A 72,089-nucleotide genomic window follows, 5' to 3' on the forward strand; every position below is an offset into this window, starting at 1 on the left:
TTTTTTGGTGCAGCCTGGCAGTTTGAGAGCATTTTTGCTTGATGGTGTGCCCCTCCTGGGAATTTTCAGAGCACACACCCCTGTTCTTGCAGTCTTACTTTATTTTCTATGCTTTTAAGAGATATCTATCTATCTATCATCTATCTACCTCTATCCATCTGTCTGTCTGTCTGCCTGTTTATCTATCCATCTATATCTATTTATCTATCTATTCATGTATCTATCTATCTATCTATCTATCTATCTATCTATCTATCTATCATCTATCTATTTATCTGTCTATCGGAGTGGCCAGAAGTTGAGAGACTAGATCTAGATATCAGTTTATTTAACAAGTACCCATTGAGAATCTAATGTGTGTAGATTCTATGTAAATGAGGGGATGCATCAGTCACCTGGGGGTGTTGAGTGCCCCCGCTGTGGGACAGAATGAAGGCACCATTCAAGTGGAGCATCAAAGGATTGGCAGAGAGACAGGATGGCCTCCAGGAGGAGGTGACACTGAACGTTCAAAACAAGGATTCAGACATCTTGTAATGGGGAAGCCCCCCCCCCCAGTTTTATCTGATGCCTCCACTCAGCAAATGAAACAAAACAGCATGCTAAGTAAGCAGTGCTCCTCTATGGAGTCACACCCAGACCAAGAAAGTCCAATCTCAGAACGAGTCAAGTCTGTCTCCTGAAGTGTCACCCTCTGTTCCGAGGGTCGCTTCTGTGATGTCCCTCAAATCTTCTGTTTGGTCCTCCACAGCATTTCTTAGGTAGCAAAAGAATTTAAAACTATCCCTTTATATCCCCCATGGAGGTCCTCACCCTCCCTGGGGAACAGAGTGGGGATTGGGTGGAGGGTTTGGTGGGGGGCTTGAGAGGAAGGGAGGGAGAGGGAGCTGGGGTTGACATGTGAAGCAACCTTGTTTCTAATTTAAATTTAAAAAATCCCGTTAAAGGAGGAAAAATACTCCAAATACTAATAGATTCAGGCAGTGTGATAAGAGGGGTCCAGTGACAACAGACATCTGTCAGTGTCACACGTGTACCCTCAAGTCAGCCTCAAATTCTGTAGTCATTGAAAGGAAAGACAATTTACAAGCAACACACATGTGCTACTTAAACACAACATTTTGGGGGGAAATAATTTCATACAAAACATATCTCTTAAAAATCATTCTAGAAGACAAAATTTTAAAAGCCTTGGTATGATTCTTTAACTATTAAAACATAACAGAGAGTCAGGGGTGCACCCTGTAACCCCAGTACTGTGAGATGGATGCAAGAAGACCAGAATTTAAGGCTAACCTGGGCTACACAAAAGTCTGTTTACACACACACACACACACACACACACACACACACACACACACACACACACAGCTATGACAAAGCTGAATGTTGAATCCTTCCCCAAAGAGAAACACCAGGCCCAGGAGGCTTCTCTAGGGTCATTGTGTTAATATTCCTGAAGTGTTTAATTTTAATTTTGTGTTAACTATTCTGGGGTAATTTTGTAAGAGGAGATAACATTATCCTCAAACCCAATTATAGAAAAAATTAGCATGAAAAACATGAGAAAACACAGATTTCTGCCAATTCCAGCACAAAATATCAAGAAGCCCCCCAGTGCTTTGTGAAACAGGGAAGCTTGCTGTCATCAAGCTGTCATTGTGCTATAGATTAACATGTTAACATGTACCACAGTAAAATAAAAGGGACATAAAATAGCATATTATTTATATATAGATTATATATTAAAGTAATAGTTTAAAACATTGGGATAAATCAAATGTATAATTTTTTTTCTAAAGGGAAGGTTATCCTCTAAAACTGGCCTGAAGTTGCCACCCACCACCCACTGGGCTCCTAACCCTCAGGCCAGCCCTGTGTGGTAGTTCACCCTTCTCTGAATACAGACTTTTATCTCGGAGAATTAAGAAGAAATGTACACACAAGGGGTTGTGAAGCTACCTTGAGGGAGAATTAAACCCACCTGGGCATTCGCTGACAGCACAGATTTTCATCCTAGACCCCCTAAATCAGACTCTGCAGGGAAGACCTAGGAATGTCAATCTAAGGCCAGTGTGCAGCTGCAATTTCCCTGGTCAAGTCACCAACAACTCCCTGGACATCTCTGGAGAACAGGTACATCCTGCCTCTTGACTGCCCATGTGATCTGAGATGAGGCTGACTTAGGAAGCCTTCCCTCCCTCCCTGCCTCCTTCCCTCCCTCCCTCCCTCCCTCCCTCCCTGCCTCCCTCCCTCCCTCCCTGCCTCCCTCCCTGCCTCCCTCCCTCCCTGCCTCCCTCCCTGCCTCCCTCACTCCCTCCCTCACTCCCTGCCTCCCTCCCTGCCTCCCTCCCTGCCTCCCTCCCTCCTGAGGCTCAGACCCAGGGCCTTGTGCATGCTAGGCAAGTGCCCCTCTACTGAGTCACACTTGGCATAGGAAGTCCTTTCTTGGACTGATTCAAGTCTGCCTCCTGAAGTCTCACTGGATTCTGGGTGTCACTTTGGTGATGCACATCAGATCTTCTCTGGTCCTTGACAGCATTTCTTAAGGAACAAATGTCAGAGCTCTGCGGTGTCGTTTTTACCATGGGTTGTGTTTTTGAGGGAGTGGCATTTTCTGTGAGGAGGAAACAGGGACAGGAACTGATGACAGTAAATGATGCCCCTTGGAACCATCTTCTAATCAAAGATGCTGGAGCCGAGTCAAAGCACCACACTCACAGATGTAGAGACCTGACATTTTTTAACACAGAGAGAAGGGAGGAAAGCAAAGGATTTTTATACATCACCATGGGATCTGGAAGACAGAGGCCTTGCCCCCTACTGGGAAAATGATTTGAATAGAAAGTTCATATTTCACAAGTTTAACAAGAGTTAACCTTTGAAAGTGGAACCAATAATTAATAGGACACTAGAAATTGAGAAAACTTTTTATGGTGATGTGGGAAAACACAAGCCACCTGAACTGGGCGGGTTGCCAACTGCCAGGGCCACTGTCATTATGCTTAAGATAACAACACTCCCTTGAAGATGCCTAATCCCATGGAACACTCTCCACAGCTGAGTGACCTGCACCTTGGTGACACTTAGGGCAGGTGCTTAATCCTTTCAGATTCATTTATTTAATTCAACTTCCCCAATTCTTTGTATATTCTGCAGTTCTTTATATGTCTGAAAATTCATCGCCCCTCTCTCCAAAGTACTTGGATTAATGGAACAGTGTTTTACAATTTACAATTCACTAATGTTGCAAGTTGTCAGGGTGAATATATATATAGTACACGACAAGTCTGAACATTTGAAATATACAAAGAAGGTCTTAGATCATATGACCAAACATTTTTTTTTTTTGGTTTTTTCGAGACAGGGTTTCTCTGTATTGTTTTGGAGGCTGTCAGTCCAGCCTGGCCTTGAACTCACAGGGATCCGCCTGCCTCTGCCTCCCGAGTGCTGGGATTAAAGGCATGCGCCACCACTGCCAGGCTATCACCAAACATTTTATTAGTTAACTTTGATAAGCCTTTAGTCCCAGGTCCTAGGACTCAGTGGCAGGCAGATCTCTGTGAGTTTGAGACTAACCAGAACAACATAGAAGATCTTGTCTCAAACAAACAAACACGATCAAAAAGCACCCGAACAACAACAATGCTTAGTTCACTTTGGCTCATACGCAACTTTTCTTCGTGTCTACCTGTAGTGGATATTATAGAAGGTGTATGCTGTGGTTTGAATAAGAAGTGTCCTCAAAGCCTCGGGCGGTGGTGGCGCACGCCTTTAATCTCAGCACTCGGGAGGCAGAGGCAGGCAGATCTCTGTGAGTTCCAGGCCAGCCTGGTCGTCAAAGAGAGTCTTCAGGACAGTCTCCAAAGCAATACAGAGAAACTCTGCCTTGAAAAAACAAACAAGAAAGAAAGAAAGAAAGAAAGAAAGAAAGAAAGAAAGAAAGAAAGTGTTCTCCATGGACTCATGTGCCAGGGACATAGTTACACTATTTGGAAAATTCTGGAAATATTAGGAGGGACCTAGCAGGAGAAAATAGGTCACTAGGAGCTGGTCTCTGAGAGTACCTTTTTTTTTTTTTTTTTTGGTTTTTACGAGACAGGTTTTGGAGGCTATCAGTCCAGCCCGGCCTCAAACTCATAGAGATCTGCCTGCCTCTGCCTCCCGAGTGCTGGGATTAAAGGCGTGCGCCACCACCTCCTGGCCTCTCTGAGAGTACCTTGTCCCAGTGTACTTATCTTTCTGTCTCTGCCACACATTCCTGCTACCAAGATGCCTATGGGCCCAGCAGTCACGGGCTGACCTCTCTGAGACTGTGAGCCAGAATAAAACAACCTTTTTAAAAGCTTCTGTTAGATATTTCGGTCATAGGTGCAACTAGTGTGGTGTATTGGTTCCTTTTCTATTGCCTGATAAAACAGCATCACCAAGGCAGCTTATACAGAAAGCATTTAATTGGCCTTATAGTTCCAGAGGGTTAGCATTTGTGACCACAGAGTGAAAACATGGTATCAAGAACAGCCGAGAGCTTATGTCTTGAATCACAAATAGGAGGCAGAGGGAGTTAATAGAGAATGACACAATTCTTAAAACCCCAAACCCCACCCCCAGTGATCTCCTCCAACAAGGCCATACACCCTAATCCTTCCCAAAAAGTTCCACCAGCTGGGGACCAAGTTTTCAAACATATGAGCCTGTGGGGAGTGATCTCCTTTAAACTACCACACTTTACAAACAGTGTCAGCATTGCTACAGTGACTCTGATCTTTGGCAAATCTCATTGCCTTCTATACTATAGTTATCATTTGTGATCACCCCTTTGTCAGATGCAAATTATAGATTATTGGAGTCAGAAGAGACCAAAGGTTTGTGTCCAGTGCTTTACAGTTGTATCATCTAGCATCTAATTGATCTTTACCTTCATCCTTCGTAGATGGAACTAAAATGTGTTCACAGGGCTAGTTGTGTGGTGGAACCCTAATCTCTGGCCTCTTTGCACCCATCTTAGTACAGTTTTCATTGCTTCAGTGATATTTTGTTTATGATCTAACAAATAAATTTTGCCTGAAGATCAGAGTGCAAAGATAGCCAGACTAGTTAGTTGTAGGAGCCAGGCAGTGGTGGCACACATCTTTAATCCCAGCTCTTGGAAGACAGAGGCAGATGGATCCCTGTTAGTTCAAGGTCACCCAGAGTTACAGGAAATTGATCCAGTCTACAAGAGAAACAGAGCTCATACAAAGGTGATCTCAGCTCTTGGGATCCTACATCTTCAACCCCAGCAAGAAGGAGGTAGAGATAGGAAGGGATATGGCTGGGCAGAGAGAGGAATATAAAGCAGGAGGAGAAAGGAGCTCATGGCAGTCTGAGCAGTTAGTCTGAGGCAACAGTCTGAGGACATAGTTTGAGGTTTTGTAAAGAGAGCACTCTGTTTGAGGATTTGAGGATTCCTAGGGATGGATGCTGTCTAGGCAGTGTAGGCAATCAGTACTTGTGGAGAAAGGATTGTCCTTTCAGTCTGAGGTAGAGGTAAGAGCTAGTGGCTGACTGCTTTGCTTCTCTTATCTTTTAGCTTTGCCCCACCCCTACCCCCACTCCCCACCTAATTTCTGACTCTGGGTTTTTATTATTAAGACCTATTAGAATGTGCAGCACATTGCAGTAACAAAATGCCTGCAAACCGACTCTTACAAACAAAAGAGGTTTACCTAGCTCACATTTTAGAGGCTTGGGAGCAAGGACCAGCTTCTCCTCAGCTGAGTGAGGGCTTTATAGAGACCGGTGGAGGGGGAGGAGCTGCAGAGGAGGCTCTTGCTCTTCATATCAACCCCTTTGAGAACTTACCAGGGCCCATGAGAGCTATCTCATTTTGTTTTCTCCCAAATGAGAAGCCCTCCAAGGCTATTTACAGACCCTGTCTCTTAAAGGTTCCTCCACCCCAATCATCACCACAAGGAGGACCAAACTTGTCACACTCAAGCCATGCCTACAGCATAGCACCCCTAGTAATGATGATGATGATAATGACAACCACCATTTTACTGAGCATTTATTACTGCACCCCAACACCATTCTAGAGACTTTGTGCATTGTCTTTGATACATAAGAAAGAGAGCAGGTGCTTGCATTACAGAACCCAGAATTCAGGTCTATCCTCTCCATTGCCTCCTAAAATTCCCTTCACTTTATTTATTTATTTTATTTTATTTTATTTTGGTTTTTACGAGACAGGGTTTCTCTGTTTTGGAGGCTGTCGGTCCAGCCTGGCCTCGAACTCACAGAGATCTGCCTGCCTCTGCCTCCTGAGTGCTGGGATTAAAGGCGTGCGCCACCAACGCCCAGCTTTCCCTTCACTTTAAAGAATGGCATAAATAAGTTTCATTCCTGAATAAGCAGATTGAAAGGGGGAGGTCTATCAACAAAAAACTCAAAAGAGATGCCCAGCATTCCCAAGCAGAGCTCCCCCTTACAGATGAATTGACTAAAGGGCTTCTTTTCATGAGCTCAGGTCTGTCTCTGCAGGTGGATTCTCGTCTGTGAGGAGATAATACCACCACCCAGCAGTCAGGGATATCTGTTGGGAATTTGACATCTCTCTTACTGTAATGTTTTACCTGGGATCCTAAAACCAAGCCTCAGCAAGAAAGAGACATTGAGGAGGAGAGAGACTGGAAGACTGGAAGAAGTTGCCCCAGGATTGATTATTAACTAATTTATTTACTTATTTCTGTAGCTCTGGAGTTTGAACCCAAGGGCATCATGCACACCAGGCAAGCATTTCACCACTGATCTGTATCTGAGCTACATTTTCAATCCCCAAAGCTTTTAAAAATAGCTTTACTGGGGTGTAATTATGTACCGTAAACTACTCATTTTAAATATGCAATGCAATGAATCTTGTTGTGAAACATTAGTTGAAGATGCATTACATTTATTTGTGCTGTGGAATATTTGTTTAATGATGCATAGATGTGTTGCATTCTTTTAGGTTGCCTTTGTTTAACTCTGTGAAACTGTGTTACTTTGCCTGTCTAAAATACCTGATTGGTCTAATAAAAAGCTGACCAGCCAACAGTGAGGCAGGAGAGAGAAATATGTGGGGCTGCCAGGCAGAGAGAATAAATAGAAGAAGGGAGGAGTGAAAAGGGAGAAAGAGAGGAGGACACCAGGGACCAGCCACACAGCCAGCTATGGAGTAAGAAGGAAAAAAGGGAATATATAAAAGAGAAAGGTAAAAGCCCAGAGGCAAAACTGGATAGAATAATTTAATTTATGAAAAGCTGGCTAGAAACAATCCAAGTATTCACAACTAAGAATAAGTCTCTGTGCATTTATTTGGGAGCTGGATGGAGGACCCCCAAAGAAAAAAGAGTAAACAAACCAACCAACCAACTACAGAATCTTAGCATATTTAAATAGCTACACAAGATTATATGTCATAAGAATTTACCTGCAAGGAATTTGCTCACTATTTGATTGAAATGTCTTTATTTTGCCCAAATTTTTGTGTGCATGCTTGTGATATATATGTACATGTGTGTATGTATGATATATGTATGTAAATGTTTGTATATACATGTGTATGTGGCATATGTGTGTACATACTTGTGTGGTGTATGTGTGTACATATTTGTGTGTGTATGCATGTGTATCCACCTGCACGTGCACACAAAGACAAGAGGTCTATATCCTAGCCATTCTCTACATTATTTTTCAAGGCATAGTCTCTCCCTGAACCTGGAGCACATCTTTAGACTGACTGGTTAATGGACTCCAGGGATTCATCTGTCTGCCCTGTCCTGGGGTTGCAATGCAAACTACAGTGCCTGGTGCTCACCCAAGCCCTGGAGATATGAGCAGGTAGCACCTTGCTGACTAAGCCATCTCCCTGGCCCTGCCATTTACTTATTTACTTTATTTGTTTATTTATTATTTACCTACTTATTTGCCCAAACTGGCCTAGAACTTGCTATGGAGCTGAGGGTGACTTTGAACTACTGATCCTCCTACTCCTACCTCCCAAGTGCCAAGATTACAAGTGTGCACTTCCATGTCTCACCTCCACTCAAAGTTTAAAGCCTCCTTTTCTCTTTGTGCTTCAGATCCCCCCTCCCCCATCCCATGTAGGCCAGGTTGTCCTCGAACGTGCCATCCCGTCCCCAGGCCCCTGTGTTGTAATTACAAGGCCTGGCACGCTTTCAGGTTCACAGTGGCTCGTTAGCCCCAGAACTGTGTTTTCAGAGCTGTAATTTAACACCCATATGCGTCCACCTAGAGTCTGTCTCTTTGTTCCATCCTCCCATCCCTTCTTGCAACCCTTCTAACATGGTTGGTTGCAATCACTTGCCCAGTAGACTTGGTATCTGGCTTATCCGTAGGCTTCTGTGGTCTCATTTCTGGGTTTCATTGACTGTTCATTTGCTTTTTCCCTGTCTAGAAATTTTTTAGGTTAGGATGGTTTGGAAGTGTGTGTGGAACTTCTGATAATAAGTTACTGACAGGTTCTTTTAAGCCCATGTTTAGGTGCCATCCAGGCTTTGGCAGGCCTAGGTCTCAGGTATGACTCTGACTCCTGCACACAGTCCTTCTGGTCCTTCAGGAAGAGCCTGTCATGTTTGCCGAACTCTAAGGGGAACTTGAAGTTACAACCCTCCAGGCTGCTGCTGTCTGCAAGGCTCCCGGCCTAGACATGTGGACTTGTGCATGTGTGCATGTACACACACATGCACACACACACACACACCACACAAATAAAAATAATAAAATTAAATCTTAAGAAAATAAAATGCCCCCCAAAACATTGTTGGTTGGGCACAAGACTACACTCATGCTTCAAATACACACACACACACACACACACACACACACACACACACACACACACATACACACCAGCAGCAGCAGCAGCACCTGTTGAAGTAGCCAAGGACCTGATTTTGTCTTTTCCTTGTAGTCACCCTGCCTTCTGGGATCCTCTTTAATTTCCATTTTCAGGGCAGCTCTGAACTTAGCCACTTCTTTCTCACAGCATCACCGCTGTTTCTTTCTGTTCAACTGTTGTGACGTGTTTTACCACTGCAAGAAACTCTGCAGGGACTATTTTATATATAAACCTGAGTAAATCTCTAGAAGGTGAACAGGTATTCAGCAGAAATGAACTTCGAAATATCTTACTAGCAGCTGGGTGTGGTGATGCAGGCAAGTTACCTAACCACTTGGAGGTGGAGGCAGAAGGATTGCTGTGAGTGTAAGGCCAGCCTGAATTTATTTCTAAACGGAACTCTGTTTATACACAAACGCTTTAGTACATATTGGCAAAAACTATTTCATGAAGTACAAGAATGCTGGGCGATAAACAATGGGATTGCTTGAACAGATGGTTTCTATTCTGTTTTTCCAGCTGTTGACGTTAAGTTTATTGAGGTTAGTTAGTACCTGTCTGCCAGAAGGTGTGCAGTCTCATCGCGCAAACAGGCTGTCTTGGAACCAGGGATGTTGGCTGTTGGATCTGAGTCACGCACGGTTCCTGCCCAGGTGTGTTTTAAGCCGCCTTAGAATTTCCTTTCCGTGTTCACTTTTGGCAGCTCCCTTTCCATGTCATGTTTACCTCTGCAGTGAAAAGTGGTGAGGGCTGATGAGGAAATGAGACAAGCTTGGTTTTAAAAAGCGGCATGTGATGCCCTTTCAGATGGACGGACTGGACGGACTGCCTTTTTGTTTTGTGGTGAAAGGGCAGGGACAGAGGGTGGACACTTGGCTGAACTGAGATCCAGAGAACTAATATAAAATTCTTAGCTTCTTCTTCTTCTTCTTCTTCTTCTTCTTCTTCTTCTTCTTCTTCTTCTTCTTCTTCTTCTTCTTCTTCTTCTTCTTCTTCTTCTTCTTCTCCTTCTCCTTCTCCTTCTCCTTCTCCTTCTCCTTCTCCTTCTCCTTCTCCTTCTCCTTCTCCTTCTCCTTCTCCTTCTCCTTCTCCTTCTCCTTCTCCTTCTCCTTCTCCTTCTCCTCTCCTCCTCCTCCTCTTAAATTTAAGTGTGTGTGTGTGTGTGTGTGTGTGTGTGTGTGTGTGTGTGTGAACACAGTTTGTGTGAGTCGGTTCTCTACTTCCACCAGCTAGGGATCAACTCAGGTCATCAGCTTGGTACCCTTTACCTACTGGACCATCACAAAGGCCTTTCCTTTTTTCGTTTTCCTTCTTTTGATATAAGTTCTTTGTAGCCCAGGCTGGTCTTAAATTCTCCACGAAGCTGCCTTCAACTTCTGATTTCTAGGATTGCAGGCACATGCCACAGTGCCAATTCATGCAGAACTGGGGATCCGAACCAGGGTCTCACGCTTGCTAGGCAGGCACTCTACCAACTGAGCTGCATTCCCAGCTCAGCTAGTTCAGGGAGACGATGTGCACTGCTTCTTTTATCTTTCAACACGTGGTATAATTTCAATACATCTGGTTTATAACTATTATATATTATTTGTTTTCTATTTACCCATGCTGTTTATACTTTCGGTCCCCTATTATTTTGAAATTTTCATGTTTTAAACTTATCATTCCATCATACTCAAATGACTCTCTAGTCATGTATTTTTTACTGTTCTTCCAGTGTAGGGTCTGCGGGCAAAGTGTTTGCTGCCCAAGCCTGATGACGTGAGAGGTTTTTACAATTTTTCTTTAAGATTTTTAAAATTTTATTTGATGTGAATAAATGTCTTTGCCTGCATGAATGCACATACGTAGGGGTCAGAAGATGTCAGGTTCCCTGGAACTGGAGTTATGAGTGGTTGTGAGCCACCACGTTGGTGCTAGGAACTAAACCCAGGTCCTCTGTAAGAGCCACAAGTGATCTCAGCCACTGAGCCATTTCTCCAGCCACTCTACGTGGGTTTCATCCCTGGAAACCTTAGAAGGATGGAGAAACCTGACTCCACAGAGCTGTGGTCCAACCCTGCATGTGCCCACACACAACACACATATACAATAATAATTATTATTATTATTAACTAACTTTTAAAAACCCTAACTTTTGATGTTGTTCATGTAGTAATTGTTGTATTATCATCACCATGAATTTTAATTTCATATGATTCAAGTTTATGACATGATTAGTGTGATAAACCAGTAGAGTATAGTCACATGTACACATGTATTCATTTTGTTTCTTGGCTTCAGTTGATTGTATGAATTATTTAAAAATAGCATCAAGTTTCAGTGTGAAAATGCAATGGGAATTGTCTTGTATTATTCTAATACACACCACTCTGTAGTGTTTCACTTTTCCGAATTGGCTCAGTTGGCAGTCCTGTAAGCACAGCACTGTTATGTGGGAAATTTCACATCATGCTTAACCTTTGTACTTCTGAGGCTGTATCAGAATCCATGGAAAAATCAAAGCTGTTTCCCCACTTCTGCGATTTGCACCCTGAGTCCCAATAAAGACAGGTCGTAGTGTCCCTTACTTTTATCGTTGCTGTGACGAAATGTCTGATGCTTTAGGAAAGGAAAGTTGTTTTTTGTCCCGAGTTGAGAGGGACAAGGTGGATCACGGTGGGAAGGCGTGGTTTATTGTGGCCACAGCTCAGGGGGCGGAGTACTCTGCCGCTTTCCTTTTCATACAGCCCAGGACCCAGCCCACAGGATAGTGTGAGTCATCCCTCCTAAGGTAAATCTCATTGGAAATGTCCTCATTGGCATGCCCACAGGTGTGTCTCCCAGGTAACTCTAAATCCAGCCCAGTTGATGAAAACTTAGCCACCACGGTCCTGTTCTGTATTTTATGATGAAGGCTAAGTTTCAGAACCAATTCCTGACACATCCCCTGAAAGCCTGCTTTGAAGAGACAGAGCATTCCACGGATGACTGAAATATTTTTGTATGCTCACTAATTCACAAACAGTAGGTACACGCGCTATGCATGTGCTTCTGTGAATTATTTCTGGGCTTGAAATCAACACCTCACACCGGGCATGTGTGCTGTGGCTGATACTTAAATCTCTCCAGTCCAGATGTGGACAGTTCTCTCTCTGCATAAACTCCACTCATGTCCTTTGCAGCAAACTCACCTTCTGGCTTCTGGCCCAGCAAGTGCTCACCCAGCATGTCAGGAGAGACGAGTGTTAGCTGTGGAGCTTTGTGCAAAATGGAGTCATCTATGAGAACTCTCCAGTCTGCCTGGTTTTTGTTTGTTTTTTTGTTTTGTTTTGTTTTTTGTTCTCATTGTACTGTGTCTGAGAGTCACACACATGATTATACAATCGGAAGTCTTTTTTATTTTTAAATCAGTGAATGGTGACTGGTTTTCACTGGGTGGCTATGCCAGGTTTTCCAATCACCTCATAATGGACAATGGACTTGTGGGAAGTACCACTTGAAGGTTTTGACTTTTATGAATGAAGCCTCCGTAAATATTTGCATACAAGTCTTATTGTGAGAAATGTGTTTTTATTTCTATGCCTAAAAGTGCAATCTGTGAGTCATATTTTTGTTAGTCAGCTTCTGTTACTGTAATAAAACACTTAAGGTATGCAATTTACAGGCTTCTGAGGTTTGTGCCTGTGACAATACAGGGCATTGTTTAGGAGATGGCAGGAAAAACTGCTTAAAGTGTCTGGGGCACAAAAAGAGAAGAAAAGGGAGGCCACAGTCTCCACATCTCCCCAAGGGCACGACCACAGTGACCTAACTTCTTTCATGGGCTCCTCCTCTCGTGGGTGGGTTCTGCCTTTTACAGCAGAGCTTGGTCAACAGACCAGACCTTCAGCTCATGGGCTGGGGTACTTTTAAGTTTAAATGATGTTGGTATCGTGAGTCTACCTGCAACTTCACAATCAATAACCAGCCAATATGAAGGTGCCACTCTGATCCCATCGGCATGAGTGAGTTCAGTTGGTTCCCATCTTTGTCAGTACTTAATGCAACTGGTCTTTTCAATTTTGATCTTCTCAGCAGGTGAGATGATATCTTAATGTGGTTTTATTTTTAAAACAAATGTTTAAATTAATATAATTTTAATTAAGCTTTTCTAGGCTCAGTAGGTAAAAGTGTCTATTACCAAGCCCGATGACCTGGGTTTGATCCTGGGAATCACAAGGTAGAAAGACAGAACTGACTCTTACAAGTTGTCCTCTGACCTCAACTCATGCACCCCTACATATGCATACACATGCAAAAATGAAATATTATAGCAGATTGCTTTTAGCCATCTGGGTATCTCTATCCATGAAGTTCTGGTTTTAGAACTTGGAGACAGAATCTCCCTATGCAATCCATGCTGGCTTTGAACTTTTAAGTCCTCCTCCTGTCTTAGCCTCCAAAGTGATGGGATTACAGGTGTGTGCCGCTGCGTCCAGCTTCCGGGTTTTGACTTTAAATCAATTGCTTGTTACTGCAGACTCACAGTGCCGTCTGGGTGTATTGGGTAGAAGTCCTTTAGAAGATACTGGGCACCAAAGCACCCTTCTAACTTGGGGCAGCTGGAGATTTGTCTAATCCCTCCAGTAAGTCCGCATCTCATCTCCAACTGTTTCGAAAGTACCAAGATCAAAAAGTGTAAGAACTCATGTGGGGATGGGAGTTCACTTGGGGAGGTGGAAAGGGCGGACCAGATAAAACATGAGCCAGGAATCCAGCTTTTCCCCTGTAACCAAACCCAGCCAAGTGGAGAAGGCTAGAATTGCACATGACTGAGCCGCCACCCAGAAGCCACCCTCAGCACACACCCAAAGTTTGCTTTGCACACTGCCCTGAAGTTTTGTCAGCAACCACAGGCCTGAGTTCTGGGTATGGGCAGTTTTTCTTTGTAACCAAAACGAAGAAAAAACAAACTCACGGGCAGGGAGATGGCTCAGTTAGTAAGTGCTTTATGTCCAAGCATGAGGACAGAAGTGAGTTAGATTTTCAACACCCAGGTGGTGGGGAGGTAGAGACAGGAGGATCTCTGGGGTTGGCTGTGCAGTCAGTGCACCAAACAGTGGGCTTCAGATACAGGGAGAGTCTGTCTCAAAACCTAAAGTGGAGAAGTAATTTAGGAATACATCTGAAGTCAGCCACTGACCTCCGTACGCGCACACACGAGTGCATACATGAAATGTGTACACACACACACACACACACACACACACCTCTATGTAACCTCAGAGATCCTCTTTCTTCTTCTACACCCCCTTTTTTTGGAAATAGGTCTCACACTGTCCCAGGATGGCCTGGAACTCACTGGATGGCCTACAATGCATGGCAAGTATTCTGCGCTGACCTCCCAAGGACTGAGATTCTGAGATTCCAGGCATGATGAGGCCCATACCTGGAGACAAGGATCATCCTCACATTTCAGATTCCAGAACTTTGCCCTGAAATTTCAACAGAAAAACTGTCTCCAGAAAAGTGACAGTGGTGTGGCCTAAGAAAGCATAACCTAAAGACACAATGGAAACAGACCCAAAGGCTCCCCTAGGAAAGCTTCACTGGCCACTTCTCAGAGAGTGGCAGTCAGTTCCTGGGCTAGGCTCCTGAATTAGGAAAGCTTCGCTGGCCACTTCTCAGAGAGTGGCAGTCAGTTCCTGGGCTAGGCTGCTTCTCCTGAATGAAAATCCCCACACCAGCAGCTGCTTTTGGTCCTTGCCTGGCCTTTGAATCTTTAGGCAGACCTGGCCTATAGCCTTTCCACACACTTTGCTACAAATTAAGCACACGTGGGGTCTGGAAATGAGCTCTTTACTGAAACCTTAGGCTTGCATAGAAGGTTGGGGTGTGGCTCAATAGTAGAGTACTTGCCTCACATGGGCAAGACCTGGATTCCATCACCACCACAAGAAAAAAAAAGTAATAGTAATGGATTTGAGAAAAGTAGGCTGTTGTAGCTTGAATCCAGACCTGGGCACTAGCGGATCCCAGACACCAGTTCTCTCTCCGTGAGTTTTTATCGCATGCATTTCAGCTGTGCTTTCTTAGGCCACGCCACACCAACTTTCCTGAGAGTATTGTCTTTTGTAAGTGCAGGGCAAACTTAAATGGTCTGTGGTGAAGGGGGTTTGTGCCAGAGATACGTGTCTATCACTCAAAACTGGCGCTTTCTGCTATGGCTACGGTTTGCTTTGTCCCCACCAAAATGAGGCTCAGTCCCAAGGGCGGCAGCCATTCTGGGTCACATGGGGTCAGGATGGTTCCACTCTGTCGAGGTGATTAAGGAGTCAATTAGTTATTAGGAGTGAGTCAGTTATTGTGAGAGCAAGCTTGGCACACCCCTCCCCTCTCTCAGAGGAAGGCTCTTCCACAGATACTCCAGGTGTGTTACACCATCCCCAAAGTCACCCTCACCAGACCTCCAGAAACTGTCTCCTCTCTATAATTTATCCAGCCCCAATTGTTTTGTTATCACAGCGGACGAGGACTAAGCCTCTTTGCCTTGTGTTTCTCCACGGTGAGGAGCATGATACGGGTGATCCATTGGAGTTTCCTAATGCTTTCTCCATCTGAACTCACTATTCAGCCCTTATTACGAGTAGCTGTGTCATCCATGTAGCCCGCCTAGACTTGCTCTGCAAATGGTGAAGGCCGTGTCTGCCAGGACTAGTCTCTTTCATGGCTGCCTCATGGACCTCCCTGGAGAGGAAGACAAGAACTGGGCTGCATGGTGTTGAAGGAAAACACTCTTACCCAACTTTGTTTGTTTGGGAGAAGCAAGGAAACAAGGAGTTTGCGTTTGTGCCAACTTTCAATTAATGTCTGTAGTCAAGCCCAAACCAAATATCCGCTGTCTGGTCTGCTGGCTCCATGCTCAACACTCTGCCCTCCACTCACTTCAGCTGCCTACCCAAGACAGCCGGGTCATTCTCCACAGGGTGGAATGAGCCTGTGGGCGACCCCCACCAGCTGGGAGGGCCAGGCTTGTGAGTCCTTTACAGCATTATTTGGGTATACGAGCATCTTCCCCTTGGTGCACGGAAGGCTGCAGAACTCTGCTGGTCTTCAGGCAAAACACACACTGAGAGACAGGGCTGGTACTGTTAGCTCTTGTGTAGTAAGGGGAACAGCTAGGACCTGGGTGGCTTTCCTGTTTCCAGCACTGAGCTAGACGTAGACATGCATAGCTATGTAGCTCAGGATGTCCTCAAACTCACCATCCTCTCCTCAGGGACTGAGTCGTGGGACTGTTACAGGCATGAGACAGCTTTCCTGGCTTCTGCAGGACTCTCAGTCTGACTGTTATATTGGGGATATTCTGAAGGCCATCCACGACCTCTCAGCCTGAGCTTATACACGCTAAGGTGCACAAGGAGAACAAGTCTAGGCTGATGTTTTGAACACTGGTCTGAGGCCTGGATGAGATTCTGGGCAGAGAGTACCGGGAAGGATGCGATTCGGTAGGAGGGGAGAGGACCTTGTGTTGGAAGGAATCATGGTGAAGCAGGATTTCCAGGGCTCCTGGGTCTCTTCTCCTCACTCACAAGGAGCTGCCTGTGGGAATGTGTCCACTCTGCTTCCTGCTTGTTGCTTCCCGTCCTCGAGCTCAAGGCCGTTAGGACCAGACTGGGACCATGCTCAGCAGGTGGGGTGTTTGGGTGTAAATTGTATGTGTGTCCATTCTGAGACCTGGGGTGTGTGTTCGTTTGTGTGCATGTGTGTGTGCATATGTGTATGTGTGTGTACAGTCCTGACACCCAGAGGGCTCAGCTCTGTGGGGAACTTGTACTCAGCACAGATCCCAGGGTGAGAAGGTTTCCCTGAGGGCACCCACGTGCTGCTGAGATCCCATCAGGGGAAGTGGTTTTAGGGCCACAGGAGAGACTTCAGCTTCCAGTCAGACAGAACTGGACTTTCAGTGGTTCTGAGGCTAAAAGGTTCTAGATCCTGGAAGAGATGGGGCTTCTTCTGTGGCCTGCTTCTCAGGTATGGATTTGGCAATAATTTTGGCATTTTGGATGTGTTTCTTCAGCCCTCAAACAAAGCAGATGAATGGGAATACTGATCTAAAATAATCAAAACAGAGAATTTCGAGCACCAGCTTGACAACCACAAGAAATTCTATACCCAGCCTCCTATAAGAGATGCAGGTAGCATTCGGGCGTACTCAAGGCACTGTGTGAAACTGCCTGGAGACTGTGCAAGACGTATAAGACAGAAACTGATCTCATGTTTCTCCTTGGGTCCTGTCCTCATGACAGCTCACCTAGGCAAATGTTCCAGCATCTGCACAATTCTGGGCCTGGGCATTTTGGATAAAGGATAGCCTGGGCTGTGTAGACTGTCCTGGGGGGAACCTCTGTCTGCTAAAACTTACTGTAGTGGATTCATTTGCTTGGGTGACTGAAGATAAAGTCATAGGTGAAGTGCATTCTCCTTGGAAAAGAACAGCCATTAATTTTTTTGCTTATGTATCTTTTGTTTATGATTTTTAAATTTAAATTAGAAACAATCTTGTTTTACCAGCCATTAATTTTTTAAAAAAATTTAAATTACATTCATTGGTGTGTGTGTGTGTGTGTGTGTGTGTGTGTGTGTGTGTGTAGGTCAGAGGACAGCTTAAAGGAGCCAATTCTCTCCTTCTAGCCAGCCTTGAAATCAGGTTATCTGACTTGGTGACCAGCACGTTTATTGACCGAATAGTCTCGACAGCCCAGAGCAGCCATTTTTAACATGGCAACGCTTCTCGGCAGCAGCGGAGGCCTGGCAGTGCTGGCCAGGGTCACCACACACCCAAATGACCCCTTAGGCCATGGCCAGGGACTTAGCAGAGTAGCCCTCTGGTTGGAAGGCTCTCCTGGTGATTAGCCATGCCTTTTGCCCCTCATTTCGTCACCACTAAGGTCAACTTCTCTCGTCACTCCCCGTTTCCAAAAATTTGACACATGCCATGCTCTGTGATTGCATCAGCGGTGTGATCACCAGGTCCGATGAAGACATTGTGTCACTTGGAAGAACACCATGTGGCACAGGCAGCGTGGCTGCCGGCTTTGGACAGATCAGGTGTTGCCCCAGAACTTCTCCCACTGCTCACACTGTGACTTCCTGGCTTCTGCTGGATTTCCTGTGAAAACGTCCTCAGCCCAGGTGCCACCCCAGTCAGGGATCATAAAGGTTCCTGGCCCGAGTTACTGCGGCAGCACTGTTACTATCTCTAGCCTGCCTTACCTCCTCTGTCTCAGGCCCAGGGACAGTCCACCTTTGTTCTTCAAGGTGCCAACAGACTGCTCTGCGCGCACATGCTGGCACAGTCCCAGCCTTTCCCCTCCACCATCCGTCCCTGCCCTCTGACCTCACGTCCCGCCCCTGCCTCCCATCTGACAGGGATGGCTGAAACACCCCCCTGGTGAGCTTGACACCAACCTATGAGATTGCATTTACCAGCCCAGCTCCAACTCACATACCCGCCAGCTCTTCAGCTCCATCTATCTTCTAGACAGAATTCACCCTCCTCCCCAGCCCCTAGCCCTCCTACAATTCCTGGTGAGGTAACTTATCCACCCTTAGCTGCAAGCCACTGGAAGCCAGGGATCTGGTCTTTGAGTCACTCACAAAGCATGTTCTTGAAGCAGATGTGTTCACAGCAAGCTGTGTGGATGGGGCTGCCCTGAGCGTTCGGGTTGGAGCAGTCGGCTTGTGGAGAGAAGCTGGGATACAGGCCACCTTAATGCTTTTAAGTTTTAAAAAACATACATTTATTCATGTATTTATGGAGAGAGAGAGAGAGAGAGAGAGAGAGAGAGAGAGAGAGAGAGACTGAGGATCACCTTAGGAACAATACCCGAGGTGTCTTCTGGCCTCTATGTGCACCTGTATACATATGCATGTACATGTCCCCCCCCCACATGTCCCCGCACACACATGGACACATGCACATACACAAACCTTGGTTTTTCTTATTTCTTGATTATCTGATCTTTACACACTGGAGTTCTCTAATGGAAGAATTCACAGTGTTTCACTAAATAAAACGTACCTTGTTTAAGGGTTTGAGCTTAAAGACATCCACACACACAGGAGCCCAGTTGACACCAGTGAGGGGGTAGGAAGCCACCCACAGTACTTTTGAGACCTCTAGGTAATTCTGCTATGCAGCAAAACTCTAAGACCTCCATGGTCCCAGTCTGATGGCAGACACTTGACCGGGAACATCTGGTGACAACAGCAGTGTGAACACCTACACCCACCCCAGGCTCCCTCTTCTCTGGAGCCAGCGATCCTACAAACGAGATGATGACACCAGAAGCTAGAAGTTGGTGACCGACAGGTACAGGGAGGGACTCTGAGGGCTTGGTGTGGTAAAGAAGGCCCTTGGGGAGGCAGACTGGCTTTGGTAGGACACTAAGTGTCACCACTCCCACCTTAGAGTCTGAGTGTGACCCATCTATCTGATCCATTCATCCCTTTCTGTGCAGCGAGGTTCCCCCTGTCTGGACTAGGAAACAGCAAGACACCCATTGTGGTGAGATTTCTTCCCTGTCCACTGTGGGTAATGGAGGTTAGCGGTAGTGTGATTTCAGGAACTATTCCAGGCAACAGCTACTCCAGAGTCAGCCTTCACAGTGCCTCGAGGATCTCCTAGACAGTCAACCCGAAAGACCTTAGATAAAGGGAAATGCAAAGCCACCAGGAAGTCAGCGTGTCACATGACCAAACAGTGGTGAAAGTGAGTAGGCTTCAGAAAGCCCCGGCTGGTACAAGCCGGGAACTGAGCTGCACCCTTTCCAGGAGTTTTGCTCCGTGACCAGTGTCCTTTGGGAGCTCGCCACAGACGGGAAGGATGTGGAACACACACCCTCGAGCTTGCTAAGGCTTTATAGTTCATGCAGCTGAGGTGGCAGCTGAGGTGACAGCTGGGCCCAGCTCCATGTGCCTCTTGAACAGATGAGCCCATCCGGTTCCAGCTTGCTTCCTCCTGCAATTGTCTGGGCAGAGAGGGAAGTGTTAGTTCGTTCATGTTTCTAGAAGGGAGGTGAGCCTTGACAGACTAATTGCAGGCCTTGAGAGGAAGATGATCTGTTGAAGACAGATGGAGGGAATGGTGTCTGATTCATTTGTGACTGGATTCCAGTGTCTGTGTATCATTTGTAAATATCCACACAGTGCTGGATGACCTGAGGGAAAGGGAGTCCATGGGACTTGGTAAGCAGAATTGAAGAACCACAAGCTGCTCTTTGCAGGTGAGGATTCTAGTTCAGGGGATGCTGGGCTCTGACTGCAGTTGGAGAACACCCCAGTGGGTTAGGGTGCAGCGGGTATATTCCATAGGTGACTTGGTTACACTGTGGGGGAATGCAGAAGGGTAATCTGTTACATTAGTTAGCATGTGAAGTAGACTACCTGGTATGTGGCAGACCAAGGTGGGGAGAGGGGACAGAGTGGGGAGAGAGACACAGAAGAGCCAAAGGCTTCATCCTGTTTGTTGACATGTCCTCAGCTCGGAGTGGCACATGGGAGCATTCAGTGGCAGCACATATCCTTTGCACTGCACTTAACCCAGAACATGGAAGAGGGCAAGCTCTGACAACAAGTGTGACCAGAGGTCATACGTCACAGTGATACTTCACTCATTTAAAAAACCAAGCGCACTCAGCAAGTAGAAGACACACAAAAGGATGCACACAAATAAATGTTCATAACAGCATAATTCATGATGACTTAGAAAACCAACTCAACCGACAAATGCATCAACTCAGTGTGGTATGTCCATATGAGAGAATATTATTCAACCACAAAAAAAGCAACAAAACACTGATACATGGGACAACCTGGCCGAACCGTATGAGAAAGAAGCCAGACATTAGAGCCAGATACATGTTGTCTGAATTCATTTACATGAAATCTTCAGAGTAGCAAGTATATATAAAAATGAGGTAACTTAGAAGTTTCCAGGAACTATGAATGTATAAATGATGTGTGTATGGTTTTTGTCTTTTCAGAGTCATGAAAAAAAATAACCTGGTAGACAATTGTGATGTTCCCACAACTCCTTGAGCTATTGACTATAAAAAGGGTTTTTGGTGATTGGTTATCTCAATAAGGCTGTTACTAAAATACAAGATGGAGGCTGGGGTATAGCTGTATAGTACAGTGTTTGTCTAGCATGTACAAGGCTGTGAGTTCAGTTCCCAAGACCACCAAACAACCAAAGCAACCAAAGCTAGGGATAATGGTGAACTCCAGAGGTAAAGGTAGAAGGATTGCAAATGTGAAGCCATCTTGGGCTACAAACAATAATAAAATGATTGTGGTTCAGATGATGTGAAATGACTGTCTTTGTCCTTTTCTGTCACATCAAGGCTTTCAGTCAACTCTCCTAACTGGTCACAGGCAAAGAGTTCCCAAACCGGCTCTCTCTCAGCCCTTCCATCCTTTGATAGTGGAGTTATCATGGAGAAGGAGGGAGACAGGCTGGGGGGAGGGTCCCAACAGCAAACTCCATTCTCGTCTGGCTGGACCCTCACCACTGACTGTGTCTCTTAGGTGCCTCTGGTTTCGCAAGTCCCTGGACTGTGCATTGCTTGGTTGTAATGGCTGATGGGAGGAAAGCTCAGAACCCAGAGTTCCCCGAATTGCCCTCTTCCGTCCCATAAGATGCTTACTGAGCTCCAGCTACACAATACCCCGGGTCTGAGAATTCTGGGGGTTGCTATGGCTTCTGCTGGGCACCAGCCAGTCAAGAAGGGGTCAGGGCTGTGTGTGGCACCTGGCCCCAATCCTGCCTGAAGACTGGCTTTAGGCTATCCCTACTCCTTGTGACAGAAGCATTTACCCCTGATGTTCTGGGGAGGGGGTCACTGTCCAAGCATTCATGGTGTGACTATAGTCAGTGAATTTGTTATCTGTTCCCTCTGCTGGGTCAGGGAATGACAACTAGGACTCCAGGCTATAGCAGCAGGACCAGAGCCTGCAACTCACTCCAGCACCTCCCAAGTGATGCCCAGGTCAGCGTTGTTGGACTTGGCCCTGGAAACACATTCCCACAGGGAAGAAAGACAGTAGTGTCCTGACTTGAGCAGGGCAATGCGTCACGGCCAATGAGATCTCAGCGGGGAGGTGGCAGGAACATACTGAGGGACAGTGAGCCATCTGGGTCTCAGTCAAACACAAAGGGAATGAAACAGACACTAGGCTCCATTGTTTGTGTGAGAGAAACGCTCACAAGCTCCCTCCAGCTAACTTGTTATTCTCTATGCAGTCTTTTCTCTATCAAAAATCAAATACACAGGTTTCAGAATGGGAACTTTATGCTCACTCCACTCTCCTTTTCTTCGTGGATAGCAATATCCATGATGCCCTCACAGCCAGATAGGGTCATTTTCCTCATCCACAGGTACGCTAGATACCTTAGTCTCTTCCATTGCCATAGCAAAACGCTTGAGGTTAGGTAGTGCCTACCGAAAGGAGGTCGGGGTAGTTCACACCTCCTGAGTAGGCTAACAGCACAGCACTGGTCTCCACTCTGCTGAGAGCTCTTTCGCTGCCCGTGGCGGGGCGCAGGACATCATGGTGACAGTCTATTTGGAAAGGGAAGAGCACATGCTAAGGACAGAAGCCAGAGAGATGAGGGGCCAGGCTTGGCCTTTTTATTTATACCCTGGGCTCTGAGGAACTGTATGTGGTCAATTCCAGCTGAGGGCAGTGTCACCAGGGACCCACTCACAGGCTCAACCTTTTAACCATCCCCTTTACCACACTGAGGACCCAGCCTCCAGCACCAAAGCTATGGCAGAAGTGAGGGCAGGAAATAGTCTTCAACACTTTTCAACGTAGGACTGTAAATGTAAGTAGTCTCCAATGGCCCCCTGATGGATCCCCTGTCCACCCAAGTAGACCCAGAAACATCTCTGCCTACCCCCAGTCAGATGTTTGGGATGGCTGTAATGGCCCCCGACTTTGGCCTTGGGATCAGAGCTGGTAATAGGCTTCTTTGGAAACCGAGGCTACTGTGATGCCTCAGGCCCAGCTGCAGTCCACCATGGATTTTAGTGAAATCCAGCACCTTCCACAGACCCTCCTTTTCCTGGTGCTAAGGAGGCCCAGCATCCTCATCTGACCATGACAGCCGATGGGACCTTGCAAAGAAGGCACTCTGTGCAGGCCACAGCAGCCCTGGAATGCCGTCCAGCCACGAGCCGGGGGCGTTGGGAGATAGCGTTCAGGTGCCGTTTATGCCGGTGGCAGCAATCCAATACATCATGTCAAGTTCAAAGAGTAATCTGGATTCATACTGTGGGACTAAATATTTTTTTAAAAAGCACAGAATGAGTGATGAGGCTGGTCTCAGTTCTTTGAGGGATTCTGCTCAACTAAAAAGTGCTGCTTGAGGAGACGTGACTAGACGGTGCGCCCTTCCTGCGCTGTTGTGGTGGGTACACGTTATCCACCACGTCAACACCAACAGCCTTGTTGTGACGTCATCAGTGGACACTAATAGGCAGTCAGGCCACAATCTCAGTTTACCTACCCTGGTAAACATACCCCAGTAACATGAAAGACGTTTAGAAACACAGGAGCCGGAGGAGAAGGTGGAGTACTGCGAGCCCCGCTAAATTTTTCTGTAAACCTGGAAAGGTTCCTTTTGTAAAAGTCTGTTAAAAACAGCCCCTGGATGCTTCTGGGTCCCAACCTCTTCCTTTCTGGGACAAGGGAATGCTGGTGTTGGGAGGTGCAAGCATTTTGAATCAGGAGGCGATATGGAGAGGAATGGCCAGCGGACCCAGTTCTAAGCCAGTTCTGTGAAGGAGACAAGAAAATCTGAGATTGAATTCACCCTATTTGGTGGTACTTGGTCTTTTGGGAGGGCATAAACTAGGGTTATCAACAGCAATAGTCCTTGGCAAGAGGCACCAGGGCAATTTTTTTTTTTTTTTGGTTTTTACGAGACAGGGTTTCTCTGTATTGTTATGGAGGCTTTCGGTCCAGCCTGGCCTCAAACTCACAGAGATCCACCTGCCTCTGCCTCCCGAGTGCTGGGATTAAAGGCATGCGCCACCAACGCCCGGCAGCACCAGGGCAAATTTTTAATGATTAGCTTCATAGAGTGGAGGGTTTTAATAAACAGTAGAGCTAAGAAGACAGGTGATAGCTACAGTACCGGTGATCAGGATGCCAGAGCTTTGGGGAATTTTGTTCTGGTAATGCTGAGTCCTTGGCCAGACCCTAGGAAGAAATACTGTGTCTCAAACACTGACTCAGCTGGTCCTCGAGGCTTGCCTCAGTGCGGCTGGCCTGTGTTTGATGTGGGATGGAAACGTATAAATCTCAGGTCCCTCTTGAAAGTTCCCAGGTTGGAGTAAGACCCAGAAGGCTGGGTTTTAAGCAACAGCACAAATCACTGTTTTGCACTCTGAGTCTGAGGATCCCTGGAGCGTTGTTTCCAGCTGCAGAAGAGAATTTGTGAGAGAGGCAGGAGTATGTCTCCCTGCTGCATGGTAATTAGAAGCCCTTGGGTGAATGCAAGTTTGGTTTCACGATCTGAACCTGCTGTCATTTAACATGAAGGTGGAAAGATACTCGGTGTCTTCTCCATGACCCTGGGAAAACAGACAGAGTGACATACATCAGCATCTGGCTCGATTCATTAGAGGAACTGAGGGAGAAACACTCAGGGCTGGGCCAAATTCCACAAAGTCATGTGCAAAAGAGAATTTGGTCTGTCTGCATACCTCCCTCAGGAGTGAGCTTCACCTGCAAACCCGGCTGTCACTAATGCTTCAAACCAAGCTAGATGGATGGAGGGCTGCTGCACCGCACACACCTGAAGCCTGTGAGGTTTCAGAAATCAATCACTCTGATGGTTTTTTCATAAAAGGATGACATGAGCACTGAAATGAACTCACTGATAAGGCAGGCATGGTTGGGAGCCGCAACTCATTATGGATAGCCTAGTTCTGGTGTGTGCTGGCTAGTTTTGTTTTTAATTTTTTTCAGTTTGATAGGTATTATTTCCTTTTTTATATAATTTATTTATTCTTTTAAGTTTTATTTTTCCTTCCAACCATATTTCTCCCTCCCACCCCTCCTCACCTCCCCTTGGTGGGCTGCCTAGTTTTTTGTCAACTTGGCACAGGCTATATTCATCAGAGGGGAGGGAGCCTCAGTTGAAAAAATGCCTTCACTTAGGTTAGCACATGGGCATTTTCTTAGTGATTGATGTGGGAAGGTCCGGCCGATTGAGAGAGATGCCATCCCTGGGCCAGTGGCCCTAGGTTCTGTAAGAAAGCAGGCTGAGCAAGCCATGAGGAACAAGCCAGTACGCAGCTCCCTCCATGGCCTCTGCATCAGCTCCTGCCTCCAGTGCCTACGCTGCTTGAGTGCCTGTCCTGACTTCCTTCAGTGATGGACTGTGATGTGGAAGTGTGAGCTGAATAAACCCGTTCCTCCCCAGTTGCTTTGGTCATGGGACTTCATCATAGCAATGGTCACCCCAACTAAGACAAAGGTGTGTGGGTTTGTTTACTTAACAAATGTTTCATGGGCACCAACTTTGTTCTAGAAATACACATCTCCACGAACAGCAATAGGCTGGCTGCTGTGACCAAGTTCAAGAAAGGAGACAGAGAAATAATAGATATTATCACACGGTAAGTGCTCTGAAGAAGACCGATCAAGACTCTATAGAAACACGCTGAGACCACGTGGTGACAGTTGGTCCCTTTGGGAAGGTGACATCTGGGGTGACACAAAGAGTCAGCTCTCAGAAGATCCAGGCTAGAACTGCCAGCGAGTAGCAGAAAGAAGGGCAAGGATATCACTCTGAGGAAGAGAGAAATGTGTGACAGGAGCCCGGGATTGTGTTTCAAGCCTAAACAAGTCCAAAGCTTTATATGAAACAAAATATCCAGACTTAGAGTTTCGAAGGAACATTCTGCTACTTATTCACCAGAGGTGTATTCACAAGGGTGGTTATTGTCATAAGGTATGGAATACAGTGTATATTACATTGATAATATAGAATGCCATATTATTATTCCCCTTTATCTGCATAGAGAACAGCCTCTGGGTAGACTCACAGAGGGACAAGTTAGAGAAATCCTGAGGGTGTGGACTTGGATGTCAGTGCTGAAAAAGGACAGATTCAGGCAGGTGAGAGAAAATGGCATGACTTGCTAGGAGCACGTCCTGGAGAAACAGAGAACATCCAGAGCAGTTAGAGGCCAAGCACGGCTGAGGGGTGCGGTGTCTGTGAGCTGCGGAAGACTGAAGTAGAAGGAAGAGAGCTGTTTGCACATGTTCTCACCAGGCTCTGACCACAGGAAGCCTGAGATGCCTCAGATGAGGACACTGTTGCACGATACCCACCAGAGAAGACTGCTCCGACATGGGTTTAAGCCAACAGAAAGTCTTTATTCATTGTCAGCAACAATGTTGGGTGTTCAGAATCCCAGTGTATCCCTAAGCCTTCTTCAGGGTGAGCTCTTAAGTACAAAAAACCACATCCTGGGTTGACATACTTCAGTTAACAAGAACAGTTGGTCAGGAGGGGAACTACAGAAGCCAAAAAGCCAGGTTAGTACACTTAGAGTCTTTCCCAGAACTATGGACTTTGATGGATGAGGCCTTTGTTTTGGTTTTGGCAGGTGGTGCTGTCTATGTGCTGAGTTTTATGGCCTGCGTGGTACTTCAATGCTGGAGTCAGCTGTGTTAAGGTCTGGAGCCCTGTTACAGATACTGATGTTTGGAACACAGGGCTGAGATTGGAGATGTACATATGAAAACAACGGGAAGGTAGATGACCCCAGAGGGGCTGTCTTTGCCTTTTAACTGGCAGATTTAGCCCACTTTTATTTAACGCCACTGCTAATGTATTTATTTATTTTTATAACTTCATATTTGAGCCTTAATCACAAATCTCCATTCTCTACACCTGTTTGTATCAATGTAATTACACATTACTTATCCTTTCACAACTGGCTTCTTTCACTTACCATCATGTTTCCAAGACTTACAGCCAGTATCAGTGCTGCGTTCCTTTTGATGGCTGAGTGGTATTCCTGAGTCATATTTTATGATACAAGAATCCAGGGCTGGAGAGATGGATCAGTGGTTAAGAGCACTGACCGCTCTTCCAGAGGGCCCGGGTTTGATTCCCAGCAACCATCATGGCAGCTCACAACTGTTGTAACTCTAGTTCCAGGGGACCTGACACCCATGGCAAAACACCAATGCATATAAAATAAAAATAAATAAATTAGAAACTAACCATCCCAGATGAAAAGATTAATTAAAAAAGAATCTGTATAAACAATTCTGCCATATTTTATCTGGTCACTCTTCAGGCAACAGGCATTTGATGACGCCGGTCGGAAGAATCTCTTAAGTAGACTTCTTGTCTGGCTGCTGTAGGAGAAAGCTCAGCAGCTGACAGGCTAACACCTGTGCTGGAACATGTGCTGTCAGGAGCCTGCTGTCCCTTTAAGCCACCCACAGCAGGGCAGAGTTGGACAGGAATGAATTAAAACTGCATGCCCATCTCTGTGTGAACCTGGCTCTCCTCACTCCTGCTCCTGGTCAATCTGACATTAAAATCCACCCCAAGGAAGTGACAGACACACCCTACCAGCCACACTCTAGCTTCTGTTGGACACACTTTGTGAAAGAGAGAGAGGGAGAGAGGGAAAGAGAGGGAGAGAGAGAATGGGACGGAGAAAGGAAGGAAGGAGGAAGAAGAAGAAGGACTTTGTGGTGTCCGTTGTGCAGTTCTTTCTGAAGTTTATAAACTGGCCTTTGTTATACAATCAGATACTAACATGAAAATATTGGTATTGGTTCCCTGTTAGTGCATCTTGGAGCCATCCTAAAGCCAGGTGCAGGAGACAAGCCCGGCCAAGTCAGAGTTGAAAGCAATTCCTCCGAACTCCACCTGGTGAACCCTGAGGAAATCCTGTAGTTCCCTGCTTTCTTGGGTCCCCTGGGAGCCTCCTGCTGTGGGAGTCTGTCCAGCTGTGAAGATCAGTGGGAAACAGATGCTGTGTACAGCCCTGGTCAGCCACCAACAGATGAGAAGGGCAGCGCCAAGCCCGCTCCCTGGAAGGAAAGAAACAGATGTGACTCTTGAGCACAGATATGTCGACTTCAAAGCAGGGAACATCCACCGCTAATGATTGGATGGGCCTGCCTGCCGCGGGTAAGTGGCCCTGGCCACACACCTGTGGAGAGGGCCACCTCTGTGTTCTCTTGTTTTCTGCAGCTTCAGGGAGTGGCTCTGTGGAGAAGCAGGGCAGGGCAGCAGAGCCTGTGTAGTCTTTAGAAACATCTGCTCTAGAGAGTCATGGAAGACTTGCTGCCATGGACAGGGCTGTATGTATGGGATATTTTTTCTGTGTGCATGTCTATGCACCACACATTGGCATGCTGCTGGAGGAGACTGGAAGATGTTGGGTCTCTTGTAACGGGAGCACAGGTGGTTGTGAACCACCATGTGGGTGCTGGGAATCAAACCCAGGTCCTCTGGAAGAGCAACCAGTGTTCTTGACCTCTGAGCCATCTCTCTAGCCCTGGCTTATGTATTTTTAAATAAAAAATAGTTTTTTCATATAATATATTCTGATCATGGTTTCTCCTCCCTCATTTCCTCTCAGGTCCCCCACCCACACATCTAATTCCACACCTTCTTTCTCTCTCTAGTTAGAAAACAAAGACAAGTAAAGAAAAAATACACCAGGATAAAATAAAACAGACAGAGAAAAAGAAAAAGCACGGGAAGCTCATGTACAAGCAGAGACTCATGTGCACACAGAAAATCCCTAAAAACACGCAATCAGAAATCATAATATATAAGCAAAATACCAGTAAGTTTAGAAATGCCCAGACAAAGTATTATGAGACAAAATACCCATGAGTTCATCTACTGCTAGGTATGGGATCTGACACTTAGTATGGTTTGTATATCCATGGAGAAAACTAATTTTTCCTTTGCAAGCAGTTGTCAATTGAAGATATCTGGTTAGGGATGGGAGACAGTGTTCACTTCACCTTCTCAGTACTGGGACCCCATCTGGCTTGGAACTCTATGCACACTGCCACTAACTCTGTGCGTCCTGTTGTGTGAGACTCTTCAATCCCCAACGACCCTAGCGTCAGCAAGTCCCAGGCTAACCTAGGCTGCGTGACACACTGCTTCAGAAAAGAAACAAGAAGGAAAAATCATTGTAAGCAGAGGCAAGTCTCAGCCGTCTCCTGTTTACCCCTCGATGGCACTGTGAACCTCCTGAAGTGGCTATTAGACCATCTAGGTTTGGGTGTGTTCTAGAATGTTCATGCAGGGACAAACTCAGCTACAGATGCCTTCTCATCATGGTCTCTCTCTACTAACAGATGTATGATGAATTTCAGTCATATACAGCAGCCAGCTCCAAGCTATCACAGAGGCCAACTAAGTCAAATAAGGCCCAATAGCCAGCTGTCTTCAAGTCAACTATCTCTGTAGGTCACTTGTGTTGTGAACTCTGACTAGAGTTCCAAGGACCTGTTCTGTTTCAAGGCTGCCAGACTTGACAGTCTTCTTGGTCCAGTTAAACTCATCCAGGTGAAGAACATGGGGATGGGGAGGAGGACTGGGCTTGGTAGGCGCATATGAACATGCTGAATGAGCCATAGATCCTTTTATGGGGAAAGAAAGCAGCAATGAGCTAAGTGACCTAAATGACATGCCTGGACCATCAAACAACCCAAGGCAGGTGATTCTTCTTCCTGTGCTGACTCAGAACCTCTCTCCAAGGTGAAGAAATAATGCTATGCTCAGCAACCCCTGCCTCCCTTTGCTTCCCAGGGATGCCAGATGAACTTCCGGGGCATTTCCTCCATCGTAAACACTGCCTGTTCCCCAGTTTTATTTCTTTATTTCATGGGTTGCAGGGCTACAGATAAAGGGCTTTCTGACATAAACCCAGAAATGACTTTGAGCTACTGAGTTAATCCTAAAACTCAGTGTCTGCCTACGCGAAGTACCTTCCTAGTATAGATGTATAAAACTGAAAGGTTTCAAGAAGACTTAGGTGACGTCTGGTGTCCAGGGTGTAGCCTCTTAGCCCTGGGGTCAGTACCCAGTGAGACAGCATCGTTTTCCTTGGACTATCTTTCCAGACCACAGCCTGGAAGTTCCCTGTGCCAACCATCACCATTCAACCGGAGCTGGCATTTAAGGGGAAGGCAACGGGCCACTGCTTATGCCCACAGAAGACCCTGGAACATTTAGACAGGAAAGCCAGGGTCAGGTCACTGGTAAATGGCTTGGCCTTGTCTGCAGCTCCACGTCCACATCCTTTTAATACCTTTAAAACTAATGAGACCCAGCCCTACTGAAGAGCTCACTGAGTCCCTGAGCATCTAATATGTGCCAAGGGCAGTGCCCAGATGAATGACAGGGCTCCTTCACCCAGCTACAGAGGATGCATTAACCATAGGACCTTTTCACTCAGCATGAGTGACAGCAAAGTTCAAATCTATCATTTATCCATCCACCTCTGCATGTACACTTATATGTAATTAGGTCATCACTTGGCGCAAGGATTTTATGAGTAAGATTCTCTAAAGGAAGCTCACCAAGGAAACAGATGAGTGAGCCACAGGGGCGGCCAACTTCCTGGGGCACGTCCCTCGGAGTCTCCTGTCTTTCCCGGGCAGCGCTGCCTGCAGAACACAGCTATACACATTTGCAGTAGCAAAAGCGCAACGGAAGCAAATTGAGTGTATGGAGCCAGGTCTTACGAAAAGTTTAAGAGGGGAAAGAGCTAACAACGCACGGCTCTCGGCTATATTTAAGTTATTAACTAGAAATCATGTCGGTTGCAGGTCTCTACCTTGTCTCCCCTTGGGTGTACTGTAGGGAAAATAGCATTGAACCAAGTGTGGGAGGATCTGAGTCCCCGTGTGCTCCTTCCCGCAGGCGGCTTGTGACACTGAATGAGTCACCTTCACAGTGCTGAGCTGTCTCTTCACTTACAAACCAGGAATGCCTGCGTGCCCTGCCTGCCAGCCTGCAAGGCTGTTATTAGGATTAATAATAATGCTCCTGAGATTAATATTTGCAACACTGCAACCGCCCTGTGCTATAATTACCCCCATTAAAGATGAGAGGGCCATGGCTCAGAGGAGTGAAGCAAGTTGCTGATGGACACCTAGCTACAAAGAGCTGGGTGTGGGATGTAAACCACCTGGGCTGAAGCAGGGCAGGGTCCCTCAGCTTCTTCTCCCAGGAGATGGCCGCCCCGGGACCTGTCTCATTGAAACCCTGTCAAAAAGTCACCCTGGTGTCATGAGTGCAGATGGTCCCTGACAATGGTGGCTGGTTCTTCAGGCCGCTTTTGGGAGCTCAGAAAAGTTTGAGCCACTCTTGGTAGGGGCTCCTGTGTGATGTGGTGTGTGTGTGTGTGTGTGCCTGTGTGTGGGGTATACGCTTGTATATGGGTATACGTACAGGGCAGAGGTCAACTTTGGGTATTTTCTGCTATTGCTTCCCACCCAGTTTTCTGAGACAAGATCTCTCACTGAACCTGCAGCTCACTGTCCAGCTAGACTGCTGGTCAGCAAAGCCCTGGAATGTACCTGTCTCCAAGCCCGCACTCCACCCTCACCCCCCCACCTCCCACGTTTCTCCAGTGCTGGCATTGCAGGCATACGTATTTCACCTGGCATGTAACATGCGAGTTTATCTAGACGTGGGTCCTCATGTTTGTTCAGCAAACCCTTCACCTAACAAGGGGTTTATATGCACAGGAAGTAGGAGAGGGTGTTTGTAGTAAGAAAACAGAGCTGGGCACCTGTCCTCACAGTCCGATCTTCCTGGCCGAACTCTCCAACCAACCTCCATTGCCCACTTGTCCAAAGCGTGCGTGTTTGTAAAAAGCAGTCTTGATATGCTCCCAGGCACGTATTCCCTCACACACCACTTAGTCATCAACATAAATTTCAGGAAGTCCCTATATTAATCCTTAGCGGAGTAAACATTGGCTTTCTCAAGAAAGAGTGTGATTGTGTGTTTGTGTGTGTGTGTTACAGAAAACATTCTGTAGGAGCCTATTGTACATATGTATGTACATAATGCATACATATTCAATGTTCATCAAAAGACCTATAGAGAGGGCTGAGGATATGGCTGACGTGGCAGATTGCTTGCCTGCAGCCATGAAGTCCTGGGTTTGTGCCCCAGCACTGCGTAAGCCTGGTGTGGTAGTATATAACTATAATCCTAGCACTTGGAAGGTAGAGGCAGGAGGATCAGAAGTTCAAGGTCATCCCCAGCTATATAATGAGTTCAAGGCCAACTTCAGCTGCATAGAACTCTGTCTCATAAATAAAACAAAAGAGTGAAAACAAAAGACTCAAAGAAGAAACCAACACACACACACACACACACACACACACACACACACACACACACACACACACCAGGCAGTCAACTGAATCTACACCCTGCCGCCCTGGGAACTGTCAGGCATGCTGGTGTGTGAAGGTGTATATGTATACTTGAATGGCTTTTTCAGGTCTCTTTTATACACACGCTTGAATAGTCTTCATCTAAAATGCCATGGACAAGAAGCATTTCATATTTCAAAGTTTTTTTTGGGTTGCGAAATATTTTCATATACATAACGGGATGCCTTGGTGACAGGACCTAAAGCCTAAACATGAAATTCATTACGTTTCTTACTCATCTCAGACGTAACCCGAGGGTACTTTTATACAGTATTTTTAGTAGGCTTTCATTTTCACCATGATCTGTCAAATGAAGCAAGGAATTTTCTACTAGAGGCGCCTGTCAGCTCAGAAAAGCTTCAGAAGCCAGGCATAGTGACACATGAGTACTATCTCAGCATTCCAGAGGCCAAGGCAGAGGATTATGATTTGAGGCCAGCATGGATCACAGAGTAAGACTGTGCTTTGAAATAAAAGAAAATGGAAAGGGAGAGAGAGAAGAAGGGAGAGAGGAAAGGAGAGAGAGACAGAGACAGAAAGAGACAGAGAGAGAGAGACAGAGAGGAGAGAAACATTTTCCTTTCCATTCCTCCCCACCAGGCTCCCCAGTCCCACACCCAATCTCCACTCCAATCCCCAGAGAGGGTGAGGCCCTCCATGGTGGAGCTCCAGAGTCTGTCATGTTATCCAGGGTAGGGTCTAGGCCCTCCTTCAAGAGTCCAGGTTGAGAGAGCATCCCTCATTGGGGGATGGGCACTCAAAGCCTATTTGTATGTCACAGATAAATAGTACCCAAGGCCTCATAGGCTACCTAGGCCTCCTCACTGACACCCACATTCAGGGGGTCTGGGTCAGGCCCATGCTTTCCACACAGCCATCAATCTGGGGTCCAAGAGCTCCCCTTTGTTCAAGTCAACTGTTTTTGTGGGTTAAACCAGCCCAGTCTTAACTCCTTTGCCCATCAGTTCTCCATTTCTGACACTGGATTCCAGGAATTCAGTTCAGTATTTAGCTGTGAGTGTCTGCCTCTGCTTTCATCAGTTGCTGGATGAAGGTTCTGTTTCCCATACTCTCTGACAATGGGATTGTACGCTAGCACTCTCCTGATTCATGTCTAAAATCCATTTATGAGTGAGTACATACCATGTTTCTCTTTTTGTGACTGGGTTACCTCACTCAGGATGGTTTCTTCTAGTGCTATCCATTTGCCTGCAAATTTCAAGATTCCATTATTTTTTTCTGCTGAATAGTACTCCATTGGGTAAATGTACCACATTTTCTCTATCCACTCTTCAGTTGAGGGGCATCTAGGTTGCTTTCAGGTTCTGGCTATTACAAATAGTGTTGCTATGAACATACTGGAACAGGCATCCTTGTTGTATGAATGTGCATCTTTTGGGTATTTGTCTAAGAGTGGAATTTCTGGGTCTAGTGGTAGACTGATTCCCATTTTCCTGAGGAATCTCCATACTGATTTCCAAAGTGTCTGTACAAGTCGGCACTCCAACCAGCAATGAACAGTGTTCCCCTTTCTCCACATCCTCTCCAGCATCAAGTGTCAATGGAGTTTTTGATTTTAGCCATTCTGATAGGAGTAAGATGGTATCTAAGAGTTGTTTTGATTTGCATTTCCTGAATGGCTAGGGATGTTGAACACTTTTTAAAGTGTCTCTCAGCCATTTTAGACTCCTATACTGAGAATTCTCTATTTAGTTCTGTACCCCACTTTTTGATTGGATCCTTTGGTGTTTTGGAGACTTGCTTCTGGAGTTCTTTGTAAATTTTGGAGATCAGCCCTCTGTCAGATGTGGGATTAATGAATATCTTTTCCCAATCTGTGGGCTGCCTTTTTGTCTTGCTGGCTGTGTCCTTTGCCTTACAGAAGCTTCTCAGTTTCAGGAGGTCCCATTTATATTGTCGATCTTAGTGTCTGTGCTACTGGAGTTATGTTCAGGAAGCTGTCTCCTATATCAATTAATTCAAGGGTGTCGCCCACTTTCTCTTCTAAGAGGTTCAGTGTGGCTAGATTTATGTTGAGGTCTTTGATCCATTTGGATTTAAGTTTTGTGCATGGCAAAAGACATGGATCTATCTGCAGGCTTCTACATGTCAGTATCCAGTTATGCCAGCACCATTTGTTGAAGATGCTTTTTTTCCATTGTATAATTTTAGCTTCTTTGTTAAAGATCAGGTGTTCATAAGTGTCTGGGTTAATGTCAGGGTGTTCAATTCGATTCCATTGGTCTATCTGTCTATTTTTGTGCCAATACCAAGCTGTTTTCAGTATTATAGCTCTGTAATACAGCTTGAAGTCAGGGATGGTGATGCCTCGAGAAACATTTTCTTTAGTAGTGAAGCCACCTTCTCAGCAGGATCTGCCGTACTGGGCACATTTCTATGTGAATGCCTGCTCTGTCACTCTTGGACACACATGTAGCTAGGAGGTGGGGGGATGAGAGAGGGAGGGATACAAGGGGTCGGTGGGGGGAAGTTTGGATTTTGGAAATGTTATATATCAATTGTCTGACCCTCTCTTGGGCCAAGAGTCAAACCGGCAGGACAGTGAAACAGTATTTTTCATAGGGCAGTCATAGCCCCTGCACCCCGGGGGCAAATCCCTGTGAGGAGGGGGTTCCTCTCCCCTACTGCAGTCCAGCCCCTTGAAAGCTCCCAGATTCTAGCTATGTTGGGTTCCACCCTGTCCTCTGCCCTTTGCTAGATGGTTTTCCCAAAACAGAACTCTGTCCTGTTCACTCCCCTCTTAAAGCCTTTCTCTGACCTCCAAGCCCATCTCAAGAGAGAGGAAGTCTAGGCTCTGGGGACGGTGAGGAGGCCTTCTGTGTCTTCAGGCCTCCTACACTCTCTGCTACTACTTCTGCATTCCTGCTGCACAGGGGGCCTCTAACTGCCACATCACAGATGTCCTTACCAGCCTAGACTTCCTCTCCAGACAGTGATCAAAAAAATATAGTTCTTGCTACAGCTGCAACCTATATTCCTGAGGACAAAAGGAAAGGGTATCTAAAGAAACCAACATTCAGATGAGATCTTAAATATGTATTTATCTATGTTATTATATGTATGAGTGCCTTGCCTGCAACATGCATGCCTGGTGCCCTCAGAGGTCAAAAGAAGGCATCGGATCCCTGGAACTGGAGTTACAGATGGTTGTAAGCTGTCCTGTGGGTGCTGGGAATTAAACCCAGAATCTTTGGAAGAGCTGCCAGTGCTTTCAACCATAGAGCCATCTCTCCAGTCCCTGAGGTAAAGCTTTTAAGGAGCTATGTATAATATGTGATGCAAAATAATAAGAAGAACACCAAATAGGCTTAATCTAAAATTCGGCTAAAACTACAATCTATGGTTCAGTACAAAGGACATTAAAGAGATCTTCCACCTCCTTCTCTGGGGCCCAGCTCTGTAAATGTATAGAACTTGAAAACGTACTGAGTGAAGGAACGTAGACCCCAGTAGACAAACATCGCACACTCTCTCTCCTCACAGGCTCCTAGATCCAAATCTTTAGATGTGAGTACATATCCTAGAATAACCACAGAAACCATGAAAGTAAAAAAGAACCATAGATAGGGAAATGGGGGACAAAAGAGAGGGAACTAGCAGGGTACAAGTGATCTGGTTGGGGAACTGGGAAAGGGAGTGTCTTAGGATCACTATTGCTGTGATGAAACACCATGACCATCCACATTGCCATTCATCATTGAAGGAAGTCAGGAGAGCAACACAAGCAGGGCGGGAACCTCGTGAACTGTTGGTAAGGGTTTTCAATTCCCAAATACTCAGGCTATTGCCGTCCCCTCAGAGGTGGAAGATAAGCCCCTATGGCTGAAGACACCACACACTTCAGAAGCAGGGTCCAGATGCTCCTGAGCAAGAACTGACCTGATTGCTTCCTCCCCGAGGACTAGCTTCCATGGTACTTGAAGGCACCATGTAAGCTTCCAAAGTCCCACCCAGCTGTGATGCCTACGAACCACAATAATGACCAGCATGGCATGATAACCCGAAGGGAGCAGTGGTGGCGCGTGTACTTTGTACCTTGGCAGTAACAGACAGCTCTCTAATTGGATGTAAGGTCTGGTCAATGAGAGGGACACAGCGCCTAGCACCGGAAACTCAGCCGATTCCACAGGGCTGGCGAAGTCATGGGTCTTGGAGAAGAGCTACATCTTTACTAAACCAGCACAATCCCTAACTTCAGTCTAAACATTTGTTCTTATACCCACAGATACGTATAGTCATCATCCCTCATCAGGAAAACTTCTCTTGCATCAGATGGAGACCATTACAGAAAGCCATAACCAATCAAAATGCAGAGTTGTGGAGTCCAGTCCCAACAAAACAGTCCCCATACCTAAGTCTCAGGGAACATTGCAGAAGAGGGGTTGGAAAGATTGTAAGAGCCAGAGGATCAGGGAGTCTTCTACGGGATTGTGCCTAGGAATGTCAGAACCTACACCTACAGCATCTCATCAACATGGCTGCCTCGACCTGGACTGGACAGGACAATAACAACAGACATGCAAAGTGAACTGGGAAAAACCCAGGGGATTTCAACCCTACACAAGAACTACAGGCAACTAAGGAATGCTGAGAGCGGGAGACAGAGTCCTATCCAAGAGAGAGCACACCAATTGGTCCTCCAATACCAAATGGTCAGCTCTGAAAACATACATGCAATTAATGCTATTTAGACCAAGAAGACTATAGTTATGTATTTAGGAATCTATATGTATGTGCATATAACAACAATTAATGACAAAAGAGACCATGAACTTGAAAGACAGCAAGGAAGATTATATGGGAGGGTTTGGATGGAGGGAAGGGAAAGGGGAAATGTTGTAATTATACTATAATTTCAAAAAGAAAAGAAAACTTTTAAAGTAAGGCAACAGACGGATTGAATCATGAAGGTGAGGCTTTAGTGAGTATGATGACATACTCTATGAAAGTGATTGACAGAGAGTGCACCACTCTCCCTATTGCATCTCCCACCTGTAGAGACACAATGTTCCTTTTTTCTGTGAAGCTACAGCTCTCAGCAGAAAGCTGAACCTAATGCCATGGTGATCTGGGACTTCTCTGCTTCCTGAACTGTGAGAAATACATCTGTTCTTTATAAAGTACCTTTTCAAGGATCATTGTAGGAATAGCACACACAGATTAAAAGAGTGAGTTAAGGGGCTGGAGAGGTGGCTCAGTGGTTAAGAGCACTGGCTGCTCCTCCAGAGGACCCAGGTTCAAGTCCCAGAATCCACATGGCAGCTCATAACTGTCTGTAACTCCAATTCCAGAGAATCTGACATCTTCACACCAATGAACATAAAATAAATGTAAATAAGTTATTTTTAAAAAGAACGCAGACTTTAAAAAAAGAGTAAGATAAAATATAAGAGAGGAATTTACCAGGATGGGAAGATGGCTCAGTCAGTAAACTACTTGCCACTCAAGCATGAGGACCTGAGTTCAATCCCTGTACCCACATAAAATGCTCAACATGGTGGCATTTGCTTGTAATCCCAGCACTGTGGGGCAGGGTAAAAACAGGTAGATCCCTGAGGCTCACTGGGCAGCTAGACTAGCCTCATCAGCAAGCTTCAGGTCACAGTGAGAGAGCCGGTCTCAAAAACACAGGTAGACAGCATCTGTGGGCCAACAACTGAGTCTGACGTCTGGCCTCCACCTGTACAAGCATCATATACATGACACACACAAAGACGAAGTTATCAAGGAGCAGACGTGTGCCATCTATGTAGTGATGGGCGCTAAAGAGTTGGAGGGAGGAGCAGCAGTAGTTACAATGAAATTATCCTCTCAGTGCCGCTCAGACAGGTAGGTGCTAAGAGGTTACGTCATTGCATCTACTGGTTTGTGTGTCGGTTCTGTTTATTGGCTTACTCTGCTGGTATAACTGATACCTTTTTTTTTTTTTTTCCGAGACAGGGTTTCTCTGTATTGTTTTGGAGGCTGTCCTGGAACTTGCTCTGTAGACCAGGCTGGCCTCGAACTCACAGAGATTCACCTGCCTCTGCCTCCCGAGTGCTGGGATTAAAGGCATGAACCACCAGCACCCGGCTATAACTGATATCTTACTAAAGACATTTAGTTAAGTGTGTAGGTATATTTAAATATATTTCATCTTCAGTGTCTGGCATATGACATACAAATATAACATTTGAATGTAAATAGCAACAGTTGTGAAAAATTTCCAGGAATGTTTCCTATATATCTGTGCTGAGATGAGTTTGCTATAATTATGACAATTAAATAATTTAAAAATTAAAAACAGACAGTAAAAAGAAAAATTCTGTACCTATGACTGATGGTAGAATGCTAATTGAAAATGAATATATAGTAATTCTTGTGTTGTTCTGACTTGAATTAGTTGTTTATATCACATTTTTGGCTCTTTTTCATTTTTTTATGTATTTAAATTAGAAACAAGCTTTCTTCACATGTCAATCCCAGCTCCCTCTCCCTCCGCTCCTCCCTCACACCCCCACTGATCCCCCCAGCCCGCCCCAATCCCCACTCCACTCCCCAAAGACTGAGACTGTATAAAGAGAACTTGAAGAAAACTTGAAACTGGGTGTCAGTAAAGCAATTTAAAGAGAATTTGAAAAATTCAGAGGAAAACTGAAAGCTCAGTGTCAGCTCAGCGAGTGACACAACCTTGCCGATCTCAGAGGTTGGGAAATCCAAGCAGGAGAATTTGAAGCCACTCTCTCTCTTTCTCCCCTCCCTTTCCCTTTCTCCCCCCCCCCGCCCACGCCTCGGCTCCCCCATGACCAGTAGGCGTGAACAAACTAGCAAGAACTGGCAGTCAGCTCTTCAAATACATTTCAGCAAACAAGAAAGAAACAGGCTTGGAGAAGAAATAGAGGAATAAAGGAAGAGACAGAGAGATCAACAAAAGAGAGACCACAATTTGAGGAACAGATCTAAACCCTTCGCAATTGCCCCACTCCCAAGAAAAAGAAAGTTAGAAAGAGAAAGAAAGAAAGGGATAGTTTCCCCAAGAAGTCAATAAAGCAATCGGAATTTTAAATGCAGACAGAATGAAAAAAGAGTGAGCAGGGGAAGCAAGCAGGATCCTCTGTTGATCAGCAGGACCTCTCTGCTAGTCGGCAGGCAGATTAGAAAGGCCTTTGGGGACCATAGCAAGACTTTGCCCACCAAGAAGCAGGGTGTGTTTTGGTTCTTTGCTTTCAGGGGTTTCAGGCCATGGCCACTATATCACACTGCTTTGGACTTAGGGTAGCACAGTCTATAACGGGGCATCATAGACTCACATGGCTGCCATTTGGGGGTCCAGAAAACAGAGGAAAGGGGCTAGTAGATGGTTGGGCACGGAGAGTCCTGCCGTGCAGACATGAGGACTGGAATTCAGACCCTAGTAGCTGATCATCCCACAAACTCCTGAAGCTCCAGCCTCAAGACATCTGACGCCGTCTCCTGGCTTCTTCATATATACATGTGAATTTACTTACACGCATATACACCAAATACATTTTTTTAAATGTTAAAAGTAGAGGAAGGATATTCCCTTCAAGCCCATGTCATCAATGACCTAACTTTCTTCCATTAGGTCCAACCTAGGTTCCTCCATCTGGCAACAGTGCCACAGAATGTTGACTAAGCCTCCAAATACATGGGCCTTTGGGACCCTTCAAGATTCACAGAGTAACAGCCCCGTTTGAAAACTGTCATGGCTTTCTGGGCAGCCCAGAATGTGGGACTTAGTAGTCTGAGATCAGCTGATGTTTACTGAGGACCTGCTTTGTCCAGTGTGGTTCTGAGCATCTTAAAGCTGTTTCCCATTGGCTCCTTTAGCAATCCCAGGCGGATACAGGATACTTTCTGCAGGTGAGGGACCAGTGCTCTGATAAAGTGGGACTAGCCACCGGTCAGACTCCTGAGCCTATGACCATTTTCTGGAGCAGTTGTTTCTCCAGGAAGCTTTCTCTGTTAGATTTCTTCTTAGGTTCTGGTACCAAGCCAGGGAGCCTCCTTGTTGGAAGCTCTTTAGTTCCATGATAACACTTGTTCCTAGGTAATCTCTACTCTTCTCCAGGCTAACTGTTTCCTGGGATTTTAGGATGTCTCAGACACTAGAAACATCCAGCCCCTTTGTCATTGTGGATGCTTGGAACATACCCTGGTTAACTGTACTATTGCTTGAGAAGTAGAAGTCACTGTCATGATTCCAAGTTGACTGAAAGCACCTACATGTCCCCTCCCCTCTTCTCTCTCTCTTTCTGTGCTGGGATCAGAACCAAAGACTTCCAACTTGTCGGGCAGATGCTGTACCCCTGGGCCATATCCTCAGCCTAAACGTGTTTCTCTTCCATACACTGCTCTGTGCCTGGGCAGTTTTAATGAGCATAAACATGCAAACTCACACTTGGCCTTGATTCATTGTTTCCTGTTACACTCGGTGCCATGTTCTGATTTATGTTAGTACCTATCTTAGCTAGGGTATTACTGTGATAAGCACGATGACCAAAGGCAACTTGGGGAGGAAAGGGTTTATTCCAGCTTCCAGCTCTCAGATCGCATTCCATCATTGAAGGAAGTCAGAGCAGAAACTCCAGGCAGGAACCTGGAGGCAGGAGCCGCAGCAGGGGGAAGGAGGGGTGCAGTTTACCGCTTTGTCTCCCCCACCCTATGGCTTTCTCAGTCTGATTCCCTAGAGCACCTGGGACCACCAGTCTGAGGATGGCACTAATGGACTGGACCCTCCTGTATCTCTAAGTAAGAACATGTACTATAGATTTGCCCACAGGAAGCATTTTCTCAACCGAGAGTCCCTTTCCCAAATAATTCTAACTTGTGTCAGGTCGACATAAAACATTAACACATGCCCCCAGAAACAGCTGACCTGACAAGCGTTAGTTCTTTAACCCCAGATTGATGCCTGGGAATCCAGCATGGGACTGATCAAGACCCCCTGAATGTGGGTGTCAGTGAGGAGGCCTGGGTAATCTATTGAGTCTTGGGTAGTAGATCAGTATTTATCCCGGGTATACAAATGGACTTTGGGTGCCCATCCAACAATGAGAGATGCACTCTTACCCTGGACTTTGGGGGAGGGTCTAGGCCCTGCCCTGGATGAAATGACAGACTATGGACACCCACGTGGAGGGCCTCACACTCCCTGGGAAAATGAGGGGATATTGGAGGGGTTGGTGGGAGGGCGTGGGAGGAAGGGAGGGAAAGGGAGAGGGACCGGAATTAACATGTGAGGCAACCTTGTTTCTAATTTAAATTTAAAAATAAAAATTAAAAAAACCCATTAACATATGCAAAAAAACCCAACTCTGTTATTCAATACATTTTCTGCATCAGCTCAGGGTCTACACAGAACAGCCTGGTGTGTAGAACATTATTTGAGGTTATGGTGCCCTAGGCTCAAATTCCAGTCCTACCACTTACTAACTATGCAACCTTGGGCAAGCCAACACTTAGGCCCGCAGAGACTTCCTGTAACACACAGATCATTGTTTAGAAGTCACTCTGAGACGAGTGGACAGAGGCCGACATCTGAGGGCAGCAATGCGGCCTATGTGACTTGGGATGCCAAGCCTAAGGGGCATGAGGGTGGCAATGTTCAGAGAGTGAAGGGGGCCCCCAAAATGACTCAGCCTGGAGCCCAGAAGAGAGAGCTGGAGGCTGTGCCCGGAGAAAGGACACTACCCAAGCCTGCTGCACTTCATGGAAGAGGTTTCCTGTGGCCTGAATGAAAGGGCCCTCACCTCCGTGTGGATAGCTTCCCTGTTGCCAATTGTGCATGTGCCAGGCACACGCCAGAGTCCAGAGATAAGCTGGCCGATCGGGAAAACTGGTTGAGATCACAGGAAATGAACGCCCTTCCAACACCAAGTGAAGCTGGCGCACACACCTGGGGTTTGCACATGCCGCCTCTGAGTGGAACTCCTACGGGATGGGAACCCTTAAACTAATCTGTGCAGGGCTCCAAGGCCAGCCTTCCTGTGTTCACACCCTGACTTCATCTTCCCCTCCTTTGATGTATAGTTAGCAGACATTTCCCCGTCTATAACGGAGGAACGCGACTACTTCCCTCTCTAGGAACTTTCTCACAAACTGGGCTGCATAGCACACTTTGGTGGAGCCTTGAGCTTGCTGAGAGCTCACACCACTGTCCTGTGCATCTAAGGCCACACAGGGTGAAGAGGAGCCTCAATCTCTGGGGCAGGGACTACAGGCAGGAGCACCATATCCAGTTTTAAGTAGGTTTTTCTCAGGAATTCTGTCATAACAATGGAAAGCTGCTATGACCAGCACATCCTTCAAAGTCTACCCTCTAGCTTTGCTTCAAGGTGAATTCAGAAGCAATGCATTTTATTAATTATAATGTTATATTAAATATGATAAATATTGTAAACCAATATTAGTATACAAATTACACATTACTTGGCTACTTTGATCAAGTTCTCGACTGCTAAGTGGATTTTTGTCTCAAAAACATTTTATAATTTGCATGTGTATATGTATGTGTGTTTGTGCACTTGTGTGTGAGAGCATGTGTGTGGGGGGTACCTGTGTGTGGATGGGGAGGGGCACGTGTGTGGACGCCAGAAATCTACCTCATGCATCATTTCTCAAATGAATTTTAGCAAGTGAGGTAGACTGTTAGCCAGGGAGCCTTAGGAATCTGCCTCCCCAGGGCTGGGATTTCAAGTGCACACCACTAGGCCGGCCTTTTTATGTGTGTTCTGTAATCACACTCAGGTCCTCATGCTCCAATATAGGCACTTTACTAACTGAGCTATCTCCCCAGCCCCAAGGTTTATTTATTTTTACTTTACATGGATAAGCGTTTTGCCTGAATGCAAGTCCGTGTACCGTGTGTGTGCTTGTTGCCCTTGCGAGTCAGAAAAGGGTATTGGATTCCCGGGACTGGGGTTAGAGGTGGTTGTGAACTGATATGTGGGTGCTGGGACTTGAACCTGGGTCCTATGGAAGAGCCAAGCTGTCACTCCACTCCCATAGAAGCTTATAAAGGGTAGCACATCTATTGTTCTACAAATACTTTTATTTTCTCTGTGTTTTTTGTTTTTGTTTTTTTCACTGGGAATTGAACCCAGGGCCTCATGCATGAACTCTATCATTAAGCTAAATAATGTGTAATCGGGCAGCAGGGAAGCTATCCACACGGAGGTGAGGGGCCTTTCATTCAGGCCACAGGGAGCCTCTTCCATGAAGTGCAGCAGGCTTGGGTAGTGTCCTTTTCCCGGGCATAGCCTCCAGCTCTCTCTTCTGGGCTCCAGGCTGAGTCATTTTGGGGGCCCCCTTCACTCTCTGAACATTGCCACCCTCATGCCCCTTAGGCTCAGCATCCCAAGTCACACGGGCTGCATTGCTGCCCTCAGATGTGGGCCTCAGTCCACTCGTCTCAGAGTGACTTCTAAACAATGATCTGTGTGTTACAGGAAGTCTCTGCGGGCCTAAGTGTTGGCTTGCCCAAGGTTGCACAGCTGAGTACTTAGCTCTAATTTTTATTTTTTAATGTACATGGGATAAGAACAACTTAACACATAAATAGCAGGTGTGCCAATCAGATCAAGGCATTTCTATCACCTCAAATAGTTATCGTTTCTATGTGTTGGAAAACTAACTATTCTGAAATACAACATTGCCTTTGTGAGGGTTACTATTGCTGTGAGTAAACACCATAGCCAACAGCAGTCTGGGGAAGAAATGATTTATTTGGTTTACATATTTTGAGTCACACTCCATTGAGAAAAGTCAACACAGGAACTCAAACTGGGTGGAAGCCTGGAGGCAGGAGCTGATGCAGATGCCATGGAGGAGAGCTGCTTACTGGCTTGCTCCCCTTGGCTTGCTCAGCCTGCTTTCTTATAGAACCAGGACCACAAGCCCAGGGATGGTACTATCCACAAAGAACTGGGCCCTTCCCATCAATCACAAATTAGAAAAATACCCCATATACTTACCTACAACCTGATCTTGTGGAGGCATTTTCTTATTGGGAGTTCCTGCCTCTCAAATGACTTTAGCTTGTGTCGAGTTGACATAAAACTAGCCAGCACATTTATTTGTACTGTGATCACTCTAATGTGCTATAGAACCACCCAAGTTCACTCTTCCCGTCTTCCTGATTTCTGTTATCTTTCCTCTTTCACAAGCACCTCTTAAACTCTGATAATGAAATGAAGGTCAGGTGAGAAGACCCCGTCCACATAGCTGTACTTTCGTGTATGATATGACCTAAGGTAGACTGTCTCCTAGCTCTTTTGGGAGCTTTTACAGTTACTACAGTTTTCAGTTTTGTCGGTTTTTTGTTTTGTTTTATTTCTGAATGAAAAGCTTGACCATCGACTGTGATAACTCAGCCATTTGCTTTTTTAGAAAATGATGCCATAAGCCGGGCGTTGGTGGTGCACGCGTTTAATCCCAGCACTCAGGAGGCAGAGGCAGGCACAGTTACTGGTACCAATGAACTTGCACTACCAAACCCATCCACATTCTAGAGAATGGGGAGTCAGCGAAGTATGAATTATTATTGAACAGTGCTGTTCCTGCTTGGGGCCCTGCTCTTAAGGAGGTGGCGCCTAGTCTTTGTTGTTTTGTTTTGTTTTACTTTGCTTTGTTTTGTTTTAAGGATCCTGGGACCACACAGCTTCAAGCCACCTAGGATCACCCTGGCAGGTAATAACATCTGGAGTCAGGACCAGAGGTCCTAAAAGTTGAACTTTCCTCATTTTAATGCTCAAGTCTTCTCAGGAAGAAGTTGATGCCTCTCATCCCTAGAATGAGATGTGTGTGAAAATACATTGTCAGATATAACTAGGCCTTTACCCCTCTCCATAAGCATTCTATGTTCAGACTAACTTACCTGCATTAGAAAACCCTGAAAACTTTGGGAGAGACTCCATGTAGTTTCCTTATTCTCTGTAATACTTTACTTCATGTAACTATTCTTAGTTTATGTTCCAATACTATCCCTACCAAGAGGCAGATCCCTTGATTACAACAGAAAGGGAGGATGTGGGTCCTTTATTTAAATTTAATGTTTACTGCTTATACATTTTTCACAAATGAGGAGCATCTATGTGTCTTTGCTGTCCCAGGGATTGAGCCTAGAGCCTCACACATACTAGCCAAGAAAATCTGACGCTAAGCAACATCCCCAGCCCCACCTCCATGTGCCTTTAACATTCTGACTTGCTGTCTTGTCGAGAACACATCATCTTCCCTAGGAATAGTATCATCAACACAGACTATTCTAAGGTCAAAGGTCTAGTTGTCAGCAACAAAAACCCTTCCAGAAAACCTGCTACTCCATAGGCACATCCCTGATTCCTTTAATGACAAAGACAGCAGACATCAACAGCTCCAAGACAGGATGAGGTTCTGTTCCTCAGAGAACTGAGGGTGTCCCCAGAACTTGATTGCCTTGCGGTCAATCAAGGTCATTGGAGTACGAGAGCCTTATTCCAGTGGATTTAGCCAATTAACTATTTGTTTAGAAAGCTTTTGCATCCAGAGGAAAAAGGAAAGAAAACGGAAATGCTGAAACCAGCGAACACCTGCTGATAGAATGGGCCAGATCTAGGACCACTTTGATTAAAGCCTGATAGGACTTACACTTCACAGTGTAGCTGTTACTTTCTAGAAATTTCTCCCTGAGCCCTCAAAACAATGTTAAACACCCTTCCTTCTGGAGTCCTGGCAGCCCCATGGCCTGTGGAGACACTGCATGTGGGGTCCTCATTCACTTCAAGTCCAGATGGTTCTTCAGGGAAGGGCTGGGTGTTTGCTGTTATGTGCTGAAAATATTGGAAATTGGGTAGAGATGGCACCAGTAAGTTTGCTAAATGTAAACAGAGGCAGAGCTTTTCTTTTGTCCCGACTGCCCGGTTCCAAATAAACACACAAAACCTTATATTAATTAGAGAATGCTTGGCCTATAGCTCAGGCTTATCACTAACTAGCGCTTACAAAATCTGTATTTTGCCATGTGGCTTGTGACTTTACCTGTCTTCTGGCACCTTGCTTCCCCAGCAGCTGCTTGCATCTCCTCTCTGACTCTGCCCTTCTTCCTCTCTGTATTTTTAGTTTGTCTCACCTGGCCTTATTCTGCCTTGCTATAGGCCAAAGCAGCTTCCTTATTAGTCAATGAGAGTAAAATGTATTTATAGCATACAGAAGAATTTTCCCACAACAGTTGAATAAATGAGTGTTACAAAGATATTCACTTTTTTTTTTTAAAAAAAAGGAAACTTAGAAGTCTCAGAAGCAGCCAGGTGACCCATAAAGTTACGTGGTGAATAACCTTAACGGGAATAGAGTAACCAGGAAGGAGGGTCTCAGGAGGTGTATGGAAGCCTGGAAGGGCCAGGATTCCAGCAACCAGAAGCTTCAGGCTGAAACATCCCCTTCTTTAAGTTGAGGGTTTTTAAGACAGAATTAGGCTTGAAAGGCAGGGGAAACTTCTTTCCAAACAGAAATCAAAAGGTTTAGGACACTGATGGTCATATGAGGATCCCCAGATGTCCCCTGAGTCAGAGTCACTGTAGAGTTCTCTTGCAAATCCTATTCACCTTCAGATCAAAGTCTAGAAATGACTTTGTTCAAGGCAGCCCCCCTGGGAGTAGGAAGGCCATGAGACAAGAGGTAACAGAGGCCAAAGCCTGGGCTAGAGATATTTGGGACCAGGTTCAGGTCACTTGACACATCCTGAAACCTACCTAGGAGGAGCCAGGCATAGGGAGTTCAGTCCTCTTAAACTGCTGTGATTCAATCAGTCATACCACTGGGCAATCACTGAGCACATACAGGGCAGATGGAAGGACTGAGGACAAATTAGCCTCACTGTTGCTGCTGTAACAGAATGCCAGAGGCTAGATAATTTATAAAGAACAGGGGTCCAAACCCCATGATTCTGGAGCCAGTGGAGCCCAGAAGTATGGTGTGGGCATCTTGGCCTCTCACCGGCTTCACAAGATGGCAGCCTCCTTCCATGGTGAGACCTCGCAAATGTGCTAGTTCCGTCTTCTCCTCTTCTTATAAAGCAATTGGTGCCATCCTGGAGGTCCCACCCCAGTGACCTCATCTAATCCTGCTCTTGTCCCACAAGTCCCAGCCTCCAAACAGCATCAGTGTAGAAACTGGAGCGTTTAGTTTCCAGCATGAGCCTTAGAGACACATTCCACCCATAGTAGCATCACCGCAGGGTTCATGGCCGTAGAGGTTCCCACCCCTAAGACATACACTGTTGCTGAACTGAGCCTCTGATTTTACAGTCAGACTCGAAGCTTAATAGTGCATATGGAAAGCAAGAACCTGCAAACAGCAGGTCTCAGGGGCTCCAATTGTGTGGGGTGCTGTTACCCGGGGAACTAGCAGCAGCCTGGGGGACTCTATGCCGGGAGTGCTAACTGTGCTGTGGTAAACAGCAGAACTACAGGGGATGGGAGCCCGCACCTGTCCCCACATGCGCTGGGGTTGGCAGTTTTGTTTTGTTTTGTTTTGCCATCATGCCCCTACAGTCACAAGACCTCTCACGGTTGGAGAAAATCCATTTTCCTTGGGACTAAGGGCATGTGCCACCTTGCCCAGCTTCTTAAGTACTTCCTAGGGTCCTGGCGGTGCTTTTTATTACAATATTGGAAGCGCACTCACCTTGCTTTGGGATAAAATAAAGAAGACTTTTTGTTTTCATTGCTCTGATCATCCATTTTTCTAAGGAAGTGAGTACCAAGCAAAATACGAATGAATGTAGGACATCTCTGCTGAACTCAGCAATGTCTTTAAAAATAAATATAACACTAGAAACAGAAAATCCCCAGGATCACACACTGGGCCCGCTCTGCACAGGGGGTTGATTCCAGATGCTGCCAAGTCCGGAACGCACCCCTCCTGTGAAAACATGTGGGCCCTGCACAGCCGGCTCCACCCCTGACAAACCCTCTTTCTTCTGACCTTTGATATAAGCATTTTAGAAAGTACCTTCACAGAAACAGATTTCATGTTCCACAGAATTTGCCTGTTTAAAGTGATTTGGGGAATTTATTAACCTTTCAAACCACGGAAAGTATATGTACGTACAAATTTTGTGATTTGTGATTTTGTGAGTGGCACTGAGCCTGTCCACAGCCTTGCACCGTTGCTGTCCGTTTCCAAACTATTGCCATCACCCACACCAGGACTCAGCTCCCACAAACACTAGCTGCCATTCCCCATCCCAGTCCTTGGGAGGACTTACCTGTCCTATAGGCTGGTCTATACTAGGTGTCTTGTTCAAGAAGAATCTTTGGATGTTAGTCTTTGGGTGTGGCTTCTCTCACTAGTGTGTTTTTCTAAGGTTCATCAGTGCTGAAGTTTGTGCCTGATGCCTTTCCTTATTACACCTGGGTAATATTCCATTGTAGAGAAACTGTCTGTTTGCATAACATTTTAGACACCAAATATGTGTAAATGGTCCACACAAAGCAATTCTCCAGCAACTGGAAGTCCTACAATTTAATTCAGTTATGACGCTATCTACCCCAAGTTAGTGCAAACCCCATGCATTAAAGAATACAGTTTCCTAGACTGTCTCTACATGGGATCCCAGGCAAAATTTGTACTTGGATTCAGTACCTATCTAAGGTTCCTATCTTATGATAGTCCCTCCTCAGGTTCAGTAATTTGCTAGAACAGCTAAGAAATCACTTTTCTTGTGTCTGTTGGTTTATTATGAAGGATAGTAAGTATATGAAGAATACAACTCAGAAACAGTGGGACGGAAGAGACTTAATGAGAACTACATACGGGTAGGGGAGGGTTATCACACCTCCACACCCTCTGGAAGTATGCACCTCTCCTCCTATGTCTGTGTGCCTCCCAACCTGGAAGCTCTCTGACTCCATCACTGTGAGTTTTAAGAGAGCATCCCCTATGAAGGAATGTTTGCTTGCATCATTGGCCTGTGGTGATCAGCTTAACCCCTCTTTCCTATCCACAGGGTGTGTGTGGGGCTCGAATCTGCAATGGCTCAGTTGGTTCCCTTGTCAATGAGCTTTCATCTTGACACTCCCCAGGAGCCCTGCTCACCTCATTAGTGCACAAAGTGATACTTATTGCCTCGAAGTCTTCTTGGAGCTTATAGAGAGTTGTGTACCTAGAAATGGACATCAGACTAGAGGCTAATTCTGTCTTGCTTCAGGACACACACACACACACACACACACATCATCTTTTGGTGATAGAATATAACCGTACTATTCAGATACACGTGGACGTTCTCGGTTACAAGGCAATTCTACATTTAACTTTTGAGGAATCTCCAAACTGTTGGCCAGGGTGGATGCACAATTCATCTCCCTCTCCGCACTGTATGATAGCTACAGTCCTCCTAATTCTTCTTTTCTTGTCTTTATTTTTCATCTTCTTTCTTTCCTTGTTTTTTAATGAACTATAGCCAATCTACTGAGATAATACCTCAGTGTTGTTTTGATTTGCATATCTTCTTTAGAGCAGCGTCTATTCAGCCCGTTGCCTGAACTTTGGTTGGGTTGTTGGTCTTTCTGCTGTTGAATTGTAGTGACTCTTTATGTCTCCTCATCAGACATATGATTTCCAGGGTTTTCTCCACTCATCAAATTGTCTGTTGTAGTCTAGATATGAAATGAAGTCATGGTTGAATGCTGAGTCCCCGGGGAATATCACTAATTTGAGAGGTTATAGGGATATTGTGGGGGTCAAGGTGTAGAAAGTAGATCTCAGGGGCCACACCTTTGAAGGTTACACAAGTCCCAGAATCCCCTTCCCTCCTTGCTTCTTGGCTACCATGAAGTGAAGAGCTGCCTCCATGTGCTCCCTCCTCAGCCCCAACCCTGGGCTGAACACTCTGAAACCATTAGCAAAACCAGTGTTTTCTCCTTTAAATTGTGTTTTGATCATGGGGGCACAGATACACAGGGTCTGGTATTGTCTCAGCCTTTAAAGTCCTTCTATGAGTGGTGGCTCCTCTTTACTGTCAACATGACAAGATTTAGAGTCACTAGGAAATCAAATTCTGGGTGTGTCTGTGAGAGTGTTTCCACAGAGTTTTACCTGAGAAGGTGGGACCTACCCTGAAGATGACTGACACTATCCTGTAGGCTTGATTCTGAGATGGAATTTAAAAAGGCAAATGAGCATCAGCAGCCCTATGTCTCAGCTTCCCGACCATGAAAGTGACACTCACACACCTGCCTGGTGCTCCTGCCCTACGATCCCTGCAACACTCAGAGCCTCATTCTCAAACTGAGAGTCAGAATGAACCCTTCCTCCCAATCAATCATTTATTCTCAAAAGAATAGTATTTAGTATTAAATAGGGCTGCAACCTGGAAAAGCATATACTTGGGCCAACTTGAAATGTGTTGAGGTTTTACAAATTGGCAGCTGGATTTAAGGTTTTAAAGTTAAAAAGGACTAGAAAGTACTTCAGTTTTTAGTCAAGGATTACTATTGGTTCCGGCAGAAGCAGAGCTGTTTTATAAAAAGGGATTAGACAGAAAACAGGCAGGACTGTGAGTCATGACAGATAATATCAAACAAGTTTTTTTTTCTAGTTTCAACTCTGTCATAGTGACTTTTTGTTTGCTTTTGTTTTGTGGTGCATAGGCGTAAAAAATGTAATTGATAGTGAAAGTGTAAAACCCTAAGGGAAGTGTCATGACTTCCAAAAGGCTCTTCTACAGGAATTCACTGAGATGTACAGAGTTTAGGACAGGGCAAGAGTTTGAGTGGCTTCCTTAATCTAGCCACAAAATGTTTTAATTCGTGAGCTCATTAGCATAAGATGATTTCATTTTTCTTAAAGTAAAAATAATGTTTAAAATTTTCAAGCAATTAGAAACTGGGTTTGATGGCTCATGCCTGTAACCTCAGCACTTTTGACTTGAGGAACTGAGGCAGGAGAATTGCCACAAGTTTGAGGCCAGCTTGAGTTACGTATTAAGTTCCAGGTCAGCTGAGGATACAGTGTGAGACTTTGTCTCAACAAGCAAACAATAAGAGAATAGAAAAGATAGAGACTGGATATGGTAGCTTGGAATAAGGGATCCTTTAGTCCATGATATAGGAGGCCAGTGGGGACCAGCATTGCTTCAAGCTCTGCCCATCCCAGGTGGTCATGTCTGTAGCTCAGGTCAAAGTCTGGCTACAGGTGTTTCTGACATCTGACTAACAAGGGCCCCCTGGCTCCATTAAGAGCCTTCCAACCAGCTCAGATTTTTAACCTTGACAATTCACACTGGGAAAACCTTCAATGGACTCCCTTAGAAACTAGTACTATTAAAATAATTACTCCACGAAATGACTTTATGTTATATCCTTAAATGTATCCCAGGTTATTTTCACAATATGCAGGAAAAAACAAGGCAGACATCTGTATGTAACCATAGAAAGTAAGTCCCTGGGATGATCTGCTTTTAGGGATCATGCAGTCACCTGGCCTAGCAGTTAGCATGGGGCCTTGACCTTGTCACCCAAGCTGCCTGTCACTGCAGCCTTAAGCTGGAGCAGGCCTCTGACTGGTCTTCCGGTTTAACTAAAATCAGACTGCCTTCACCCTGAAGTCGGCAGTGGGGGCTAGGGGAGGGTGGAAAGTGGGTTGTTGTGACTGAATAATTACTGCTGTTTCCAGACCTTTTGCCTCCTGGGGACAGCACAGAGCTGGTTCTGTGACAGGTGACATTTCCCCAGCTCCCAGGAAGACAGGATAAACTGCCTAGCCTTTCCAAGGCACCTACATCATGCCTCTTATTTAGTGTACTTAATGAACATGGAAAACAGCTTGAAACCTTGGCACCAGGTTCCTGATTTCTGAGACAGACCTGAGAAAGACAAAAGCAGAGCAGAAAGGACATGGGGGCTCTTAAGGTACGGAAAACCTGTTCAAAGCCTGACAGTCCTGCTGGGACCTCTTCTGCGTTCTCTCTCTCTGTCTCTCTGTCTCTCTGTCTCTCTGTCTCTCTGTCTCTCTTTTCTCTCTTTGCATTTTCAACCATGACTAACAGAAGAAAAACTTTATATTGTGACTTATGCTCATACACACACACACACACACACACACATACACACAGATGTGTATATATGTACACGTACATGCAGCTACACACACATATCTTAAAGGAGTTTACAAGACAGAACCTCCTTGAACCACACCACTCACTCACTGGGATTCACAGAGTTAGCTTTAAAGTTTGAGAAATGACTCATGGACCTCACCAAGGCTGGTATACATGTACTTCTCCCTGCTTGACTCTAATTTGGGTTCTCTTTGGAAAGTCATCTGACTCCCTAGTACTGCCCATCATTTCTGAGAAGTGACAGAACCGAGGTCTGTCCACACAAGCTGAATGAGGCTTCCCCCAGTCTCTTGAGCTCGGAATCTGAAGACACTGCAAAGCAGAAGCGGCCACAGGGCAGGCAGGAGTGAAGGCAGGTACTTCTCTCGGTGTGTGGTGGCTTGGAGGGTGTAGGACGGCTGGTCTGGACTAACCATCACCCTGTCGTTCCTACAGCTTGTGTACAGATTAGAGAGAACTTACACAGACTGTCTTAGTATTAAATGCTTCCACTTCAAAAGAACACTTGCATCAGGGCTTTCCAGGACTTTGACCCAGGTTCAGATCTGCAAAGGCTTGTCTCACCTGTTAGATAAAGTCGCATGGAAGAAACTGTGGGAAGACCTTGGGCTTCGGCTACTTTGCCTTTGAAGCTCCGCGTCTCCAAAGACCTTACCACCTGTAAAGGAAGTTTCATTAGGAAGTTATTACTACACAGTTAGGAAACTGGCTTAGAAACAAAAATATTCTTCAACCTGTATGTAATACATCCACCATGAAAATGCCTCAAAATGCTTGTGTTGCTATGGAGAATGAAGTTATCCTCTTCAAGGCACCAAGTCTCCTCCACGCACTGACACGATTCTCACAGCACTGAATGAACATGACCATGACCCATCAGCCTGCCATGAAGAAATCTCCCCACTAACTACACACGACCAGTTTCTGGCCTTCACTGTACCAGTCCAAGGATATTGATAAATACCTGCTGTTCAGGGTTAGAGAAACCGTGTATAGGGGCATGTTAGCATTTAACCACAATTCCAGAAACCTGTGTCCTTGTTCGAAGTGTGAAGTCCCATCATTCTACAGCTTCTCCCTACCTTTGGGTTTCTCTGGATTCAATTTACTCCCCCAGATTAGTGAGTGTATGCATCTCTGTTGTAGACATCAAAGATGTCATGGATCTGCTTGCTTCCCAGCCAAAAGCAGAAGCATCTGTATGGTTCCTGTCATCTGTCACTCCAAAGTGTTTCATTTTACAAAGATAAACAAATCCCCTGCCAGTTTGTATATAAAATTCAGAGCAGGCCAGGAACGGTAGCACACACCTTTAATCTTGGCCCTTGGGAGGCAAGGGCAGGAGGCTCTCTGTGAGTTTGAGGACAACCTGGTCTATATAGCGAGTTTCTCTCCAGCCAAGGCTGTGTAGTGAGACTATGTTTCCAAACAAAACAAACAAAAAAATCAGAATGATTCAAAAGCATTTAGAAATCTAGAACTGAATAAGAATAATTTAGATAAGTTTTCAGTCTTCAGGCTAGAGTTTAGAGGAAGGTACAGAATATTATCTATCTATCTATCTATCCATCCATCCATCCATCCATCCACCCACCCACCCACCCACCCACCCACCCACCCACCCATCTATCTATCTATCTATCTATCTATCTATCTATCTATCTATCTATCTATCTCTAGACATATAAATGACAGACCATATGTAGATGTAGATGATGGTGATGATATAGACATCGATATATAGAAACAGAAAGTTTTATTGTAAGGAATATGATGACAGCAGCTGTGAGTGCTGTCTTCAGGGTGGGCTAGCCAGCTAAAGACCCAAAGAGCCATTGTTGAATCCCCACTTTGGAAGCTGCATTGTGCAGACTTTCCTCTCTTTCAGGGAAGCTGTGGTGGTGTGAATAAGAATGGCTTCATAGGTGCCTATCTTTAAACACTTGGACCCCAGTTGGTGGAACATTCTGGGAAGGCTTTAGGAGGTATGGCTTTGTTGGAGAAGGTGTGTCACTGGGGGATAGGCTTTGAGATTTCAAAACCCCGTGTTATTCCCAGTGTCTCTCTGTGCCTCATGGTTGTGTCTCAAGATATACAAGACAAAGAAGGCATGGGGTTGGATGTGGAGAGGTGGGAGGATCTGGGAGGACTTGTAGAAGGGGAAAGTGTGATCAGAATATATTATGTGAATATAATATATTCTGTCTCTCACTTGGTTGATGTTAGTTTGCAGCTAACATCAAGTGAGCAGCCTGATCTTCCACAAGCTCCCACCATGTTGTATTGTGCCTCCACAGGGCCAAAGAACCCCTGTGATCTATCTGAAACCCCTGGAACTGTGGGTCAAGTACAGTTTTCTTTCTTTCAAGTGGAGTATTTCAGATATTTTGTCACAGTGATGGAAACTAATTTAAAACAAACACCCTCACAGAAACATCCAGAATGATGTTTGAGCTAACATTTGGGCACTATAGCTCAGATCAGACAACTTGACATGTAACATTGACTATCTCACATGCTAACCCATGTCAACCTGCCACTACTACATCTCTTTAAACCATATTTAACTTGCCAGTAAAGACAAGGTCAGACTTCAGCCTAGCACAACTACCCAGGATACAGCCAAAAATGCAATCTCCCACAGAAGGTATAAAGTTCTTGGTGGTGCACACTCTTTTTTTAAAAAGCCACAGCTTAAATAAAATGGTGAAAAATTTGCCATATATAAATGCCAACTCCAAAGTCAGTGTAGCTTACATATCATGAAAAGGGATGCGTAGAATAAAACAAATACATTTGCTTAACACATATGGGCAAACATGATGTTCCTGACAAGACTCATCCTAGCTTCTGTATTTGGTCACATGTTCACAGGTGGACTTATACCTACCTTCTTCCTACCACATAGTTCATAGTCTATAAACAAGCTCTTCCGTTGTACTTGTTTTCACCGGAGTTGGTTGACCCAAATCATCAATGCTGGGTGGATTGGACATTTTATAAATATCCCTGCCTTAACTGGGTTTGCTATGATTTTCCATCAGCCTCCATCACTGGGCATAGGAATGTTGAAAGACGCCTTAAGGAATTCGCTTTATCCTAGGTACACTCTTCCTTCCCTCCTTTGGAGGAGCAGCCCAGCATCCTTGTGGGACTCAGGATCCGTCTTTCCAGTCATCACAGTAGCTCAACTTTTCTTTTTTGACTCTAACCAGGACCAGCAAGTTGTCCTTCAGTGACAGGTTCCTGAGAAGGAAGACCAGGCAATCAGACGATAAGAATATAGAAAAGTTTGGGATCAAGAGGTCTTGCATAAGCTATGTCTTATGCCAAGCAAATGAAGTACCACATTTTATATGCTATTTGTGGGGGAAAACTGGACAGAGTCAACAGAAAGCCATCATACAATGGGACAAACCCAGCAAGAAGCTAATCACCCAGGGTGGGAAGAGTTGGGTGTTTAGGACCTGAAGCCACAGATTTCCTAAGGCCTGGCCCCAGGCCATTCTCCATTCATCAGGGCCTCAAGGAAGGCCCCAGGTTGATCTAGCCCTCAACTGCCTCAGCTGCACAAGGAGCTGACTGTGGCCTGTGGCAGTCATAATTTCCAGTCCCTCAGCACCACTATTGCGTCTCAACTCAGGCATCCTCCCTCTGGACCCAGTATCTCTAGGCCAGCAGAACATAAGGTCTTAGGAATAAGAAGAAGCTAAGCGTTTGCTGGTGTGTCATTAGAAGCTAAAGTGAGGAGTTTTAGTATCATGTTTATTCCTTGGTTCCTGGACCATGACTAATGATCTCGGGAGAAACACCATGTATATTTGATAATGATCGAGAACTCGTGCAGCCTTCTGAAGAACCTTGCAACATCGCCTCCAAGGTGGTTTTTCAACTAAATCTGTTAAAGGCCATTCCTCCTCTCTATCCTGGTAGCTTCAGGAAACTGGAGAACATGGTAAGACAATGAGTTCTGTGTGTGGTGCTCATCATCATTAGTTTATTTGCTGTAAAGTCAGTTTCTTGGTCAGAAGCAATGTTTCTTCTGTGTGGAAGTCCATCATGTTGGATAAGACATTTTATAACTCTATGGGGGTGGGAGGACAGTATACTTTTTTGCTGGGAGGTACTCAGTGTTGATCTCTGTTGCTGGCAGAGTAGGCATTCAGCTGTGCTGTAGCCAGGTCAACCTTGGGGAGTGGAAGTCCATGTTCAGCACATGAAGAACTTCCTTCCCACCACCATGGCCACTTTGTTTAAGAGCCCACTGGGCAGTGAGAATTCTGGCTAGGGAAAGAGGTTGGCTGGTATCCATAGGATGGGTATCGTAATCACCCCTCCTTACTCTGGTGAACATTCATTGGGAACACCATATCAGAGAATTTCTATCCATGTGTCTCTTTTATGGTCTTCCTCATGCTCATTTCCTCATGAAAATGGTTTTTCAAGACCTCAACCATCCAGACAAACCACTGCTAACAGCATAGGAACTGGTGTGTTATTGAAATCTGGCCATTCCTCCTTCTAAACAAACAAACAAACAAACAATAAAAAAAACCCCACACTGCTTCACATGAGCCATGAAGAGAATTTACTCTAGAATTAAACAAATCAAAAAAAAGGGGATTGAAAACTACCAGAGCCAAGAAACTTGCACACTACCTTGTAGTTTATAAATTATGCTGCTTGTGAAAGCATTTGGTGTACCTAAAATATCGAAAGGCCCTGGGAATGACAGTTAACATTAAAATGGAGACAGCAGTTAATGTTCCAGGGACCCTGGAAATTTTATGTATGTTCCTAATCCAAGGACCCCAGCAAATGTTCCCACTCTCCTTCTTAAGCTTTCCAACAGTTCTTCCCACCATGGCTGTTCTGTATCTGTCCCCTTGGGACTTCTCATCACACCAATTATCACTGTCACCTCCCAAATCCATTCCTCACCATTACAACCCAGCCGCACGTGTCACACTAACTCATGCCACTGTTGGGCATGTGGAGCTGAGCCTAGAGGAGACCCACTGAGATTTCAGGTCTTTGTGTCTTGGAACAAGGAATCAAACCGAAGACACACAATAGTGATAGAAATGGGGACGGTTTTCTAAATACCAGAGCAATGTCTCCAAGAATGGAAGTGGTCTAGAGAGTCCTGAAAGTCTTACTCTCCCTCAGCATCGTGACCATTGCTAGATTGTTTAAGTAGCAGCCACTTTCCCCCACATTTGGAGAAGCAGGAATTCTCATGCATTACACACACACACACACATACACACACACACACACACACACACACACACAACATTGTAACCTTGGTGGAGTGAAATTTCTAGTCCTTCTGTCAATGTCTTTTGCACATTAATCTTGATATCTCGATCTCGTTTTTCACCCTTATTCTCCTGTTACACCAAGTCCATATTAACCATCCTGAGCATCTTTCTATCTTCATCTCCATCTTAGATGCTGCCACCATCCACCCAGTTGCTCAAGACAACCTGAATCATCCTTTTGTTATCTGCACATCCAATTGGTCATCAGGCTTTGTCCCGGAGGTACCGAGATACACTGTATTTTTCCACATCCTTCTCCACTACCCTCTCCTATACCTCACCATATCTTCTGGAATGTTCTTAAAGCCTTCGGAGTGGACTCCATGCCCCCAGGCTTAACCTACCTTCCTCCATCCTTAGCACTCCTCCAAGGGGATTTCCTTATAGATTTATTTGCCATCTTCACTCAGAATTCTTCAACAGCCCCCCATGGCCGGCAGGGAACACTGTGTCCTTCCTGATGCCGCTCTGTCAAAATAGCTAGCCTCCTGAAAGAATGAGGTGTTCCACCTGCACAAACTTCTCAGAGAGTTCTGGTTTGTCCACAGCTAGAATAGAATTAGCCATGTTCAGGTTATTGAAATATTTTTCAACATATGAAATATGTCTTTCAAACAAGTATACTCTCACTTCTGATGGACAGGGTCCCTGCTATATAGATCCTGATTCCTGGGCTGTGTTGGAACAGGAGGAGGGCCTGTGTCTCCTCAGGGATGCCCATTGGAACCTCTAGTTGCAGGCTGAGGGATCCTCCAGGCTCCTTACAGCTGCGACCAAGTCCCAGCACTACGGCCGATGAATTGGCTGCCTGCGCCATGTCTTTCATCACAGCCTGTGAAAGTGAACCCACTCCCAGTGCACTTCCGCTCCTCCACCCAGCGCACTCGGTGTCTACAGTCTCTCCTGGTGAGGATCCAGCATCTCAGCTTTACTTAAAAGTCCAAGTTGGTGGGTGCCATCCGAGGGCTGGGAGAGGAGCGGGACGCCATCCGAGGGCTGGGAGAGGAGCGGGACGCCATCCGAGGGCTGGGAGAGGAGCGGGACGCCATCCGAGGGCTGGGAGAGGAGTGGGATGGGGACACCATCCGAGGGCTGGGAGAGGAGCGGGACGCCATCCGAGGGCTGGGAGAGGAGCGGGACGCCATCCGAGGGCTGGGAGAGGAGCGGGACGCCATCCGAGGGCTGGGAGAGGAGCGGGACGCCATCCGAGGGCTGGGAGAGGAGTGGGATGGGGACACCATCCGAGGGCTGGGAGAGGAGCGGGACGCCATCCGAGGGCTGGGAGAGGAGCGGGACGCCATCCGAGGGCTGGGAGAGGAGCGGGACGCCATCCGAGGGCTGGGAGAGGAGTGGGATGGGGACACCATCCGAGGGCTGGGAGAGGAGCGGGACGCCATCCGAGGGCTGGGAGAGGAGTGGGATGGGGACACCATCCGAGGGCTGGGAGAGGAGTGGGATGGGGACACCATCCGAGGGCTGGGAGAGGAGTGGGATGGGGACACCATCCGAGGTCTGGGAGAGCAGCGGGACTCAGCCTCTCTACTTGCTTTCTGCTCATCACCTCCTTGCACGTAACTGTGCTGTCGGGTGCAACTGACTGATGTTTAGCTCCAATGCCTGCGTTTCAGTGAGCTGAATTTATCTGTGTGTTTATACAGGACCAAGAAACAGGACTCCAAGGGCTGGTGAGATGGCCAAGCCCGATGACCTAAATTGAAGCTCCAGAAGCCACACAGTAGAAAGAGTGAATCATCTCCAGCAAGCAGTCCTCTGCCTTCTACATGTGCACACACATGTCTCCCTGACAATAATTTTAAATGCTCTTTTAGAAAATGAAATAGAAAGAAACTGGCCAGAGACTCCTCTCCTGATCTGTGTGCCTGTCCTTCTGAAGCTCTCAAACACCAAAGATACTGCTGACCCAAGCCCCCAGCCCAACGCACCATGGCCACCCCAGTTTCTGTGCTGTTTGACTGAATCTGTGGAGAACATGTGTTCCAGATATGACAGAACATGGAACATGTTGAATGGTCATAGTACATCATTCAAATTTCAGGATTACTCCTGATGCCAAGGGATACACAATCAGCCAGATGTTGAATGGCTCTATTAAAAATCAGAATATCACTGGAAAAGCTAAGTGAGAAGCAAGAAGATTGGCTGGACACTGGTGGAAACACCCAACGCCCCCCCACTCACCATTAGTTCACAGGGTTGTCACTGTATTGGGCTATTTAAAGGAGCAGGACTGACAGGATATATTCATGAGAATTTATCACACTGATTTACATGAGCAGAATGGCCAACAGCTCACCAGAACACCACCAGCCACCAATGCCTCCTTGACCTGAGCTAGCAGGGGACAGTGCCTGCCCACAACACAGCAGGGCAAGTGATAGGGCCACACACAGCTCCCAGAGACATCTGGTCACATAGATGTCACACCCGTGGCCAAAAACCTCAAATACAATGAACAGAGCTGAAAACCTGTGCACCGAAGCTTCCTTCACGTCCAGTGTTGTCCTGCACACTGAGGCCATACCACGGCCACCCTCAGGAAAGCTTCCGTACACACCCAAGTCTGTAAGCACAAACAAAGATGCCGTTTGTCTGGCCCTGTGGAAACACAAACAAAAAGGTTAGCATTGGGATTGCTATGTTGGGAGTCAACCAAGCAGGGCTCATAGGGGCTCACAGAGACTGAAGCAGCAACTGTGGAGCCTGCATGGGTCTGTGCTAGGCCCTTGGCATGTATGTTATGGTTGTTAGCTTGGTGTCTTTGTAGGACTCCTAGTAGTGAAAGCAGGGGCTGTTCTTTTGCCTGTTCTTGGGAGCCTTTTCCAGCCTTGACATGAGGGATTATGCCTAGTCGGTATGTATTGTATGAGAGAAGAATAAAAGAAAAGATTGCTGTGTGAATTTATTTTGAAATTAACAGGTCTCTCACTTTATATACTGTTCAGTTCACTTTGTCAGTGTCTGATAAGGATTTTTGCATAGATGCTCATGAGAAATGTTGGTCCACGTTTGCAAGTGTTATGCACAGATGTGGGGGCTAGAGTTGACACGGGGTGTTTTCCTCAATTAGTCTCCACCTGATCTTTTGAGACCGAGTTGCTTACTGAGCTTGGACTGATTGGCAATATTGCCAGAAAGCCCCCACGGGAGACACTTCTGTCTCCCCTGCCCCTCATCCAAGTGCTAACATTACAGCAGTGTACTGCTGTGTTTTGTGTTGTGGAAATCTGAACTCAGGCATGCATGGCAAGCACTTCACCAACTCAGCCATCTCCTCAAGCTCTGTATTTTTCTTCTTGTAATGTTTTTATCTGGTTTTGATATCAGGATAATAACAACATCATAAAAACAACTCAGAGATTTTTCCCTCCCCTTTTATTTTCTAAGATTGGAAATATTTCTTTTCTACATTTATGTTATGATTTACTCTTTTAAGTTCAATTTCCTTGCTAGATTTTAACCCATTCAAATATCTCATTTCTCTTAGCTATGATTTTTTTGAGTTACAAAAACCAAAACAGAACAAATAAATAACAATGAAAAAAAGCAAAACAGAATCTGCCTGGGCAGATCCTGTGTAAAAACAGTTCAGGACACTAGCCATGTGCAGACAGTATTGACAATGACAGGTCTCACTGGTCCACCTGTCTCCACATTGGTTGATACGGACCTTGATCATGAAGGCTTCACAGGGCTTGACTCATTGGGATCCTGAGCTAGAGCAACAGCCTCAGCCTTGCTTGGCAGAGTCAGCAACAAAACACGATCCCTGGGGTGGATGATGAAGGCAAGTCAACAGAGTAGTGGTTGGGATCCTTTGGCTTCTTGGACTGAATCTCCATGATCTTCACAAGGGTCGGGATGGCCTGACCCTCTGATCACTGCCTCCACAGAATCCACCAGCATCTTCTCCAGGGCCCTCTGTGCTTTTGGCAAGACATAATTGACCCCCTCTGAGATTCCTTTTCCTGTGACCAGAGTTTTGGATGATATCTCTGTGCCATTTTCAGGGTAACAACCACTCTGGAATCCCCTGGGACTAGGAAAGAAAGAGAAGGGCCTCAGTGCCACATGGGAAATAGGGTTGCCGGCCTTGCAGAGGTACCTTTCAGCTATTATACATTTCATCTAAGCCCACTGCGTCGGACTGTATTGACAAAGTGCCGGCATTGTAACATTGCCTGGTACTGTATTTAGGGCCTTCAATAACTCAGCTTTTGTTATTGCTACTGACAGTCTATATTTTCTGTCTTTTATTGTGATCAGTCTTGCTAAAGGTTTATCAGTTCAAGCTCTCATTTCTACTCTACGGACAGTTTTAGCTTTATCTTACACATTCTCATATGCCTGTTTTAATTATCACCTGGCTTGAAATATTTCATGCTTTGTAACTTGGAAAGACTTAGGAATTTTTAGGAAAATTTCCAGGTGCATTACTGTTGTTGATTTCTAATTTAATTCCACTGTAGCCAGAGAATATATTCTGTAAAAAACAAAACAAAAACAAAAGTGAGCCTCTCAAACTTTGAAACTTACTCTGTCATAAAACATGTGTCCTGCCCTGATGAAAGTTCCATGTAAATTTGATATTGGCTATGTTACTCCTTTGGTGATGATATTGTTCATAAATGCCGATTCATTCTTGCTCTACCGTTTACTGCAGTGTATTTAAAACATCTGCCTGCGCTTGTGTATTTATTAACCCCACCCCAGCCCCAATTCTGCCAGGTTCCTTTCCTGTTCTACAAAGCTCTGTTCTGAGGCACGTGCACTAGGATTGATGTATCTCCTGATGAAGCGCCACCTCCTCATGGTTCTTCTTTTCTCAGAGTTCACTGTCTTACAGTAAAATAGCCACACCAGGTGTTCATTTTTGCATTGTTGCTTTGTTTTAAGAAAAACCATGTTTTTTTATATTTATTTTTGAGATTTTACTAACAGAACTGTTAGTGAAATGTGTTGATTACATTGCCTTTGATGCTGAGTACATATTAGAATTGCTTTCACATGTGACCTTGGAGAGGGTCTGATAGTCTCCACTGAATGGATTAACAAGGAGTGTAAAACTACAAAGTACAAGGCTAAATGTGAGTTCTAAATTATGTCAGATACAATGATAAATGCCATGTTGTTTGTCTCTAATTGTCCAAGGTGGATTTCACTGTAGAAGTTCTTTTCATAACAGTTTATTTCAAGAAAGGAAGTGAAGAGTGTTCATAAAAATAATTTTTTCTTCAAGTATAAGATATGGATAAATTTATTAATTTATCTTCACACAAAACCCCCACTTCCTGTTTAAAGTTATGAATTGAGGGGGATTAACAAATATCAGCTGCAGATCCTAGCATCACAAACCCATAGACACCATTTGCTCTTGTCAAGAAGATCTAGTCAAATCTAAAGGTGACACACAGCACAATTCCATTTGACATTCACGTTATCCATTTGGGGATCAGAATGTGTGTGGCCAAATACTGCTAGTGACAGGAATGAAAAAGCAATAAGTTCCAAGGGGAGCAGAGCTAACAAAATTACTCATGCCACCACTTCGGGACCAGTGTTGAACATAAGTGTAGACTTCTATCACTCACTAAGAGTTTCAAGACAACATTGGTATGCTGAGCAGCCAAAGTCCACAGAACACAAAAAAACACTGTTTGCAATGCAAAGCTGATGCTTAGACATGGGCAAGGTGTGGTGATTAAGCATCAGAAACAGTTGTGTAGAGAAGGCAAGAGTCTATGTAGATCAGGCTGGCTTTGAACTCACCTGTGTTGACATCTCTAGTGGGATTACCAGTGTGCATTACTACAATCAGCTAGGCTGTGTCATTTTAGGACACCATTCTTAGGCAGATTTATCTTTTCTTGAGCTACGGTATGTTGGGGAAGTCCTGTTTGTCAATAAAGCACTGCTGGCCAATAGGAATCTAGATAGGTGGGACTAGGCATCCAGGAGAACTCTGGGAAGGAGAAACACAGGAAAGTCCATGGGGTAGGAAGCCCGGAAACTTCTCTGGTAAGAGACATACTTAGATTAACAATTATGGGGTAATTACTTAAGTCAGAGTTAGCCAGTAAGAAACAAGCAAGGCCAACAGCTTCATAATTAATATAGCCTCCTGTGTGTTTATTTGGGACTGATGCGGCTCTAGAACCAGGCTGGCGGGAAGGCTTCTCTCAAGGAAATAGCTTCTCTTTACATAACGGTAGCCCAGGCTGGCATGGAATATGCTATGTAACCAAGGATGATGTTGAATTTCTGATCCTTTCTTTCCAAATTCAAGGGTTACAGGCATGCACAGCACCAGGTCCGAGCTGCTTAGCTACATCTTTAAAAATAGTCAATTTTAGATAATTTTCCCACTGATCATGGGTGAAGATGATTACTGAAAGTGAGTAATTCCTACTGTTCTCTGTAGAATTACCTGCAAAAAAGCAGGTCATCTGTCTAATGTCACTCGCAAGACACTGAATTATTCAATTTATTAGACTAGTGTAGTGATAAAATGGTTGCTCGTGTAACTGTTTTAGGGAAATTAGTTGCTTTTTCAAATTTCACCTTCAGTGGCAAGTTGGTAAAACCTTTCTAAATCAGATTCTTTTTTCTTTTCTAGACAGCGTTTCTCTGTCCTGGAACTCACTCTGTAGACCAGCCTGGCCCCAAACTCACAGAGATCTGCCTGCCTCTGCTTCCTTGGGATTAAAGGTGTGTACCACCAATACCGGGCCTTCTAAATCAGATTCTTAAATGAGAAAGAACAAGAGATGAACTCCATAAAGTTTAGCTTCGTCCCTTCCTAGGGAAGCCAACGTTTCTCCTGAAGTGCAAAGTCAGATTCCCTTCTCAGGACATGGGCTAGCAAGTGTTTTGTGTGGTTGTGTTTTGGACATGGAAGTGAGCATTCCAGGCTGTGTGAATCATTTGGTCTCTATTACAGTCACTCCGTTTCTGCCACTGAAGTGGGAAGAGTACTTAGACAGATGTATTCACTCAAGACTTACAGATGGTGTTTGTAGAGAGAATTTCTGCTTCCACTATAGACTATATACATAGGTGTAAAATATTGGCAAAAGTGAAAGTAGTGTATTTTAAAGCAATTATACTTCAGAATTTACTTTTCATACGCTATTGTTGGTATGGTTGACATGAATTGCTGGGAGTGGATAGTGAGTGTATTTGTTTTAAATGCTTTCATTCTGTTACATCCTCATTAGGTTGTTAAAAAGTTAAATTGGATACTAAATTGTATGAACATCATTTATTAACTTTACATTAAACTCTCAGTTCTTGAATGAAGACCTTATCTTTCAATGACAAGCATGATTACGTGATTCTTGATAGAAGAATCTTAATGCAGAGAGTTGGTTAAATTTAAAGTGTTCCTCGTTGAAATACAGTGACTTACTGCTTCTGAGTCAGCCATTGCATCAAACTAGACACCAGTTTCTTCAAGGTGACTCATAACTCTAGGTTAGGTCTGAAGCAAGGTTGGTCAACTGCCCCGCAGGCCAACTTTGGTAGACTACACCTTCAATTTCATCATTTTTAAAGATTTTCTTTCAATTGTGTGTGTGTGTGTGTGTGTGTGTGTGTGTGTGTGTGTGTGTGTGTGTGTGCCGTGTGTGCCGGGTCCACTGGAGCTGGAGTTGCAGGTGGTTATGAGCAGACGCGTACGTTGGGAACTGAACTTGGGTCCTGTGTTAGAGCAACGCCCAATCTTAGTCACAGAGCCATCTCTCCAGTTCACTTACTGCTTTTACTGTGCAACCTTTCCCTACCCACCAGGATGTGTTAAGGCATGTGTTTTCTAGTCTATCTATGTGTCTGTTCCTGTTTACTTTTACATAGATGTGATTTTTTTTTAGATTTGTAGCTGTCATTTTGATATGTGACATAAGGTTTGCTCTTCTACTTTGAATTTTATTATTTCTTTCTTTCCTACCTTATTTCAAGTCCAGGAGACACTTTTTAAGATTCCATTATGGTATTTCAATCATGCTTTTCAGTAGTTATTGTAGTTTGCAATAGGCATCTATTTAGAATAAGCATCGTCCCATCTTACAAATAAGAAAGAATCTTGTGGGTTAAGTCTACCTCCATCTTTTGTTCTAGTTTATCTATCCTTTAATCTATTTGCTTATTTCCACACATAAATATGCATTACATCTTTAAGGTTTTAGGCTTATTTCCACACATAAATATGCATTACATCTTTAAGGTTTTAGGCTTATCTCCACACATAAATATGCATTACATCTTTAAGGTTTTAGGCTTCCATTTCCCATCCACATATTCCAACACCTGGACTGTCTTGAGGCTTGTTTCTCACCTGCCATTTTTCTTGATTATGGGTCACAGACCCCATTTTTCACAAGCCTATAATCTTCTCTCTGCTCCACATTGTGGGTGGTGTTTTGTATGTACAAGGCCATCTGTTATTAGCGGCTGTTGAGGATTGCTCTTGTGTGGTTTTACTCTTTGTTAGGGTGGTTCTGTTTAGGTTCGGAACTTAACCATAGGGTGTGCCTTTCCCTCTAGGATGTGGCCTTTCTCCCGAAGCATATTCTTTCCAGGTATTTAATTGAACCTACAAGGTGTTGGTTCTGCTGCCAGGGCACAGCTCAAACATCTGGGCATAACCAGTAACATCATCGCCCTTGGATCAGCTCACAGGCAGTGAGTCAAGCCTGCACAGGCCAGTCACACTCCAGGAAGTACCCAGAGTAGTCAACATTCCTGGGCTACTACCATCATTGCTCTAGATCCCTGCCCTAAAACTCTGCCCACCGTTCCAGCTTCCTTGTGCACCCCAAACTTCTGTTCTGCCTGTTCTGTCTAATGGGACGTCAGGTGCCTTGGATCTCAACCTCTCATGTTGTAGCACGGGTGTCTTCACACTCACAAGATGCTTTTTTAAGTTTTTTTATTTTTAAGCAATGCCTTATTTTATATATATACATATGGCAATACAAGTCACACTTTTGAATGCCACAAAGAAATGTAAGCATTCCACTTCCTTTGTGCGTAACATTCTTTAACAACTTTTGACTCCATCTGCCTGGAAAAATAAGGGTACTGTGTTTTGAAGAAATTTTTGCCATTTCTGTCTTCTAGCTCAGTTATGGAAAGTTATCAATGAAATATTGATCAGATATATCTCATATATATGGTATGGACTATCATGACTCACATTAAAATTGCAATGTAGGTTATTTTGTTCAAGTATGGAAGTATTAGTCCTTGTGTATATATCCAAACTCAAAGATTTCTGTTCTTTAGATTTGAAAAGTATCAATGACTTTACACAAAATGCTTTTTAACTCTACTCACCACCAGCCAGCCCCCAGGTTGATGTTGGAGTCTTCTTTAAGAGGCATTTCCATCTTATATGTCAAATACAAAGAGAATCCACTAGAAATGTGAGATGAGAAAACAGAGCTGCCCAACCCAAGAGATCCACGTTTTGTATTGGAAATGATTATGGTCTGGATCATGTCTGGAGGAGACTCTGGGCATCAGCCACCCTAGAAACACCATTCTTTTAGTTTCTAGAATGTTGCTAAGCAGGTGAGAGGTGATGAGAGTTACAGATGTAACACTGTGACCTGGAAACCGCCCTGATGCTATCAGGGGACGTGCTGAGCAATAGGAAGAACAAGGCTTTGGAGCCTGGAAGAGCTGGTCCAAATCAGGCCCCACCCGGTTTTTGAGTATTAGGCAGGTAACCGGATGCCTCTGAGCCTGTTTCTCCATAGGAAACATAATAGGGTTAATACTGCCCATTCTGCATGGGTATTGTGACGAAGTGTACATCAAGGGTGTGGAATAGGACTGGTAACATTCTTGACATTGAACAAATACCCACGCAGGGTGGCATTCTACCTCTTGGGAGTCTGTTTTTATATTGTCTTAGTCTTTGGGATAAGCCAGGAGCTTGACGGTCCCCTCACCACCTTGTCCTTGATGAGGAGTGGGCAGCCATGTCTTACATCCCACAGGCACTGGCAAGATGGCTCCAACAGCACAAGCTGGAGTTAGCTCACATCCTACCTTTGGCACAGGGGGACCCGGAAAGGGCTGGGGTTTGGCTTTCTGCTGCCACATGGTCTGTGGCTTTGGAACCCTCCTTGTTCCTCTTTTCTCTCTGGCCTTGGCCATGTCACAGAGCAGTCATAAGGCACAGGGAGGTAATACCGGGGACTGTTCTGCACCTTCCCTCCCTCTTGACTGCTTCTTGGTCCCTTCTAGGCTCACCTCCATAATTAGTGCTGGGCCACTCTCGCCCTCTGAACCATTCTGTACTAGGGATGCTGCAGTTGTTGAAAATGAAAAAAAAATCCTGTCCCTGTGGCGTGCACTGGTGAAAACAGAAGAGCAAGCACATGGTACTGGAGAGCTTTATGGAAATGCAAAGCAGGAAACATGGAGTTTGAGAGGTCCAGGTAAAGTGTGTGTGTGTGTGTGTGTGTGTGTGTGTGTGTGTGTGTGTGTGTGTGTGTTGTTTGGTGAGTAGATCAGATGAGGAAGGAAAACCTCAGGGAACACTTTCAAAAGAAGGAAAGTACTGAGGCAAGAGCATGGTTAAGTGATGATCAAGGGACAATGAGGCCATAGAGCCTAAAGGAGACCATAGACAGAAGCCAGTTCCACACCTGGGAGGCCACCATGTAGACGTGTGTTTTCACTGCCTGTGATTTGCTACGGTTAACATGTAGAGAGATTCCCACCTCCACTCATGAAGGATAAATGAAGGTCTATCTACCAGTTGGACAAGATGCTACCCACAAGGGCAACACACAAAATGGAGTGAGAGTGTGAATATTCACCATGGCCACATAAGCTACACCACCAGTCACAGAGGTGGTGGCAGATGCAAAAACCAGTCTTGACCAGCCAGCTGAGCTGGTATTGGCCACTGCTGACCATATCCATTGGTTCCTCTGGGCCGGAAAAACTTAGGTACCCAAACTGTCTCTCTACCTTCCACCATAACCTCTAAGTTCTCAGAGGAACCAAAGTCAATTTATAGTAACTTTATTTTGCCAACAGAGCCATTTTTTGAATAGGACCAAGTTTGATTTTAAGTGGATATTTAACCCCACTAAAGGTAACATTCATCTCATCACTTGAAGAATAGTCAGTATAGCTCATTTTCATATTTATTTGCTGTGTAGTAGGAGCTAAAATACCTTTTGCTTGTGGGTCAGGGGTGCTGTTCAATGATGGAGCATGTGTCTATCATGTCCAAAGCTCTGGATTCTACCTCTCATGACATAAAAACACTATTCCCATCTCCTATATCATAAAAACGTATTATTTATTTGTACACTCCTTCAACAATATCTCCTGAGGCTGCCTATCAGAAGGTGATATGACTTGGGAACTGAATGTCCCTCAAAGGTCTGGGTTTTAAATTTAGACTCCAGGCTGCACAGTGGGAGGTGGTGGGGCTTCCAGAAAGTGGACCCTTGCAAGAGGTCCTTAGGCTCTGAGGATGCCCTCCCCTCCGAGGGGACTGTGAGGTACCGATCCACCTTCTTCCTCTCTTGCTCCACCACAGGCTCCGCTCCTCACCATTGTCATCCACACTCCCATCAAACCAAACCAATGAGGCCAGAGATCATGGACCAGAACGTCTGGCTCCAGGAGCTAAGAAACCTTTTCTCTTTGCAGCCTAATTACTGCAGGCATTTCACCTCAGTAACAGGAAGCTACCTCCTACAGAGAAGACCATTGCAGCAATGCAGATGTGTGAGTGGTGGCTTTCTTAGTCTGCTTAACAACTCACCAGGGCAGTGATGCTGCGGTGGCCTCCTCCCTGGTGCAGCTTCCAGCATAAGGGGGTTACTGTACTGTTCAGATGGATCTGTGGACCCCACACGAGGTGAAAGCAAAGATTAAACACATCCTCTGCAGCTCCGTGAGTGATAAAGGAAGCTCTGTGCTCAGAGCCAAACCATGCCCACTGGAGAGGACTTCTAACCTTTCTCCTCTCCTTCAGATCGCTAAAGGAATCACCCTGCATCACTGCTAATCACAAAGTTGACCAGAGACCGCTGCGGTGGTTCATGTCTGTAACCTCAGCACTTTGGGGGAGGGTCGAATCAGGAGAACCTCAAGTTTGAGACTAACCAGGACTACACCCTGGCACTCTGTCTACAAATAAAATACATTCAGAAAAGATCAATGGCCCAACCATAAGGCCTAAAAACAGTTATAAAACTCTCAGAAGAAAATACAGTAAAAAGTTCATGACCCTGAATTTGATGATTTCTTAGATAAGACTCAAACACAGACAATTGTAACAAAAATACATAAATTATATGTCATCAAAACTCAAAACTTTATGTATCAAGGGTGCTATCAAGAATAAAAAGACAGTGCAGAAAGTAAATAACACATTTGCAAATAATTTCTCTGGTGAAGGTTTAATATGGAGAATCTTAACTTCTGTAACTCCAGAACAACAGCAAAGTGAAACCAATCCAAAACTATGCAAAGCACTTGCATAGACATGTCTCTCAAATGTTAGACAAATGAGTGATGAAAAGATATACAGTGTCACTTATCACTAGGGAAATGAAGCTCAAAACCCCATGAGAGGTCATATTCTCATGTACTGGGGTGACTGTAATCTAGGCGGCACTAGATAATGGAGAAAATTAGAACCTAGTGTACCGAGTTGGCATAAAATGTCTTATGATTCCTCAAAAAACTAAACACAAAATTACCAGTTGATCCAGAAATTCTAGTCCTAGTTAATTCATAACAGGAAACAGACTCAAGCATCTACTTACATGTGAATGTTTATAGCAACATTAAGCACATATTAGAATAACTTCAGAATTCATGAACTCATATTGCTCAAACAAACCCTCCCCCACCGTATGTATATGTGTGTGTGTGTGTGTGTGTGTGTGTGTGTGTGTGTGTGTGTGTGTGTGTATGTACAAGTCTATCATGGGATAGTATGAACCATTACTCAGGAATAACGTTTGAAACATATTACAACATAATAGAAATATAACAGATACTTGTAAACACTTTGTTAATTGACAGAAGCCAGGCATGACTCCACTTCCAGGAAAGTTCCCAGAGTGTGAGAAAGAAGAGAATGTTGTAAATGTTGTATTATTTTATTGTTAATGGGTGAAGAGTTTCTAGTGGGGCTGGCAATTAATTAATACCACATAAGTATTGTACATATGTATAATGGTTAAAATAGCTAACAACACACACACACACACGTCAACTTTTCATGCTTGTAGGTTCTATATTCTTAGAGTCAATCAACCTCATATTGAAAATATTCTAAAGAAAAAAATTATACCTGTATTGAACATGAACAGTTTCCTTGTTATTATTCCCTAAACAAGTAAACAACTAATTGTTATTGTTAACACATTATTCCTTAAGCAATAAAACAACTAATTATATACAATTTACATAATACTTGTTATTCTGAGTAACCTAGAATTCTAGGAAGACCAGACTTAGGAAAGGGTGTAGTTGAGAAAATTTCCCCAATAAATGAAAACAGGCTGACAGCATGAAAGATTATGATGAGACTGAGAATGCCCCTGTTCAGACAAGGATCTTAAATGCTTCCAGAAAGGATGAGTGAGGTTGGATTGCAAAGGATAAAGACTCTGTATAACATGGAAATAACTTATTCCTACCTAAGAACTGGGAAATGGCAGAGAAATGAGGCTCCCAGCAATCAAGAAAACCAGATTCCAAAGAGGCATCAGCCCTTTCCAGGAGTCATGGACACATAAATGGTGTCATCTTTGATAGATCGAAAGAGGAAAAAGGATAAGAATGTATCAACTAAGATTTTAACATATTCAAAGTCCATGTGTAGACAAGTTTGTTGGTTTTGCACAGGTTGTGCTCTCCAATCAAAAGGAAGTATGCACATACCTACAAACTCATTTCATGGCCTCACAAGCAGAAGATGGGTCATAAGATGAGAGGGAGCCCCCCATCCAAGAGTCAAATAGGAGGTAACTAGATGTTGCTGAGTGCATGTACCCCACCCCTAAATTTTACCACACTGGGGAGCAAAAGCTGCTGAGGGAGGGACAACAAAGCCCTTGCCCATGACTGTGGAGAAGGAGCAGGGAAAATGTTCCTTCATTTTCAAGGAGAGCACTAGGAAGGGCCTCCCAGGACACGGGCATAGACCATTACGGCTTAGAGACAGATGGTAGAAGCAAAAGCTCCTTTGCCACTGGGTTCAAAGAGAAAG

The 72,089-nt window shown here is 45.1% G+C and overlaps 2 long non-coding RNA genes across 2 annotated transcripts; both read left to right on the forward strand.

Annotated features, from left to right (window-relative positions):
* The first annotated feature begins 23,161 nt into the window (after positions 1 to 23,161).
* Positions 23,162 to 28,422, forward strand: LOC121137887. Its single transcript, XR_005875156.1, has 4 exons — positions 23,162 to 23,478; positions 25,449 to 25,536; positions 26,533 to 26,680; positions 27,733 to 28,422. It is a non-coding gene; the product is annotated as an uncharacterized LOC121137887 (long non-coding RNA).
* Positions 28,423 to 57,941: 29,519 nt separating this feature from the next.
* Positions 57,942 to 60,704, forward strand: LOC121137872. Its single transcript, XR_005875141.1, has 3 exons — positions 57,942 to 58,039; positions 58,461 to 58,723; positions 59,476 to 60,704. It is a non-coding gene; the product is annotated as an uncharacterized LOC121137872 (long non-coding RNA).
* Positions 60,705 to 72,089: the final 11,385 nt, after the last annotated feature.

The sequence above is a fragment of the Mesocricetus auratus genome, unplaced genomic scaffold (genome assembly GCF_017639785.1).
Source record: "Mesocricetus auratus isolate SY011 unplaced genomic scaffold, BCM_Maur_2.0 Super-Scaffold_100707, whole genome shotgun sequence".
Taxonomy (NCBI): Eukaryota; Metazoa; Chordata; class Mammalia; order Rodentia; family Cricetidae; genus Mesocricetus; species Mesocricetus auratus.